Source organism: Armigeres subalbatus, chromosome 3, assembly GCF_024139115.2.
Source record: "Armigeres subalbatus isolate Guangzhou_Male chromosome 3, GZ_Asu_2, whole genome shotgun sequence".
NCBI lineage: Eukaryota > Metazoa > Arthropoda > Insecta > Diptera > Culicidae > Armigeres > Armigeres subalbatus.
The window spans coordinates 76,638,309-76,710,397 of NC_085141.1; the positions used below are offsets into that span (position 1 = coordinate 76,638,309).

Consider the following 72,089-nt stretch of genomic DNA (forward strand, 5'->3'; position numbering starts at 1 on the left):
ATTGGTCACCTGTCGTGGACATTATTTGCAATGTATGAATATTCGATGTTTCTACGCAAAGCATGTGTAGATTTTAATTCGTCAATAATGTATTGGATACAACCACTAGCTATCGGTGTGAATCGACCTCACGAGCACCCGCCAACTGTTACTCGTTTTGCCGAAATCTTATCAGTTTTCGCATATTTTCCTGAGGTGAGAACCGCCAAGATTCAGCAGTTTATAAATTCAAGTGGTCTCCATTTGATCGGTGCAACGCTATATATTACACGGTGAATTCTTTTTCCCTTGATTAAATCACCATGCTCGCTGCGCGCTTTGCCTTTCTATACCCGTCAGAACACTATCGAGAAAAATTTTCACCAAGTTACTGTCCGACACTTTGGCCCATCGCAATCGAATCAGCCTAACAGCATTTTTTTCCAAAGATTAGTTTTGAGCTTCATTCATCCACTTTGATTGGAAAAGCTGCGAGTGTGAGATGATTTTGTAGCAGAAACCATAACACAGTCCCCAGAGGTATGCACAATAGAAAAGTCATTTACGGTTTCGGCTAGTCTATACGATTCGCAGCTTATCAATTTCGCTCAACTTGTTTTCTTTTTATTCAGTTCAGCAAAGCGTATCGTTTGGCTACCGTTCCCCTGCCTGGCAAACTACTCCCGATAAGGGTGACAAAACCGCGACGACCGCGAGGTCAACAGCAGTCGAATATGGCACTAGTCAATGTTTTTCGCACGGACTGCTTGCAATGGCCTATCACTATCAGCTGGTCGCTTGATAACAACAACAAGAAAAAAAAAACCAAAACAGATATATGTACAGTACACATGTGTTACGACGGTAACGCACAGTGGCAGGGATTCAAATTAAAACTCGATGCTGCAACAAGTGTAGCAATGAACATCAGGCCACTACAAAGATCTGTCTGAAGGGGGCGGAGTTCCTGGATATCAGGAAGAAGAAATCTACCCGGACCCTGTCGAAGAAGAGTTTGCAATCAACGAGGTGAACTATCCGGCCATCACGGTCCCCCTGTTGAGCGATTCCAATATTCCCATAGTTACAACCGCACAAGCGATTGGCAGCAGCAGCTGCGTCGGTTCAAGCTCCGGCGTCACCGGCTCCATCTCTCAGCGGATGACCCCGCTTCCTCCTCCTGAGTTCCGTCAGCTCCACTCCGCTCTACACCCCGGAGCAACTGATGTTGATCTTCGCGCAGCTCGCCACCCTGCTGCGCAGTTGCAGAACCCCTTTCTACCAGGTCATCACTCTTGGCATGTTCATCATTGAAAATGGCTGCTAAGGTGCGCCTGATCAACTGGAACGCTTGCTCGCTCAAGAGAAAAACCATAAAGCGGAAGAATTTCCTTAAGAAGAAGGAAATGCACGTGGCGTTCATCACCGAAATGCACCTTAAATCTAAGGTGCGCGTCTGTATCCCGGACTTCCGCATCGTGGGACTCAATCCTTCCTCTCCGAAAAGATATCCCCCTTCTCTCAAGCTGTTTGAAAAGGCGATTCACAGTCGGTTACTTGAGTCTGTCGAACACCACAACATCTTGCTCGAGGAACAGTTTGGTTTTCGACTCGATCGATCCACCGTACACCAACTGATCCGAGCTTCCAACGTCCCCAGACGGACCAAGTTTGTCTCAAAAACATCTACCATGGCCTTGCTCGATGTTGAGAAGGCATTCGACAATGTTTGGCATGGTGACCTGGTGTACAAACTTAATTGCTATAATCTTCGTAGCTATCTGGTGAAAATCAGCACTATCTATCGGCGAGGACATTGCGAATCTTAATAGGCAGATCGAGTTCCGATGCGCTGATCCGTCCTCCAGAGCATATCCGCGGGCCTCTGCTATTTAACCTGCTCACCTCCGACATGCTAGAACCTCCAGAAGGCGGCATTATGTTCTCGTCCACCAAGCTAGAGTGATCATAGCGCTAGTGGCAAAACTCCAACGAGGCCTGGGTGCCCTAACAGAATACTTACCTCGCCAGTTGTATCAACGTGGCGAAGACCCAGTTCATCATATTCCACCACTCCTCCTGACACACGATCTCACACACAATGTGGGGCTTACTTTGGTTCTCACTTCTGACATGCCGAGCGAGACTGACTTGGATGCTCACTCTACTCTTCTCTGCCATGCCTCGAGGTGTTGATAGCGATAGGTAACAACAGTTCTACGCTACGACCATCCCTCCTCGGCATGTGCAGTCCATACTAACACATATGCGCTCAATCTTCTGCCATGCGTCGTGGTGGCGACTGCGGTTACCACCCGCTGCGACACTCTTACCTCAACATGTGCAAACCTCTCATTCACTTCCCCGCGCTCAGCCTGTTTTTGCTCTGACTAACCAATCATAAGTTAGCCATGCTTCTCGACTGCTGTTCAGCGCGCCAGATTCTCTGCAAGCTGCAGGCAATCTGAGTGGTTGCAGTCGAAACTGCGATATGGGTATCCGGGGTTGTGTCCCGACCGCAAACGTATAGCATAGCTCTTCTTTCGACGTCGAAACGGGGACATACGAACAGTATGTGCTCTGCAGTTTATCAACACCTGGGCAATCAGGGCAGACGGGGCTCCCCGCGTGCCCGAACCTGTGGAGGTACTGCCGGAAGCATCCATGACCTAACATGAATTGTGTAAGATGGAAGTGAACTTTCCAATGGGGTCCCCCACCCTGCTTGATATGTTAGGTATCAGCCGGTGGGCCCACCTACCTTTAGAAGAGTTATCCCACTCGCACTGCCATCTGGAAACCGAAGTCACCCTGATGCGTTCGCGGGCTCCTCTAGGGCCACGTAGCTCGAAACACTCCTCGTCTTCCCGGATGACCAGCCCGACTGGCATCATGCTGGCAATCACACAGGCTGCGTCGTCTGATATCGTGCAGTAGGCAGATATCACTCTGAGACACATCAAGCGGAACGTGCTCTTCAGCTTCCGCAGGTAACTGATTACCCCCAGAGCTCTCGCCCAGGACGAGTCGCCATACCTAAGAGGCAAGCCAGAGTAAACGCGACGAGTGATGCGACGCGACGAGCGAAGCGACGCGACGCGACTAATGTAAAAGAATAACAATCATTATCAACAGGCTGTCTAATTTCACTGTCGCGTCGCGTCGCATCGCACGTCGCGTTTACTCTGGCCTGCCCCTAAGAATAGATACGGCAACGCCTGACAGTAGCCTACGTCTACTGGCACACACCTTGGAACTGTTGGACATCATCCTCGATAATGCCGCAACAGCAGTTGAAGCTTTCTTGCACGCACAGTCGACATGAGCTTCAAACTCCGCTTTGATGTGATCGCGACTTCACCCACGTGAATCACTGCATGTTGAACCGACTTGCAGTTGTTGACGATAACCACCTCCGTCTTATGTTGAGCGAGCTCCAGGCCTTTAGCGTTCATCCAATCCTCCACCGTGGATCGCGTGTGCTGCGGTCAGCTCTAACTCGGGAATTGACTCCCCGTAGACCTCCAAGGTTACGTCATCGGCGAAGCCGACGATCTACCTCGTGGTGTTAACATTAGCTTCAGTCTCGTATAATAGTACATGGTTCTGGAAATAGCTTTCCAAAATCCGGTACAGGCCCACCGGCAGACTAAGCTGGTATAACCAGAGCGCGATGGCATCCCAGCTGTTGAATGCATTCTTCACATCAAGTGTCACTAACGCACAGTATCGAATACCTCACCTTTTCTGTTGGATCGCTATCTCGGCGGTCTTTACCACCGAGGTAATAGCGTCCAACGTGGACTTACCTTTGCGGAAACAAGCAACTTGGCTGTCGTGTCTATAAGATAGATTGGTCTATGCGCCGATGGGTCGCCCGGCGGCTTCCCAGCCTTCGGCAACAACACCATTTTCTGTCTTTTCCATCTTTCGGGGAATCTACACTCATCTAGGCACCTCTGCATAGCTACCTTGAATATTTTCGGGTTCACTATGATTGCTGCCTTGAAAGCGTTGTTCGGAACTTCATCATGCCCTGGAGCTTTGTTCGTTACCAGGGATTTGGCCACCGCGAGTAGTTTTGGCCGCACCTATACTGCCTTGCGGTGCAGGAGGCCTATCCGGGGACCGTTCGGAAGGTGAAAAGCTCCCTTTGGTTTTGGACATCACTATCCTGTAGGCGTCAGCCCACGGTTTCATGTTGGCTCCTTCGCATAGGTTGTCAAAACACGCTCTCTTCCTGCTCTTGATGGCCTTGTTAAAGGTCAATTTTGCAGCTCGAAACACTTCACGCTGGTCCGCTCTTTCATTCACGGTGCGGGCACGTTAAATCTTTCGTCTAGCCTTGAGGCAGGTTGTTCGAAGGGCCGCAATCTCGAGACTCCACCAGTATACCGGGCGTCTGCTTCTCGGCAGGGCTTTCCACGGAATGGTGGCGTAGCACGCGCGTCATAGGACAGCTACCAACGCATCCCCGCTTAGACCCTCAGTATTGACTTCCGGTCCCAGGGCCACGGTGAAAACTTCGCTGTCGATATGATTGGTTCTCCACCCACGGACCTGACAGGCATCCCGGACCTCAGATGTTGCACGCCATAGTTGATCTTAAAGCGAATTGCTAGATGATCACTATGGATAAAACCGTCGTCCACCCTCCAGTACAAGTCTGGTGCCATACCAGGACTGACAAACATTACGTCAATCCATGATTCGACCTCGTTCCTTCTGAACGTGCTAGCGGGACCATCATTGACTAGCACTGCGACGAGCTTCGCTAGCGCCTCTAGTAACGCTTGACCCCTTTGATTGGTGCAGCGGCTGCCCCACTCCACTGTCCAAGCGTTAAAATCTCCTGCTATGACGACCGGCTTACGACCCGACGGCAGCTACAATAGAACACACCATTGATCTTGGCTATCGCAACACCCTCAGCAGAGGAGTGTACTACCTCTTGGATCGGGTACCATCCCGTCATGCACATAGCAGCCATCCTAGACCCGTCCGCCATCCAATTGCCGTTATCGACAGGCACGTTGTACGGGAGGGCGACATTGGTCCTCGACTCCGAGACCGACTGCCACAGCAGCTACTGGGCAGTTGCACAGTGGTTAAGATTCAGCTGTGTTACATGCACGGCCTATTCTTATATTTTTCTCTCCTATGGGACACGAAGATCCACCCATAACGTGGTAACATTTGCTGGCGCAAATGAGGCATTTTGATGCCTTTTCACATTCCTGTGCCATGTGCCCTTCCTCACCACAACGACGACACAGCTTGATACGGTCTGGTCCCTAGAGTTATAAGACTTGTGTCCCAACTCTAAGCACCGATAGCACCTGTCCACTGAAGGTGGCTGGAGTTTGCTCACTGGACATACTGACCAGCTGATTTTCAACTTCCCTCGCTCCATTACCTTTTTGGCTTCCGCAACCGGTAACCTAAGGTAGGCTATCTGCGTGCCAAAGGGACCACCTCTTACGCGTACAGAGGTCTTCTCGACCTCTGTACCGCAATGGCCTAGTTACTTGCACTGGAGGGTCACATCCGCCCCGAACGCCCTCACATCGACGTCGTCACCCAAGACCTTTGGGGCCAGCTTCCTGTAGTCAGTCCCACTAGCCTGCGCTCCGCGTTTCAGAACCGAGATCATATCACCGGTCTTGGTGCGTCTGACGCTTCGCACGTCCTGTCCCAACGCCGAAAGTTTTCCGGCCGCCTGCATCGATTTAAGGACTTCAGCGTACTTTGCCTTATCAGTTTTCACCAACAAGGCCTCGCTCTTGTCCTTAGCTTTCTTTGCCGGTCGAGATGTGTTCGACTTCCGCTTTGCCCTACTGACCAGCTGCCAGGGATTTTCGGTCCCTTGTGCCGATGGCACAGGTTGTCTGGTACCCTCTTGAGGCCAGGTGACTTGCGCCTGAGTGGTGCCTTTCGCCTTTTGGGCCGAGATGTCACCTTCTCGGGTCAACGCCCTTCGGGCTCCTCTGCACCCTGATCTGCTCCGTCCAGACGACGTTTGGCCTTTATGGTCACACGTCGTTTGGCTTTTCTCTGAACGCCTTCGCCGGATTGCTGCCTGAGCTGTTTCGGGTTAGGCGCAGTCTTTTCTTCCTTGGCCGTTAAGGCGAAATCAATCGCCTCTTGGACTAGGTTGCTCCTCCAAGGAAGGAGAAGGCATCGATTTGAGCAACTTTGTCTGCCTTCTCTCTTCCCACCACCCGCCTGATAAACGCATCCTGTTCTTGTCTTGCGACTCGAACAGCCTGAACAGCATCCGAAGGTTCTGTTTCAGTCCCTTACTGATGTTCTGCCTTGCGTTCGCGAACTCGATGATATCATCGAGTTGCTCGGCGACCACCCGCATTCCGGGCAATGGCCCACCGAGCGTGCTGATAGGGCCGCTCTTCGCCTACCTGTGAGGAGACCTCACCAAACCCCCCTTGGCAAAGGGGTCTACCATGGCGGCAAAGATTTTAAAGTACAAGATAGTCCACTCTTAATTGTCCCATACAAGACGTTGGCGAATAACTTTTCTGTAGTGCAGCGCCAACTGTTGATTGAAAGTCTAACTATTTTAGTGTAAACGATCAAAGTATCTTTGACTTTTCGCTGTCCTATGAAAAATATATACATAACAAAATCAACAAGAAACATGTTGACAGATTCAGTCAGCACTCTAGCTACATATTTATTTTTGAATGATTTATTTGAATTGAAAGTGCATTTACTTCAGCTGAGGGTGGATTTATTGTGACGAATAGACGATGGAGTAGTGGGAGGTAGGAATTTTTAAAATCTGGGAGTTAAAATAAAGAATGATTTTGTTTCAGCTGCTGATTGAAAGCAAAAACCAGAATCGTAGTCCGTGTATCACCTCGGGCAGGTTTCGCTACAGATGCCAGGGCCTTAGGCGCAGTGGGACTTTTTTGGTTTCCTGACAAGGATCGGCTCTGAAGACCCCGGAGAGACTGATGGGGAGGCGTCTCCAGGTCCCTTGTACGTGTCGTACTTATTAAAAGTGTTCGACTTTTGCCACATTTCTCTCTCTTTGTGTATTTCGGATCCCGAAAGATCACATGCGTTTATAATTGTTGAAGTAAACGGATAAATAAATATATAATCTTATTCTGTGTTTATAATATATAATATTTATAATTGTGTTGTGTTGGTCCTATTATTTTTGGAGTTGTTTGTTCCGTTGTGTGTTCGCCAGAAGCAAGTGCGAGCAGGCCTTTGAGTAGTTGCTCAAAGAGCTAGTCAAATTTTCAATTGCTAATAAATCTTTTCAATGAAGACTGCTGTTTGATAATTGATCCATATTGTTTGTTGGAGTACACGCGGTGTCTCGAGGTTTTTGAAACGCACCATGCTAAAATTTAAAATAAAGAACAATAACATACTACGAAAGAAAATATGGAAAACTTAAAATTTTGAGGTTTCAGGAAACTAGACAATAGAGCAACTAGTTGTTCATACTTTTGAAGCTCATGAGCTCTGCTACTTGTATTCCCATCGGATTATTTAGTCACAAATAAATTAGCAAGAATGAAAATCTGCCAGAAAGGTAGCATTTTTAAGCATTCCAATAAATAAAAAGATATGACGTTCAGCATTTTATTTTGTTTTGATTGTTTTGGAAGCAATGGTGCGCCTCAACGCGTAGTTATAAAGGCAACGATGCGCTGCCACGCGTTGCTGTGATAAAATAGTTCGACCGCCATCCGTTGTAGCGCTTTAGTCGTGTTCGCCTGTGTTTCGCAAGAGTGGACTATATTGTTAATATATAATATGTGATGGCGGGTAGCGTAGTTCGCCTCCGCGCGGTGCTCGCTGGACGATAGCGTATCAACGGCAGTTGAAGGGCTAGGCGGCTAAATGAACTACAAACGAGCGAGCGCGGTAGCGCATTGAGGCTGACGCCAGTAAGGTCTCAATTATGTTTCTGGCAGGCACGTCATGGCTATGTGTACGGTATATTGTGTTATTGTGAAGCGAGGGCTGGCAGTCTGACATTCTACTCTCTTAGTAAGGCCGGGTGACACCGACTCGAATCAAAACTATGGGATCACTAAAGGCGACTACTCCAGTAGGATTCGGCGGCAGCCGCAAGGGGACCCATAAAGCAATGAGTATTGAAAGAAATCAATCATTGGAGTTGGAGGTGATGGACCCCTTTGCCAAAAGGGGTCTAGCGAGGTCCCCTATTAAAGAGGGGGCGAGTGGAGTGACGGTTGCTGCTATTGGCAGTGGCCGAGCAACTCGATGAGATCATCGAGTTCGTAAGCGGCAGGCAGAACACCAACAAGGAGCTTAAGCAGAGCCTGTTGGTGCTCCGGCAAGCTGTTCGTGTCGCAAGACAAGAACAGGACGCTTATATCAGGCGTGTAGCGGCAGCAGAAAAGGTAGCCAAAGGTACGCAGACCAAGGCCCTCTCCTCCCCTAGCGGTGTTACTGCGGTGAAAGAGGCGACCGCCCTTACGGCCAGTGAGGGTAAGAAAACGCCAAGTTCGAAGCGACCCAAACGCGCTACCATTAAGGCGAAGCGTCGCCTGGATGGTGCACCGGGCCTGAAGGGCGTGTGCCCAAGAAGGCAAAAGGCACTAGACAGGTACAAGTTGCTGAGCCACAAGCTGGCCCCAGCCAGCCATCGGTACCCGCCGAAGGGGATGCAAATCCTTGGCAACTGGTCAGTAGGGTGCGAAAGTCAAACACCCCTCGACCTACGAAGAAGGTGAGAGACAGAGGCGAGTCCTTGTTGGTGAAAACCGACAAGGAAAAATACACCGAAGTCCTGAAATCGCTGCGAGCGGCCGATAGCCTATCGGCCCTGGGCCAGGATGTGCGCAGCGTCAGAAGTACAAAGAACGGTGAAATGATCTTGGTACTGAAGCGTGGCGTGCAATCCAGCGGGGTGGCTTACCGCTAAGCTTGCCCAGGAGGTCTTGGGTGACGGCGCGTAGGTCAGGTCGTTGGGTGCGGAAGTGACCCTCCAGTGTAAGCAACTGGACGAAGTCACGACCCCGGAAGACGTCGTCTCTGCCGTCAAAGAGCAGTGCGGCACAGAGGTTGAGCGGTCCTCTGTACGTCTAAGAGGGGGATTCTTTGGTACGCAGGTAGCCTATCTCAGACTACCGGTGGCTGACGCCAAAAAGGTCACTGAGAAAGGGAAGCTGAAGATCAGCTGGTCAGTATGCCCAGTAAGCGTGCTCCAGCCACCTTCAGTGGACAGGTGCTACCGGTGCCTTGAGTCCGGGCACAAGTCTTATGACTTGTGCAAGATGTGTCGTCGCTGCGGCGAGGAGGGACACAAGGCGCAGGAATGCGACAAGGCACCTAGGTGCCTTATTTGCGCCAGTAAGAAGCAGGCCCGTAACCATACTATTGGCGCGCCTGCGTGTCCCTTCGGAGAAGCCAATCGGAAAAAGCCGTGCAAGTAACACAGCTGAATCTGAATCACTGTGCACCTGCCCAGCAACTGCTGTGGCAGGCGGTCTCGGAGTCGAGGACCGATGTCGCCCTCCTGTCCGACCCGTACAACGTCCCTGCCGACAATGGCAACTGGGTGGCGGACGGGTCTAGGTTGGCGGCAATCTGCACAACGGGAAGGTACCCCGTTCAAGAGGTTGTACACTCCTCTGTGGAGGGTGTCGCAATAGCCAAGATCAATGGGGTGTTCTATTAATTGTTGGTCGAGATGTGTTTGACTTCCGCTTTCCCTACTGACCAGCTGCCAGAGATTTGCGGTCCCTTGTGCCGATGGCACTGGCTGGCTGGTACCCTCTTGCGATCAGGCGACTTGCGCCTGGTTGGTGCCTTTCACCTTTTTGAGCCGAGAAGTCACCCTATCGAATCGACGCCCTTCGGGCTCCTCTGCACCCTGATCTGCTCCGTCCAGACATCGTTTGGTCTTTATGGTCGCACGTCGTTTGACTTTGCTCTGAGTGCCTTCGCCTGCCTGAGCTGTTTCGAGAAATCAATCGCCTCTTGGGCCAAGGTCGCTCCTCCAAGGAAGGAGAAGGCATCGGTTTGAGCAACTTTGTCGGCCTTCTCTCTTCCCACCACTCCTGTGATAAACGCATCCTGTTCTTGTCTTTCGACTAGAACAGCCTGTCGGAGCATCCGAAGGTTTTGTTTCGGTTCCTTACTGATGTTCTGCCTTGCATTCGCGAACTCGATGATATCATCGAGTTGCTCGGCGACCACCCGCATTCCGGGTAGTGGCCCGCCGAGCGTGCTGATAGGGCTATACCCCGTCACTACTGGGGAGACTCTGGTGCTGCTCTCTGGTCCGCTCTCCGCCTGCCTGGTAGGAGACCTCATCAAACCCCGCTTGGCAAAGAGGTCTACCATCTCCATGCATGAAGCATCGTCAAAAGAATTATTTTTTGCTTCACTCATTTAAATTGGGTCCTCCTTGTGGCTGCCGTCGAATCCTTCTGGAGTAGTCGCCTTTAATGATCCTATGGTTATCTTTGCATGCCATGCAGGGAGGCCATACAAGGGTTGACACTAACGTGTTCAGAGTCAGATCAGCGCAAGTCAGGAAAGGGCATCTGAGCCTACTCCCACCTAGCAGGCAATGCTTAATGGCAGGGTTGGACAGCGTGCTACAAGGCTCGCCACGGTTTCAGGGGACGGAAGATAGCCTAGTTATTAGCCCACTCGCCGTTTCGTGTCAGTGTCACCCGGCTCTACTAAGAGAGTAAAATGTCAGACTGCCAGCCCTCGCTTTCACAATATTACGATATCCAAGACAAGGTCCGTTAACACGCGGCCAGAATGCCATAATCAGGTTCTCGCTGGCGTTCCTAAGTAACCAAAAGTTCCTTTAAGATTACGTTTTTTGCTTAATCAGCTTCACTGAGCTGCTTAATTCCGTCAGGAGTGACCTTAAGCGCAAAACGTACTCTTAAAGGAACTTTTGGTTACTTTGGTTGATTCTGATGTGCAAATTGGCACTCCTTGGGCTCCCAACATCCCCCAAAATAGGCTAAATGCATTAGAACTAAAGCTGTAAATTTCTGCAATGTAAATTACTGAAAATGGAAGAGGACGAGACCGTTTCTCTGCTCATTGGTGGTGCCACATCCGGTATCCTATTGAAACGGAACTTAGCGACTTGCAATTCTATGGCAGTTGTGTCTGGTCTGTTTAGTATCCCATTGCTTGCAGGTACACACAGCTTTTTATAGAAGTTTAACAGAACCCACTCATCATCCATCAAATCCCACAAACAGATCTTTGTAGTGCTAGTAGTATGTACACTAAACAAATTTATAAAAAAAATATTACTTAAAACAACATGCTCACGCTACAATTAGGGATAAATATCAAAAAAGTAACCCATACCGGTTTTTGGCTATTTGCATCGTTAAAGCCCTTTGGTTGGAAAGTCTTTTGCTCCCTAAGTGGGTAGTTATTGCTGGTTGTTGAATAATTAATAGATTCATTAATAGATTTTTGCAAAGTTTGCCAAACGTACGATCTTAAAAAGCTGGCATCTCCCTGTCCAAAATCCTGGGTACGTCCATGTGGTGAATCACTAAACAGTTTTGCACCAAATTATCAAACTTCGTTGAGCTAACGAATTACTGTCTATTTTAGAATAAATCAATATGAAAGTAAATTAAGGGAGAAATGACTGAAGCTTTACTTTTGTTCGGTAGGGCCGCCACTGTGCAACGCACAGCGCGAATGCAACAACATTGCGATTAATTAATACCAGAGTACCATAGCCCCTCGGTGGTTAGCAAGTCTCGGAGAGAGAATTTCTCACGCCATTACGAAAGCGCGACTTGCTGAATTGAAAATAAAAATAAAAACATTCCTCCAACTAGAAGCGACCAGCACACTGTGAGAAGCTTCTGCACCGCAGGTACTGCGGGGACTTGGCACGCACATTCATGTAGAGTAGTCGCGACGGCAGTATTGCATTTTATTGAATATCCACTGACTGGTTTTTGAATTTGAGCTGATTGGGCAGGGGTGAGTGTAGATCGTCCCGCATATCCATGTGAGTGCCAATAAGACAAGCAACCGATACGCTCCCTCGGTATAAACGATTTTCGTATAGGTTTGTATATTTTTTTATGGACTGGTTCGAATCGACGGACGTACGACCAACCCGAAGGTGAAGGTTCCGTTCTGTTCGCTCTTGATCCGTAATCTCCCCTTCTTTAGGCCTAATGCAAAGATACTCCGAAACGGAGTATTTTTGAGTGTGGCAGGCAGGAATAAGGAAAGCAAAATATTGACGACTGTTTTCCCAGCTTAAATTTGTTGAAATAAAATGGATATGCTCTGTCGGATATGAGGATAGGAATGGAACAACTGGAAGACGACGATGATGAAGACGATGAATGATGAAAGAAAGCTGGGCTGGATTCGATTTGTGTCGAGACTCGAAGTAGCAACAAAGAATGAAGCTCACATTGATATAGAGATGTTTCGAGAGAGCTTGCACTGTAGCTAGTATGTACCTTGGGCTACGGCAATTTTTAATAAAACATTTTCAGTTGTTCTTGCTAAATATTAATTTTTACATCGGTTTTAATTGACTTTGAATAGATTTGAAATTTTTTTTTGTAGTATCAATCCAGAATCCCCAAATAAGTTAATTACTCTCTCAAATATAGGTCAAAATACAGTTTTGGCACACTGACAACGATAAGAATTGAACATTTCATTGCACATGTATAATTTGATACTTTAATTATGATTCGTAGCATCCAATCCTAATCAGTACTAGTAGCCCATAGTGCATTGTTATAAAAGCGATACTGCCGCCGCCAGCGACGATAGAGTGCGTGGTTCATTGAGCGGGAAGGAGGATGGAAGAGATTCCGGACGAAACGTGCATGCGAACGGCCGTCGTCGGTGGTTGATGCTTTGCTGTATACAGAAGGTGCCCCTGCCTGGTCGGATAGAGATGAAAGAGGAAGTAACCAACCAACAAGCATGAGTGCGCGGGGTTCACACAGTTGGAAGCGCGCCGAACGACCGAGACCGATCGACTGACTGGCGAACGATAACTATGACGACGGGGTCGGGGAAAACGAAGGTGGTGATGATGATGGTGCGGAAGCGCTAGCAGGTATCGTTTGGTTTTCGGTTATACGCTTTTGGTGCTCACCTGTCAATAAATGTAAACCTGGGCGTTTTGGGAGCGAAAAGGTAAACTACTGCTTGAAATTGTGGCTATTTTTCTTCGCTTTCCTTTGTAGCGATGCGATGTAGGTACCTAGTTGTTCGATGGTGCCAAATGTGGATTAGGGTATTGACCAGAAATGGATTATGGAGCATGTTAGAGTCGGGGTCCCTTGTTTTGAGTTCACAGGGGACCGATTTTTTTCCTTCTGCATTATTTCCACGGCTGGGTAATGAAATTCGAAGATCATTCAAATTGTATTTTTAAATTGGCTAAGCAGTTGATCGTTTTTATTCAATGCTTACATACATATCCTCGATAGTATAGTGGTCAGTATCCCCGCCTGTCACGCGGGAGACCGGGGTTCAATTCCCCGTCGGGGAGTTTTCTTTTACAAAGCGTGGTATTCTTGTGTCTGTTTTTTGCGACTTATTATATATAATGTTTTTATCCAATACACTGATTACTTAGGGTTTTTTTTGAGTTCTGGAAAATTGCGCACGTTCTGCAGGCCCTTTTTCAGTAGAAAACCTATTCCTCGGTTATTCGTAAAAAGGACCTTTTTGACTTCATTTCAATTGTTTTTATTGTTATCATGCGTGCTCGCTCATTGCTGATAAAGATCACAAAAATGAAAAACATAACAATTTGTGCTACAATCATTCGTTTTTGAGTGTTATTGATATGGGTACATGCTTTGACTCAAGGACCAGTTACTTTAGTGATCACCATTGGCATAATTACAGAGAAGCTAAGGGGATGGCTTTCGCACCACCTGGAACCAAATTAGCCCCCTAGAGTTATTATTACTTTGCCTAAGTATTACACATTTCTCGCCTATCTCGTCTAAATATATAAGTATTCTAATTCGGTGGTAAACAGATGTTATATCTAACGACAAGAATGTTAAACACTGAGGAAAATGTTTTTTCTGCAGGGATTGAAATAAGAAATAAGAAATCAAAGTAAATCTTTGTACCTTTAACATTTCCAAGTAAATTTGAAGCTTTGGGTGATATTTTTACTAAACCGAGCGTATGATTTCAAGCTTTCTAACTTAATGCTGAAGCATTTGTAGTAAATTATTAAATTATTCTCTTAAAATCCGGAAATGTGGAAGCCAAGAATCGACATAGACATTTATTTCCAATGGCGATTCTTTCTCTACAAATTTGCGATTTTTAAATTTTTCCATAACCACGCTTCTTGAGATTGAGAAAGGTTCGAAAACAAATCTGAGATTTCATGGAGAAGTAACTAAAATTTGAATGAGGGAAAACTTCCACGCACTAGATAGTGTTCTTTCTGATGAATTTGTAAAAATCCACAGACTGATTTAGCTTTGCCAAGCCCCTATAAATTCTTTTTTTTGCTGGGGTCAGCGTCGATTAAGGTCATTTGTAATTCGGGAAGGCAAAGTTTCCAAGCGACATCAGGAAAAAGTTTAGTGTATATGACGATACTGAAGGAATTTCGGAAGTGTATGAGTGACGATCCGGAGGAATTCCGGGAGGATTACCTGGAAGAATTTTCAGAAGAATTCCTGGAGGAACTTCCGGAGGAATTCCAAGAGGATCTTCTGGAGGAATTCCAGGAAGAACTTGCGGAGAAACTTCCGGGAGAATTCCGGGAGGAATTCCTGGAAGAACTTTCGGAGGAATTCCTGGAGGAACTACCGGAAGAGTTCCTGGTGGAACTTCCGGAGAAATTCCTGGAAGAACTTGCGGAGGAACTTCCGGGGGAATTCCGGGAGGAATTCCTGGAAGAACTGTCGGAGGAATTCCTGGAGGAACTACCGGAAGAGTTCCTGGTGGAACTTCCGGAGAAATTCCTGGAAGAACTTGCGGAGGAACTTCCGGGGGAATTCCGGGAGGAATTCCTGGAAGAACTTTCGGAGGAATTTCTGAAGGAACTTTCGGATTAATTTCTGGAGGAACTTTTGGAGGAATTCCTAGAGGAACTTCCGGAAGAATTCCAGGAGGAACTTCCGGAGGAATTCCAGGAGGAATTTCCGGAGGAATTCCAGGAGGAACTTCCGGGGGAATTCCTGGAGGAACTTCCGGAGGAATTCCTGGAGGAACTTGCGGGGGAATTCCAGGAGGAACTTCCGGAGGAATTCCAGGAGGAAGTTCCAGAGGAATTCCGAAAGGAATTTCCGGAGGAATTCCAAAAGGAACTTTCGCAGGAATTCAAAAAGGATCTTCCGGAGGAATTCCAGGTGGAACTTCCGGAGGAATTCCAGGAGAAACTTCCGGAGGAATGCCTGGGGGAACTTCCGGAGGAATTCCTGGGGGAACTTCCGGAGGAATTTCGGGGGGAACTTCCGGAGGAATTCCAAAAGGAACTTCCGGAGCAGTTCCTGGGGGAACTTCCGGAGGAATTCCGTGGGAAACTTCCAGATGAATTCCTTGGGGAACTTCCGGAGGAATTGCGGGGGGAACTTCCGGAGGAATTCCTATGGGAACTTCCGGAGGAATTCCGTGGGGAACTTCCGGAGGAATTCCTGGTGGAACTTCCGGAGGAATTCTTGGGAGAACTTCCGGAAGAATTCCTGGGGGGAACTTCCGGATGAAATCCTGGGGGAACTTCCGGAATAATTCCGTGAGGAACTTCTGGAGGCATTCCGGGTGGAACTTCCGGAGGAATTCCTGGGGGAACTTCCGGAGGAATTCCGGGGGGAACTTCCGAAGGAATTCCGTTCGGAACTTCCGGAGAAATTCCTGATGGAACTTCCGGAGGAATTCTTGGGGGAACTTCCGGAGGAATTCCGGGGGGAATTTCGGGGGGAACTTACGGAGGAATTCAGGGGAACTTCGGAGAAATTCAGAGGAACTTCGGAGGAATTCAGGGAACTTCTAGAGGAATTCAGGGAACTTCCGGAGGAACTTTCGGAGGAACTTTCGGAGGATTTCAGGGAGCTTCGGAGGAATTCCGAGGGAACTTCCGGAGGAATTCAGGGGAATTTCGGAGGAATTCCAGGAGGAACTTCGGAGGAATTCAGGGAATTTCGGAGGAATTCAGGGAACTTCGGAGGAATTCAGAGGAACTTCGGAGGAATTCCTGGGGCAAGTACCGGAGGAATTCCGGGGGAACTTCTGGAGGAATTGCTGGGGGAACTTCAGAGGAATTTCGGGGGCAACTACCGGAAGAATTCCGGGGGGAACTTCCGGAAGAATTCCGGGGGCACTTCCGTAAGAATCCTGGTGAAACTTGCGGAGGAATTCTTGGGGGAACTCCCGGAGGAATTCCTGGGGGAACTTCTGGGGGAATTCCTGGGGGAATTCCTGGGGGAACTTCCCGAGGAATTCCTGGGGAACTTCCGGAGGAATTCCTGGGGGAACTTCCGGAGGAATTCCTGGGGAAATTTCCGAAGAAATTCCTGGGGTAAGTTCACGAGGAATTTCTGGGGGAACTTCCGAAGGAATTCCACGAGGAACTTCTGGAGGAATTCTAGGAAGAACTCCCGGAGGAATTCCAAACGAAACTTCCGGAGGAATTCCAAAGGAATTTCCGGAGGAATTCAAAAAGGAACTTTCGGAGGAATTCAAAAAGGAACTTCCATAGGAATTCCAAAAGGAACTTCCGGAGGAATTTCAGGAAGAACTTCCGGAGGAATTGCAGGAGAAACTTCCAGAGGAATTTCTGGAGGATCTTCCAGAGGGGGGGATTTTCCGGAGGAATTCTTGGGGGAACTTCCGGAGGAATTTTTGGGGGAACTTCCGGAGGAATTCCTGGGGGAACTTCTGGAGGAATTCCTAGGAGGAATTCCAAACGGAACTTCCGGAGGAATTCCAAACGGAACTTCCGGAGGAATTCCAAAAGGAACTTCCAGACTAGTTCGTGGGGGAACTTCCGGAGGAATTCCTGAGGGAACTTCCGGAGGAATTACTGGGGTCCGGACGAATTCCTGGGGGAACTTTCGGAGGAATTCCGGGGAGAACTTTCGGAGGAATTCCGGGGGGAACTTCCGTAGGAATTCATGGGGGAACTTTCGGAGGAATTCCTGGGGGAACTTCCGGAAGAATACCTTGGGGAACTTCCGGAGGAATTCCTGGGGGAACTTCCAGAGGCATTCCTGGGGAATCTTCCGGAGAAATTCCTGAGGGAACTTCCGGAGGAATTCCTGGGGGAACTTCCGGAGAAATTCCGGGGGGAACTTCCGGAAGAAATCCGGGGGGAACTTCCGGAAGAAATCCGGGAGGAACTTCCGTAAAAATTCCGGGGGGAACTTCTGAAGGAATTCTGGGGGGAACTTCCGGAGGAATTCCGGGGGGATCGTCTGAAGGAATTCTGGGGGGAACTTCCGGATGAATTCCTTGGGGAACTTCCGGAGGAATTCCTGAGGGAACTTCCGGATGAATTCCTGAGGGAACTTCCGGATGAATTCGTTGAGGAACTTCTGGAGGAATTCCTGAGGGAACTTCCGAAGGAATTCCGAGGGGAACTTCCGGAGGAATTCCGGAGGGAACTTCCGAAGGATTTCCGGGGGGAACTTCCGGAGGAATTCTGGGGGGAACTTCCGGAGGAATTCCGGGAGGGAACTTTCGGAGGAATTCCGGGGGGAACTTCCGGAGGAATTCTTGGGGGAACTTCCGGAGGCATTCCGGGGAGAACTTCCGGAGGAATACCGGGGGGAACTTCCGGAGGAATTCCGGGGGTAACTACTGGAGGAATTCCTGGGGGAACTTCCTGAGGAATTCCTGGGGGAACATCCGGAGGAATTCCGGGGGCACCTAATGGAGGAATTCCGGGGAAACTTCCGGAGGAATCCCTGGGGAACTTTCGGAGGAATTCTTGGGGGAATTTCCGGAGGAATTCCTGGGGAAACTTCCGGATTCCTGGGGGAACTTCTCGAGGAATTCCTGGGGGAACTTGCGGAGGAATTCCTTTGGGGAACTCCCGGAAGAATTCCTGGGGGAACTTCCGGAGGAATTCCTGGGGGAACTCCCGGAGGAATTTCTGGGGGAACTTCCGGAGCAGGGTTGTTAATCGTTAATTTATCGTTATCGCCGATAAAGTTGATTGTGATCAACGTTATCGGTTGCTACGATAACGATAAATCAACTGAATTATTATCGGAGTTCGATAATTTAACGTAAGTTAACTCGATAATTTTGCGATAATGGGGTTACTAGATTACGCGAATAAGGTTGGTGTAAAATTTTGACAGAAGCCGAGAATGGAACAAATTGTTTGCAGCTGGTTGATGAGAGTTAATGAATCGCCTACTTTGAGCGTGCTTACAGCGGCACACTAAGAGTTAACTTTGGTAAATCAGTATGGCGAAAGGCATCTAATGTTTAATATTTCGAAAATAGGCAATTTCATCGAAAAAATATTTGGTAGGCGTAGTAGCGGACACCTTACTGCATAACTGGTACCAAATAGTTTTTTTTGAAAAGCTCCTACTGCTGAGAAAACCCGCGTTATATGTCTTTCGCCATACAAATTCCTGGTGGTTAACTCATGCTGGCTAATTTGCGCATATACTATAGCGCCTTGATGTGATAGCGGCGAGTAGCAAATCAGCCACTGCCAATAATTCATTTTGATTGAAGCGGGGCACTCTGAAATGATTGCTTAATGCCTGCTACTCTACGAAACAATGAGAAGTGAGGTGCTCTGTTGGTGGTTTAGTGTTTTTCCAATAAGAAGATCGCGGAAATTCGCACTACCCTGGCGGACTTAATTCTCTGATACAGTGACACTTAAATATAAGTACGCTTTTAATGAGAGAGCATGATGACTTTCCTTCGCTAATCCTTATCGTATAAGCAAGAATATTCACCTGGAATCAATCGGAACCCTTGGGAAATATATTGGGATCCAAGCACTAGAAATTTATTTGATGCAGCGATCTGTTGTGCTGTATTCCAGGCAGCACCAGAACCGAGAAAACATTTTCTCGACAGGTTGGTGGACTAGCCTCGTCATCTATTCAATATGATTTGGTTAGACTAAAGAGTTTAGTCTAAACTGTGAGTCATAAAATATTTATATATCTGGGTGCTCCGGATCTTCAAAACAGAAGTTTTATTAATCATGCTAGATTAAACATAAGTATAGGTAGACATTAAAAATCCTCTCAGATTCTCTACTGTGTACAACTGCGACTCTGTAAGAACTTTAATGATTGAACGAAATAATGTTTTGGTCAATTCGATGACCTCCTTGAATTTCAATTTAATTCAGGCGTTCCTGAATAGATATTGCAAATTCAACTTGTAAATATTTGCGCTTTGAACTATAGTACATGTTACAGTTAACTCGATAATTATCGATAAATCAACGAATACTCGATAACGATAACGTTAATTCAACGCTCACTTTATCGTCAACGAAGCATTATCGTAAAAGCGTTATCGTTATCGAAGTTGGCGTTAAATTAACGATGATAATTTATCGATTAACAACCCTGTTCCGGAGGAATTCCCTGGGTAACTCCCGAAGGAATTCCTGGGGGAACTCCTGGAGGAATTCCTGGGGCAACTCCCGGAGGAATTCTTGGGGGAACTCCCGGAGGAATTCCTGGGGGAACTTTCGAAGGAATTCCTGGAGGAACTTCCGGAGGAATTCCTGGGAGCACTTCCGAAAGAAATCCTGGGGGAACTTCAGGAGGAATTCCCGGGGAACCTCCGAAGGAATTCTTGGGGGAACTTCCGGAGGAATTCTTGGAGGAACTTCCGGAGGAATTCCAGGGGGAACTTCCGGAGGAATTCCAGGGGGAGCTTCCGGAGGAATTCCGGGGGGAACTTCCGGAGGAATTCCTGGGAGAAATTCCGGAGGAGTTTCCGGAGGAATTTCTGGGGGAACTCCCGGAGGAATTTCTGGGGGAACTTCCGGAGGAATTTCTGGGGGAACTTTCGGAGGAATTCTTGGGGGAACTTCCGGAGGAATTCCTGTTCGAAGTTCAGGAGGAATTCCTGTTGGAACTTCCGGAGGAATTCCTGTTGGAGCTTCCGGAGGAATTCCTGTTGGAACTTCCGGAGGAATTCCTGGGGGAACTTCCGGAGGAATTCCTGGGGGAACTCCCGGAAGAACTCCTGGAGGAATTCCTGGGAAACTCCCGGAGGAATTCCTGGGGGAGCTCCCGGAAGAATTCCTGGGGGAACTTCGAATTTCGAAGGAATTTCGAAGGAATTCCTGGAGGAACTTCCGAAGGAATTCCTGGGGGAACTTCCGATGGAATTTCTGGGGGAATTTCCAAAGGAATTCCTGGGGGAACTTCCGAAGGAATTCCTTGGGGAACTTTGTTACGTTTAAAACAGTAAGTTTGTTGTGACTTAGCAAAACAGCATAAAGATTGGAAATACGCAGCTAAATAAAACGCAGTTGTCGCCTCACGTACCCACATAACGCACCAACCGCCACTTTGAACGTGAATTAAAAGAATCCACCCCTGCTGAAAACAAAAAGCCCATTCACGAGGCGCCGCGGAGAATTGACAGATGAGTCGATTCACACGCACACGCGCACACCACAAACCACCAAATCGCATACGACGACAGCAAGAAAAGAAACGACACTTTTTCCGGTAGCTCCGTGCGGTTGCATCGTCGTCACCATCGCGAGGAGGAAATAATTGTGCTGATTGGCAGTTAAATTCACCCTTCATCAGCTTCGCGAGTGAGCTTCCAAACCAAATCGAGCAAAGACGTCTTTGTTTCTACGACGTGAACCAGATTTTTGGAGGAACAGCCGGGGAAACAATCGCGGCATAACGAGACTCCGAGCAGGGGGCGACTCCTCGAGCGAGCGCGGTTTTGGATTTGAGGTAAGAAGAAAACCGACAGTATGGGCAAACTAAACTTAATCAAAAGTTTGACAAATTAGGTGCAAACGCCGAGTGAAACTCGCACGGGAAGTCCGGAACCTGGCAGGACAGGGAAAAAGAGAAGCAGGCAGATCACCATAATTCGGCTTCGGCCGAGAGTGCCAGCACCTAGCGATCTCAAGATCAGACAAAAGCCAGAGGTGAATCGCGTGGAAGAGCACCACGATTTCGGTCGGCAGAAACCGTCTACGGCTTGAGCAGTCAGTCAGGATACAGACAGGACGAAAGCACCCCATCGTTTGGGTAAGTCCAACTGTAAACAGGAGCGAGTAGTCGTGTTATCATTGTCATTCTACAGGGTATTTCTGGAGTATCAAAACTGTTGAACGATTTCGGACGGAAATCTCGTCATCGACGACGAGCTCAGCAAGGGCCTCGGAGAGATCCCATCCAGCAAAGCGGTCGCACTGGACGGCCAGAGGGGTCTCCAGCGGAGGCAGCAACCTTGTGAGTGGCGCGGCGAGGGACAGCGCGGCGAGCTTTTGGCAGAATGCGTGGGTGGTGCGGCGATAGTCGTCCGTCCGTGACAGGAATCGGCACAATAGGGGGACGCCCCAAGTAGCCGGTACCGTGAATACGGAGAAGAAACCGTGAGTAAGAAAACTGAGGTGTTTTGTAAAGTAGGAAGATAGAGAAAGAGGAGTGAAAAGGAAAGAAGATAAGATGAGTAGGAGGTAGGAAGTACCAGAGGAAAATGGGTGCATTAGCCTAAATACATGTATTAAATTGAGATTTGTGGTTATTTGATTTGTGTTGGTGCTTTGGCCCTCCAGTCTAATTGCTTCTTTTGTCCGCTTTGGTAGTTCTGCTCTACCCGCTACCGGAAACTCGCAATAACTTCCGAAGGAATTCCTGGGGGAACTTCCGAAGGAATTTCTGGGGGGAATTCCTAGTGAAACTTCCAGGAGGAATGCCTGGTGGAACGTCTGGAGCATTTCTTGGAGGAACTTCCGGAGGAATTCCTGGAAGAACTTCCGTAGAAATTCCTGAAAGAATTACTGAACAAATTTCGGAAAATTTCTAATGAATGAAATCGATTCACGCCAACCTACGCTACCGTACTGCTTTCGCCGATGATACATCACGCCGACGCCGATAAAGCTTCAATTGGCGCATAGGTCTAGACGAAAGTTCAACAACCAACATGTAGGAAATAAATATGAAAATGTTTTAACAACCTTGTACCCAACGATAATGGGGGCCTTACTCGTGAATTATTAAAATAGTATTTTGGCCATAACTATTGAGCCCATAGTCCGATCCATCCAATTTCCAATAGGACCCAATAGGACAGGATTTCCCGTCGATTGTATTTTGTAGTTAGTTAAGTATGGTTAATGGTATGGTAAGTGCCTGAGGACGAGACTTTACTGTACACACACATACATACACAGCCACAAACATGGTGACTGGTAAGGCCACCTGGAAAGCCGACAATGCGCTGGCACGATACCATGGTGTTCTTCTAAAAAAGCGAGTCACGATGTTCGATGCTGCAAGGACACGCAGTTAACCTCGAGGGTGCGTTATGCACTGGCCCCCCTTTGAAGCATTACTTTCTGGTTGTACCGAAGGGAGGATGGGCTTGCGGCATGCCGCGGCAATGGAAACGATTTGCAGTCCTGCCTCCCTCGTTTGCTGTTGGAGGTGGCCCCTAACTCCGCACTTCCTGGACAACCCAGGATGTCTGTTGAGCAGATTCCCCCTCCATTGCTCAGGAAGAAAAAAAAAACAGTCACAAACATACACACAGACTTCACCTCAATTCGTCGAGCTAAGTCGATTTGTACACCTGTGTTCAGAATAATAGCAGCGGAAGCCGTTTTTCATACAAAATGGTCAACTTTGACAAGCTGTAACTTTGCACCCCGATGACCGATTGAGCTGAAATTTTGGCAGTGAACTACAAATTTGATGAATTTTACACATCGAATGACGCGTTCAAAAATTACGCACTATGTCAAATTGTTCAAAATAATAGCAGTTTTTGTTTTGGAAATATCAATAAAACAATTGATTGGAATGTTATCAATTTGAATTCAGGTGGTGCAAGACACTAAGTTTAAAATTTAAAAAATATAAATTGTTGAATTTGACATTTGAATTGGCCAATATAATAAAAATAAAAACTGCTATTTTTTTGAACAATTTGACCTAGTACGTAATTTTTGAACGCGTCATTCGAAAAAATTGGTACGTAGTATGTGTAAAATTCATCATATTTGTAGTTTACTGCCAAAATTTCAGCTTAATCGGTCATCGGGGTACAAAGTTGCAGCTTGTCAAAGTTGACCATTTTGTATGAAAAACGGCTTCCGCTGCTATTATTCTGAACACAGGTGTATATAACACTATGGGTCTGCGGGATTTCTATAAAAAGTTTATTCTTAGAGTGAACATTAGGGCAGTTCAAATTTCAAAAATATTCGAAAATTCTAACTCCTATATGTCTATTAGCATCATTTTGATAATATAGGAGTTCTGGCGAAATTTCAGGCAATTCGGTGGCCATTTATGGGTATTATATATATTTGTATGGGAAAAACTTAAAATTTATTCCAGTCTCGCTACAACTGTCAAATCGTGATGAATTCAAATAAACATCCCCAACCTCCCCTTTTTTAATCTATATAAATGAGACCTCGGGATAACACATTAGTTGTGAGTGGATTGAACGGTTCTATTGACAGTGTGAATATGAGAAAAATGTCAAAAATTGTGTAATTAGCCTCAACGTAGCAGTGGAAATGTAATTAATTAGTTACCCACTAATTGAGCTCAAATGGATTCCAAAAATGGAGGTTGTGGATGATTGTTTAAATTTATCACGATTTGACAGTTGTAGCGAGACGTGAATAAATTTTATGTTTTCCCATACAAATTTCCATATAAACAAACATAAATTGACTTCGCGCCACCCCTAAATAGCCAACGAAATGCCTGAAATTTTGCCAGGACTCCTATATTATCAAAATGATGCTAATAGACATATGGGAGTTGGAATTTTCGAACATTTTTGAAATGTGAACTGCCCTAGTGAACATACATCTTTTCGGGGCAGCACTTAGTGTACGAGAAAGGCAAAAAATTGGGAAACAGTTGTCGAGTTATTTATCACAATCTTTCTTCCCAAAGTTAATTAGTTTTTAATTAAATATTATTACAATTTTCTATTTTTTTTTAAATTGATTTCCTGATTCTTAAACCCTTTTAACAAACTCGTGCATGTTTGAACAATACCGCCTTACAACAACAACTTTTAACAAAATGTTCCAAATATGTTTCCAACATTTAGCAAGAAAACTTTTTGGCTAAAAGCAACTGCCAGTAATAGTACCAGCTATATAGTACATAATCCAAACATTATTGAACGAACCAAGAAAATAAATTCCATTGGCTGCTTTTCATTCATGTTCCAGGCAAAACTCCTCACGGCCTTTTTGTATTTTTGAAAAATTGATTTACGAACGTAGGCACTTTCATCAGGCGTTTAATTAATATTCATCTTCTAATTCATATTGCTCGAATCTGTTAGCATATCGCTCGAACCTATTACACGAAATTCTTTCATTCGAAAAGCGCAATATAACCCTTGATCAAGATCTAGATCCACCGAGGGAAAGATGATCTTGTTGATTGTTGATTCAATTTTGCTAACGACGTGGCATCCGTCGCGTACCACATCTATGACGCAATTCAACAAGACCTTCCCGTGGTCGACGTCGTAGTTGTCACCGTCCCGTGTCGCCCCGCTTCCGACACCATCACACCGAAAACCCAAGCCCAACACATCGCGCACACGGCGCTTTCCGAAAGCTAGGGCAATGCGGTCGATACGAATCACGCTGCTATGCCATATCCAAAGCGAGCAATATTAGCTACATCCATACTTCTTCATCGCGCTTCATTATTGTCCACCGCACAGTGACCGGAAGGGGGAAGTTCCCTCTAGTCTTGCTTACCCGAGTCAAATGGTGACACATCCGGGTAATCGTGCGATTTTCCCAATCATTCGTTTATTTGGTAAGCTCAAGTGTTGTTCGGCATTACAGAGCCAAAATCAACGTGTTCGTTTTTAATTATTAACAATTTTATGTCTGGATTGTTATACAAACTATGCTGAGTCGTTTTTCACGCGGATGGATCAGTTCGAATACCACCAGATTTTTACTCGATGTTTTTGGGAATTAACCAACTGTTGTATTAAATTTAAAAGGCGGAATAAACCAAACACAAATCGCATAAAAGCCGAACCTAGTGTATATAAATACTATTATTGAGATTTTGGAACTGGTAATGAAAATGATAGCATTTCTTTCAAACAGCATCAGTGCTGTATGTTCTATTGTTGCGGAAAGAATATTATATTTATTATAAATGCGTTCAAAAAGCAGATGAGCACATTTTTTGTTTTATTATTTCAATTTCATTGGAAAGTTAATCAAAGGTACCAACCTTATGTACCTAAACATTACCATCTCAACTTGTTTCCCGTTTTTATGAATGGTTTACAGAATGTTGGGTGAAAATTATTCTTATGTCATTTCGAAATTACCTTGGATTGTTGATTTCCACTAAGAAAGGTCCATACAAAAATAACTGTGATAGATGTGATTATATTTTTAAAGTTAATCGCTTAAACAGGGGCAGCATAAAAACATAATGAAACTTTTGCTTCATCGCTGAAAAAATCAGATGCATATCGCGGCTCGCGCACTGTGTGACGATCAAGTTCGCGCATTTCCTCCTGCTCCCACCGATCGTTCACTATGCGCGAGCGAGCCACCCAATAACAACAACCGCAGTTCGTACGGCCGAAGTCGATCACTGGCTACACTCGCGCAATTGTGAGCGTTTGTTTTATGACTGTTGTTATTTTGTGTTTCCCATTCACCATAATCGCCGCTGACGTTCGCTGGCGCAAGTCGCGACTCGCGACTCGGCCTATTATTAAAAAAAAAAGCACGCTGAACAAAAGCAAATCAAAGAGAGCCTATTTGCTGAGCAGTTTAACTCGATCGCGAGAGTCACTCAGTGCGGCAGAGCTCAAAGTCGAAGTCGAAGTGAGCGATTTGCCATCCAAGTACCTTCCTATACTGCAACCAGCGCGCCAGCGCTGCGTGCTTTGCTTAGCTGGCTGTTTTGCGCTTTACTGCATGACGGCTCACGGTTGAAAGAGTATTGACCTACATAAAACGGCTTCAGCAGATGAGGATTTCGTAATGTGCGCGCCTCGGCCGTGGTGCGGTTTCTATGCACCTCGAGGCTCTACCCATCAACAACGGCTGCTCTGGCTGGTGCTGCACCTATAGGGACCTTGAATCGAGCGCGCGCAAGAGGTTTCCTTCCGAGAACCATTCGGTGCACAAATGTTCCCTCCCCAGTGCAGTGTCCGGGCTCCGTCTCGGCCGGTAGTGATCCAGACGTCTGCGAACAAAGATCGACTAATGAAAGAAAAAACAACAACTTTGGCAGTCGCAAAAAATTAGCAGTTCATCAACCAAATAACCTCCCCTGAACCAGGTTCGCGTTCACTGCCATTCTGCTGACTTTGGTGCCTGTCGGCTGTAAAGTCTGTGCGGTTATCTACATTCTATGCGGACGGCGACGGGTGACTCTCTACCCGTGAAAAGAATTGAGGGAGTTATCGTATGATTTGCTAAATATTGTCCATTACGCTTATTACGGTAGACTTCCCCCTTGCTGGTGGTGTTGTTATTTAGGTGGGTAATGTGTGTAATACTGTTGAGTGCCTATGCTGGCTGACTGGCAGCCACGGTGTGGGGTGTTTTAAATTTTACTGTCATTCTCTTTTTTTTGCTCGTCCGTTTCATGCACCCTTCGTAAGATACAGTCGTCGACGTCCTCCTCACGATGGCGATGAACGAAGGGGTTGGTATTAATAATGTTGGGTTTTTATGTGTTGTACGGGTGATGCTTTTTGGTGACTACAAAGCCAAAGGGTCGTTGTCGGAGTATGGCTGAGTATCTGAACTTAATCTACCTGATGGTGTTTTACAAGATTTGATCAATGAGGTAAATGATACACAGCTGATGAATTGAGTGGAAAAAACAAACAGATGAGTACCAATGACTCCGTTGATTCTATCCTTCTTTAGAAGAAACAAGGTCCTGTGGCGCAATGGATAACGCGTCTGACTACGGATCAGAAGATTCCAGGTTCGACTCCTGGCAGGATCGCAATTAATATTTTGATTGTTTGATTTCTTTCTTTTATTGCCGGGTTTGATATGGTCTGTGTTCGTATCCGCATAACACAAAAACGGCTGGATGGATTTTTTTCATTTCTTCAGCAGAAACATTCGTTATAGTTTCCGACGGGTTTATAGGGTATTCTCCCATGTGGAAACCAAGACTAAAGCTAAGAAAATTGTGAAAAACTAAAACTTGAGTTTGTATGGGAATCTTTGCATGGGCAGTTGAAAACGCACATTTCCGCCTACTATGCAGGACAACGTCTGCCGGGTCGACTAGTATATTATAAACTAGCTTTATGTGCCCGGCTTTGACAGGATTGAAAAGAAAGCTATGCATTTCAAATATCTAATTGCGGCACCAAACGCAAACAGGCAGATAGACTGACAGAGAGATAGATCGATACATAGATGCAACTCGATGTGTAAACTGTGATCAGTTTTTCAATAGGCGGCTGTACCGGTTTGTCTTTGTGTCCTATTTGGTGTTGCGACATTTGGTCGCATGCTGTTTGGCCTAACATTACAATAGGTTGAAAACGCAACTTTCCGGTTGAATATAACATAGTCTCCCTCTGTTTTTCTTCTTTATGTCTATTTCTATTTTCACGGGAAATCCTTTGGAATTTCCACGGGAAATCCTTTGGAATTTCCACGGGAAATCCTTTGGAGTTTCCACAGGAAATACTTTGGAATTTCCACGGGAAATCCTTTGGAATTTCCACGGGAAATCCTTTGGAATTTCCACGGGAAATCGTTTGGAATTTCCACGGGAAATCCTTTGGAATTTCCACGGGAAATCCTTTGGAATTTCCACGGGAAATCCTTTGGAATTTCCACGGGAAATCCTTTGGAATTTCCACGGGAAATCCTTTGGAATTTCCACGGGAAATCCTTTGGAATTTCCACGGGAAATCCTTTGGAATTTCCACGGGAAATCCTTTGGAATTTCCACGGGAAATCCTTTGGAATTTCCACGGGAAATCCTTTGGAATTTCTACGGGAAACCCTTTGGAATTTCCACGAGAAATCCTTTGGAATTTCCACGGGAAATCCTTTGGAATTTCCACGGGAAATTCTTTTGGAATTTCCACGGGAAATCCTTTGGAATTTCCACGGAAATCCTTTGGAATTTCCACGGAAATCCTTTGGAATTTCCACTGGAAATCCTTTGGAATTTCCACGCGAAATCCTTTGGAATTTCCACGGGAAATCCTTTGGAATATCCACGGAAATCCTTTGGAATTTCCACTGGAAATCCTTTGGAATTTCCACGCGAAATCCTTTGGAATTTCCACGGGAAATCCTTCGGAATTTCCACGAATGTCCTTTGGAATTTCCACGGGAAATCCTTTGGAATTTCCTCGGGAAATCCTTCGAAATTTTCACGAGAAATCCTTTTGGAATTTCCACGGGAAATCCTTTGGAATTTCCACGGAAATCCTTTGGAATTTCCACGGAAATCCTTTGGAATTTCCACGGAAATCCTTTGAATTTCCACGGAAATCCTTTGGAATTTCCACGGAAATCCTTTGAATTTCCACGGAAATCCTTTGGAATTTCCACGGAAATCCTTTGGAATTTCCACGGAAATCCTTTGAATTTCACGGAAATCCTTTGGAATTTCCACGGAAATCCTTTGAATTTCCACGGAAATCCTTTGGAATTTCCACGGAAATCCTTTGGAATTTCCACGGAAATCCTTTGAATTTCCACGGAAATCCTTTGGAATTTCCACGGAAATCCTTTGGAATTTCCACGGAAATCCTTTGGAATTTCCACGGAAATCCTTTGGAATTTCCGAAATCCTTTGGAATTTCCACGAAATCCTTTGAATTTCCACGGAAATCCTTTGGAATTTCCACGGAAATCCTTTGGAATTTCCACGGAAATCCTTTGGAATTTCCACGGAAATCCTTTGGAATTTCCACGGAAATCCTTTGGAATTTCCACGGAAATCCTTTGGAATTTCCACGGAAATCCTTTGGAATTTCCACGGAAATCCTTTGAATTTCCACGGAAATCCTTTGGAATTTCCACGGAAATCCTTTGGAATTTCCACGGAAATCCTTTGGAATTTCCACGGAAATCCTTCGGAATTTCTACAAAAATCCTTTGGAATTTCCACGGGAAATCCTTTGGAATTTCCACGGAAATCCTTTGGAATTTCCACGGGAAATCCTTTGGAATTTCCACGGGAAATCCTTTGGAATTTCCACGGGAAATCCTTTGGAATTTCCACGGGAAATCCTTTGGAATTTCCACGGGAAATCCTTTGGAATTTCTACGGGAAACCCTTTGGAATTTCCACGAGAAATCCTTTGGAATTTCCACGGGAAATCCTTTGGAATTTCCACGGGAAATTCTTTTGGAATTTCCACGGGAAATCCTTTGGAATTTCCACGGAAATCCTTTGGAATTTCCACGGAAATCCTTTGGAATTTCCACTGGAAATCCTTTGGAATTTCCACGGGAAATCCTTTGGAATTTCCACGGGAAATCCTTTGGAATTTCCACGGGAAATCCTTTGGAATTTCCACGGGAAATCCTTTGGAATTTCCACGGGAAATCCTTTGGAATTTCCACGGAAAATCCTTTGGAATTTCCGCGGCAAATCTTTTGGAATTTCCACGGGAATCCTTTGAATTTCCACGGAAATCCTTTGGAATTTCCACGGAAATCCTTTGGAATTTCCACGGAAATCCTTTGGAATTTCCACGGAAATCCTTTGGAATTTCCACGAAATCCTTTGGAATTTCCACGGAAATCCTTTGAATTTCCACGGAAATCCTTTGAATTTCCACGGAAATCCTTTGGAATTTCCACGGAAATCCTTTGGAATTTCCACGGAAATCCTTTGGAATTTCCACGAAATCCTTTGGAATTTCCACGGAAATCCTTTGGAATTTCCACGGAAATCCTTTGGAATTTCCACGGAAATCCTTTGGAATTTCCACGGAAATCCTTTGGAATTTCCACGGAAATCCTTTGGAATTTCCACGAAATCCTTTGGAATTTCCACGGAAATCCTTTGGAATTTCCACGGAAATCCTTTGGAATTTCCACGGAAATCCTTTGGAATTTCCACGGAAATCCTTTGGAATTTCACAGGAAATCCTTTGGAATTTCCACGGAAATCCTTTGGAATTTCACGGAAATCCTTTGGAATTTCCACGGAAATCCTTTGGAATTTCCACGGAAATCCTTTGGAATTTCCACGAAATCCTTTGGAATTTCCACGGAAATCCTTTGGAATTTCCACGGAAATCCTTTGGAATTTCCACGGAAATCCTTTGGAATTTCCACGGAAATCCTTTGGAATTTCCACGGAAATCCTTTGGAATTTCCACGGAAAATCCTTTGGAATTTCCACGGAAATCCTTTGAATTTCCACAAATCCTTTGGAATTTCACGGAAATCCTTTGGAATTTCCACGGAAATCCTTTGGAATTTCCACGGAAATCCTTTGGAATTTCCACGGAAATCCTTTGGAATTTCCACGGAAATCCTTTGGAATTTCCACGGAAATCCTTTGGAATTTCCACGGAAATCCTTTGGAATTTCCACGGAAATCCTTTGGAATTTCCACGAAATCCTTTGGAATTTCCACGGAAATCCTTTGGAATTTCCACAGGAAATCCTTTGGAATTTCCACGGAAATCCTTTGGAATTTCCACGGAAATCCTTTGGAATTTCCACGGAAATCCTTTGGAATTTCCACGGAAATCCTTTGGAATGTCCACGATAAATCCTGTGGAATTTCCACGAGAAATCCTGTGGAATTTCCACGAGAAATCCTGTGGAATTTCCACGAGAAATCCTGTGGAATTTCCACGAGAAATCCTTTGGAATTTCCACGGGAAATCCTTTGGAATTTCTACGGGAAACCCTTTGGAATTTCCACGGGAAATCCTTTGGAATTTCCACGGGAAATTCTTTTGGAATTTCCACGGGAAATCCTTTGGAATTTCCACGGAAATCCTTTGGAATTTCCACGGAAATCCTTTGGAATTTCCACTGGAAATCCTTTGGAATTTCCACGCGAAATCCTTTGGAATTTCCACGGGAAATCCTTTGGAATATCCACGGGAAATCCTTTGGAATTTCCACGGGAAATCCTTTGGAATTTCCACGGGAAATCCTTTGGAATTTCCACGGGAAATCCTTTGGAATTTCCACGGGAAATCCTTTGGAATTTCCACGGGAAATCCTTTGGAATTTCCACGGGAAATCCTTTGGAATTTCCACGGGAAATCCTTTGGAATTTCCACGGGAAATCCTTTGGAATTTCCACGGGAAATCCTTTGGAATTTCCACGGGAAATCTTTTGGAATTTCCACGGGAAATCCTTTGGAATTTCCACGAGAAATCCTTTGGAATTTCCAAGGGAAATCCTTTGGAATTTCCAAGGGAAATCCTTTGGAATTTCCAAGGGAAATCCTTTGGAATTTCCAAGGGAAATCCTTTGGAATTTCCAAGGGAAATCCTTTGGAATTTCCAAGGGAAATCCTTTGGAATTTCCAAGGGAAATCCTTTGGAATTCTTCTTCCATGGAGAATCCTTCGGAATTTCCTTGGGAAATCCTTCGGAATTTCCTTGGGAAATCCTTCGGAATTTCCTTGGGAAATCCTTCGGAATTTCCTTGGGAAATCCTTCGGAATTTCCTTGGGAAATCCTTCGGAATTTCCTTGGGAAATCCTTCGGAATTTCCATGGGAAATCCTTCGGAATTTCCATGGGAAATCCATCGGAATTTCCATGGGAAATCCATAGGAATTTCCGTGGGAAATCCTTCGGAATTTCCTTGGGAAATCCTTCGGAATTTCCTTGGGAAATCCTTCGGAATTTCCTTGAGAAATCCTTCGGAATTTCCTTGGGAAATCCTTCGGAATTTCCTTGGGAAATCCTTCGGAATTTCCTTGGGAAATCCTTCGGAATTTCCTTGGGAAATCCTTCGGAATTTCCTTGGGAAATCCTTGGGAAATCCTTCGGAATTTCCTTGGGAAATCCTTCGGAATTTCCTTGGGAAATCCTTCGGAATTTCCTTGGGAAATCCTTCGGAATTTCCTTGGGAAATCCTTCGGAATTTCCTTGGGAAATCCTTCGGAATTTCCTTGGGAAATCCTTCGGAATTTCCTTGGGAAATCCTTCGGAATTTCCTTGGGAAATCCTTCGGAATTTCCTTGGGAAATCCTTCGAAATTTCCTTGGGAAATCCTTCGGAATTTCCTTGGGAAATCCTTCGGCATTTCCTTGGGAAATCCTTCGGAATTTCCTTGGGAAATCCTTCGGAATTTCCTTGGGAAATCCTTCGGAATTTCCTTGGGAAATCCTTCGGCATTTCCTTGGGAAATCCTTCGGAATTTCCTTGACAAATCCTTCGGAATTTCCTTGGGAAATCCTTCGGAATTTCCTTGGGAAATCCTTCGAAAATTCCTTGGGAAATCCTTCGAAAATTCCTTGGGAAATCTTTCGGAATTTCCTTGGGAAATCCTTCGGAATTTCCTTGGGAAATCCTTCGGAATTTCCTTGGGAAATCCTTCGGAATTTCCTTGGGAAATCCCTCGGAATTTCCTTGGGAAATCCTTCGGAATTTCCTTGGGAAATCCTTCGGAATTTCCTTGGGAAATCCTTCGAATTTCCTTGGAAATCCTTCGGAATTTCCTTGGGAAATCCTTCGGAATTTCCTTGAAATCCTTCGGAATTTCCTTGGGAAATCCTTCGAATTTCCTTTAAATCCTTCGAATTTCCTTGAAATCCTTCGAATTTCCTTGGGAAATTCCTTCGAATTTCCTTGGGAAATCCTTCGGAATTTCCTTGGGAAATCCTTCGGAATTTCCTTGGGAAATCCTTCGGAATTTCCTTGGGAAATCCTTCGGAATTTCCTTGGGAAATCCTTCGGAATTTCCTTGGGAAATCCTTCGGAATTTCCCTGGGAAATCCTTCGGAATTTCCTCGGGAAATCCTTCGGAATTTTCTTGGGAAATCCTTGGGAACTTCCTAATCCTTTCAGAATTAGTATAACATGATTATAAAACAAAACTAACTGAAAAATCACACCGTTCAAGGAAAAAATGTATGCTTATTCATTAAATGCTGTACAAAAAATACTAGCTGAAGAGCTGCAAATGTAGCGGAATAACTAGACTTGATTATTATTTATGTCAACGAGTTGAATGAAGCTAGGGTGCTTGTGGGGTGATTTGGTTTGAAAACCAAAAAAAATGGTATCAGTTACTTTTCTTAAACAGTACATCTTCTGTAGTCGTCACCCATTTTCAGCGCAGCATGCCTCCGTCAACGCCGGTGTCGTCAGTTACACCTCGCCGTCCAGTCGTACGCCGTTAGTAACGTTCTGTTCTGCTTCCTTCTGATGACTCTCTATGGCAGCGGAAAAGGTCTACCGCTACCGTGCTCCAACGATTGAGCGAACAACAGCAGCAGCAGCAGCAGCAGCAGTGCGCTGGCCATACCGCGCTGCGCTGCTGTTAGTTGCGCTGTACTGTAAGGCAAGTGACTTTTAATTACGGTTAATTATTGCCCGCATCTGAGATGGAAATCCATTAACGGGGTGGTGCGAGCGATCCGCATAGCTGGGACGGTGTGCCTCCAGAGATAGACGGCTCCTCGGTGCACTTCTGCAGCGGTAGGTTTCGTATCCAAGGTGTAGAGCAGATATGTAGCTGGGTATATATCTCTCTCTATTACCGTATGGTGCGATGACGAGGGATTGTGGTGTGCCTTTGTGTCTTTATCGTGTTTCAACGAACGGCTGTTGCTGTGTATTGGTGGTTGGTGATTGTTGCTACTGCTGGATACTATCCATATTAGTTGGCATATGTAATACTTGGTACATGCCTGTGAAGAATTGCAGCCGCAAACAACAAAGACGGTCCACGGTGGCTTGTTTTTATTGTTGCTGATTCGTATGCGGCAATTGGTGGCTTCGTAAGTAGTACGTAGTTAAATAAGATTTGATATGCTAGTTATCGGTTCAGGATCAACAACATTTTTTATAGGAAAAATGAAAACTCTACTTCTACCTTCTACGGTGATAGATTACTCTTGTTAATTAGAAAAGGTTTCTCTATACAGTCTTCCAAGTACCTAGTTGCATTACTCTGTCAAAAATTGTCTCCTCCGGGACTACATCCGTAATGAACAATTTTGAAGAGCCCTTTCGCGTTTATAAATGATACACGGAAGTTGTGGTAGGGAGTTGTTGTGAATTCAGGTTACATTTACTCAAGTCATTAAGACTAGGCTTTTCTGATTTGGGACTATACTGCCAATAAAAGCATAACCATCCCATATAGATAGGAAATTAAGCAAAGATTGGACAGTTGCAGCGGCAGTATATAAATTAGACAAAAGGATCTATAAGAAAATGCTTATTCAAAATTATGTGTGAACAGATTTGCTTAATAATATCTTGCATCTTAAAAATAATAATGCATCAAGGGATTTCGTAAACGGTTGCGATTCTGACCCAAACGAATTCACTAGTGTCTACAAACTACTCCATAATTAAATATTTCTTTATCCGAATAGGTCTGATAACGATTCCGGTCATCAATTCAGAGATGACTTTATTATCCGACTAGTAGTGCGTGAATTTACGACACGACGTTGGATTATTCAAAGTTCTAGAGTTAGAGACGAGCCAGCCATAGTAATAGTAAGTATCATAGTATCATGGCACGGCAAATGCTGGGTAAAGCGTACCATTGGTACTTCGCGTACCTGAAGGAATAAAATAGACCCCATCTCGCGGTCCTTAGCCTCTTACCCAGCAACTCCTATCCCTACCTCCCCGCGGTGCTGGCCGGGATACGAGCAACCTTAGGGAAGATCGGGTAACCAACCCCGGTGGGAACTATGGTCGTATGCTGACAGGGAAGGGGGGGTTGACTCCTCTCCGGAGGTGCAAATCTTTCTGAGCGTCTGTTCTCCATGTCAGAATCGGCTCACAACAGCGTCTGTTCTCCATGTTAGGGGCGGCTGATCATCGTCCAAGTGCCAGCGAGGGACTCTAAGTGAAACTGTGCACCATGGTCCACCGGAAATAAGGAGGAATGGTCCTCCGGAAATTTAGGGGGTTTGGTGTCAGGCCCTGCAAGCCAGCCTTTAAAAAATCTTAAGCAACGAACAATCAACAAGAGAGTACGGACCGGAACCATCGGCGAAGACCACTGCGACGAAAAGGGACTAGCGATTGGAAGCTCGGTTCGTGGAACTGTAAATCTCTCAACTTCATCGGGAGCACACGCATACTCGCCGATGTGCTCAAGGACCATGGATTCGGCATCGTAGCGCTGCAGGAGGTTTGTTGGAAGGGATCAATGGTGCGAAAGTTTAGAGGTAATCATACCATCTACCAGAGCTGCGGCAACACACACGAGCTGGGAACAGCTTTCATAGTGATGGGCGATATGCAAAGGCGCGTGATCGGGTGGTGGCCGATCAATGAAAGAATGTGCAGGTTGAGGATCAAAGGCCGGTTCTTCAACTTCAGCATAATCAACGTCCATAGCCCACACTCCGGAAGCACTGATGATGATAAGGACGCATTCTACGCACAGCTGGAACGTGAGTACGACAGCTGCCCAAGCCACGACGTCAAAATCATCATAGGAGATTTGAACGCTCAGGTTGGCCAAGAGGAGGAGTTTAGACCGACTATTGGAAAGTTCAGCGCTCACCGGCTGACGAACGAAAACGGCCTACGACTAATTGATTTCGCCGCCTCTAAGAATATGGCCATTCGCAGCACCTACTTCCAACACAGCCTCCCGTATCGGTACACCTGGAGATCACCACTGCAAACAGAATCACAAATCGACCACGTTCTGATTGATGGACGGCACTTCTCCGACATTATCGACGTCAGGACATATCGTGGCGCTAACATCAACTCTGACCACTATCTGGTGATGGTTAAACTGCGCCCAAAACTATCCGTCATCAACAATGTTCGGTACCGACGACCGCCGCGGTACGACCTAGAGCGACTGAAGCAACCTGATGTCGCCACTGCATACGCGCAGCATCTCGAGGCAGCGTTACCGGAAGAGGGTGAGCTCGATGGGGCCCCTCTTGAGGACTGCTGGAATTCAGTCAAAGCAGCCACTAACGACGCAGCGGAGAACAACGTCGGGTATATGGGTCGAAGTCGACGGAACGATTGGTTCGACGAAGAGTGCAGACAGATTCTGGAGGAGAAGGACGCAGCGCGGACGGTCGCGCTGCAGCAAGGTACCCGGCAGAACGTGGAACGTTATAGACGGAAGCGGAGACAGCAGACCCGCCTTTTTCAGGAGAAGAAACGCCGCCTGGAAGAAGCGGAGTGCGAGGAGATGGAACAGCTGTGCCGTTCTCAAGATACACTCAAATTCTATCAGAAGCTCAATGCATCGCGCAATGCCGCCTACAAAGTGATATCCCAGATCATCTTCCGTCGTCTGTCACCATTCGTGAACGAATTTGTGGGAAGTTATCAAGCCGGCTTCGTTGACGGCCGCTCGACAACGGACCAGATCTTTACTGTACGGCAAATCCTTCAAAAATGCCGTGAATACCAGGTCCCAACGCACCATCTGTTCGTTGATTTCAAGGCGGCATACGACAGTATAGACCGCGTAGAGCTATGGAAAATTATAGACGAGAACAGCTTCCCTGGGAAGCTTACCAGACTGATCAAAGCAACGGTGGATGGTGTGCAAAACTGTGTGAAGATTTCGGGCGAACACTTCAGTTCGTTCGAATCGCGCCGGGGACTAAGACAAGGTGATGGACTTTCGTGCCTGTTGTTCAACATTGCGCTAGAAGGTGTCATGCGGAGAGCCGGGTGTAACAGCCGGGGTACAATTTTCAACAGATCCAGTCAATTTATTTGCTTCGCGGATGACATGGACCTTGTCGGCCGAACATTTGCAAAGGTGGCAGAACTGTACACCCGCCTGAAACGTGAAGCAACAAAAGTTGGACTGGTGGTGAATGCGTCAAAGACAAAGTACATGCTTGTGGGCGGAACCGAGCGCGACAGGGCCCGCCTGGGAAGCAGTGTTACGATAGACGGGGATACCTTCGAGGTGGTCGAGGAATTCGTCTACCTCGGATCCTTGCTAACGGCTGACAACAACGTTAGTCGTGAAATACGAAGGCGCATCATCTGTGGAAGTTGGGCCTACTACGGGCTCCAGAAGAAACTGCGGTCGAAAAAGATTCGCCACCGCACCAAATGTGTCATGTACAAGACGAGGACTTGCAAGCACTCGGAGTATTCGAGAGACGGGTGCTTAGGACCATTTTTGGCGGTGTGCAAGAAGACGGTGTGTGGCGGCGAAGAATGAACCGAGTATCCAGAAGGTAGCTAAAGCCGGAAGGGTACGATGGGCAGGACATGTTGCAAGAATGCCGGACAGCAACCCTGCAAAGATGGTGTTCGCTTCCGATCCGGCAGGTACGAGACGGCGTGGAGCGCAGCGAGCGAGATGGGCAGACCAGGTGCAGAACGACTTGGCGAGCGTGGGGCGTATCCGAGGATGGAGAGATGCGGCCTCGAACCGTGCATTGTGGCGTCAAATTGTTGATTCAGTGTTATCTGTTTAGATGTTAACTAAATAAATGAAAATGAAATGAAGTATCATAGTAAGTATCCCCAAGGGCAGTGGAATGGAAGTCCATGCTAGGTACTGCTATAGAAGTAATAATAGAACTCATTTCGATTCGACGCAGTTTTTCTTTCCTTAATTAGCCTAACTGCGCATTATACAAATGAGTAGATTAGTGGAAATAATGAGATCCATCACCTAAAACAACTATAGCTTTCTCAAACACAGTAAAACGTAATGATCAAAGCGTATCAGAGAGGTCACTGGTCGGTTTGAGTACGTGGATTTACATGCATCGCACAGTGTTTTCTAACCCAGGAATTCGTGATCGAAAATGTTTTGGCCATGAAAAGTTGATTTTAGAGGCTCAGTGACTTCGGAGAAAAGTTTAAGTATGTTAAGCTCCATATTTTGGAAAAAAATATTTTTTGACTAATCCCCCTAAAAGTGAGATGGAAATTCTCTTTCCTCCAATTATGAAGATACATCATTGGTGTCTTCGAAAAAGTTGTAGAAAAAGTTTCTAGGAAAAATTTTGCTATATAAATTTTATTTCTATCTGCTATAGAAGTCGAGATATGGGTCGTTATTTATGAACGACCACCAAAAAAACAGGTTTTTCACGATACATTTGTCAATATATTTTTTAGATTTTTCAAATGTTCTACAAAGATCTCCGTCGCGATAAAAAACATGAACCTTTCGAAGACAGTTTCTTCTTATTTTCAATTTTGACGAAGTTATTGACGATTTTTTGTTCAAAAATGAGCATTTTGACATTAATTGCATACATGTAGGGGCAAAATGGTATAACTCATGCACTAACGGTTGCATTGCAACATATATGTGACTTAGCTTTCTGTAAGTACCGTATGGATATGTTTTCTTCTTCTTCTTCTTGTTAAATATAAAAAATGAATTGGTCTGTATTCCGCATAACTAAGAAACGGCCGGGTTCAAATTTCTTCATCACAGTTTCCGATGGGCTTACATAATATTTTCTTATGTAAAAGTCACGACTTGAACTGAAAAAATATGAAAAATTCAAATTAGAATTTGTATGGGTATTTTGTATAGGCATATCACAACAGGCATTCTCACCTACTGTGCAAGACAACGTCTGCCGGGTCATCCAGTTCATGATAATAACACTTACGCCAGACCTATGTCTTGTTTTAATGTCCAAATTTTGAAAATGATTATCGAATCGACGGATATTTTACAGAGAAATACCAATATATCGGGATATTGGTATTTCCAGAGAATCTAAATGAAAAGAAATAAACTAAAAATTTTGGAACACTTTTCTGTTAACCTGTTTTGCAATATTGTGATGTTTTAGACGTAGCAAACCGGCTTTTTATTATTCCGAGATATTTCGAAAAGTAAATAGGTAAAACAAGTACCTTCAAATTGCTTTCATAAAATTATATTTAAACTTATGATGTTTGAGGCGTCGCTAACCATAGTTTCCATTCAATAAATACCCGATACTGCATTTTCTCTCATCAGCATTCCTGGCTGTATGGTGATTTCTAAAATAATACAATTTGCCCAAATACACTGGGGTCGCTTTTTACGTGACTTTTTGATGATTTTTTTTTTAAAATACGCGTTGTTTCTTCCCGCGGAATTTGAAATTCATGTCAGTTCTGTAGAACATCCATCCATAATCATTTAGAAAATTTTGTATTTGGCTAAATCATAGGTCTGGCGAAGTGTAAAGACTAAAGATGACCCTGCAGACGTTGTCCTGCACAGTAGGCGAGAATGCGATCTACCTTTTTAAAATTTCCATACAAATTTTATTTTCAATTTTTCATATTTTTTCCAATTTTGGTCGAGATTCTTACATGAGAAAATATTGTGTAAATCCGTCGGACAAATTTGCTGAAGAAATAAAGAAAATCTATTCAGCCGTTTCTTAGTAATGCACAATACAGACCAATTCATTTTTATATATAACAAGAAGAAGAAAAAGATGTTCATACGGCACTTATGTCAAGCTATGTCACATATATGTTGCAATGCAACCATTAGAGCATGAGTTATACTTTCAATTACCTAAATAAAATTCTGCCCCATTTTGCCCCTACATGTATGCAGTTAATGTCAAAATGCTCATTTTTGAACCGAAAATCGTCAATAACTTCGTCAATATTGGAAATAAGAAGAAACTGTCTTCGAAAGGTTCATGTTTTTTATCGCGACGGACATCTTTGTAAAACATTTGAAAAATCTAAAAAATATATTGACGAAAGTATCGTCGAAAACCTGTTTTTTGGTGGTCGTTCATAAATAACGACCCATATCTCGATTTCTATAGCAGATAGAAATAAAATTTATATAACAAAATTTTTCGTAGAAACTTTTTCTACAACTTTCTTGAAGACACCAATGATGTATCTTCATAATTGGAGGAAAGAGAATTTCCATCTCACTTTTAGGGGGATTAGTCAAAAAAAATTTTTTCCAGAATATGGAGCTTAACATACTGAAACTTTTCTCCGAAGTCACTGAGACTCTAAAATCAACTTTTCATGGCCAAAACATTTTCGATCACGAATTCCTGGGTTAGAAAACACTGTGCATCGGTTCTATAGGCGGCATATTGGGCCTGCGCAAACCTCCTGTCTCACCATGAGTTTTCGTATCAGACTCCCACCCAACACCAGGACTTGGGGTAGTGCGCTTTGAGAGGCACATGCACGCTTTTTATAGAAGTTTCACACGAAACCTGGAAAATGCTCGTGGAGAAGTTTTCGGAAGAAAAATATTACATACCATCTGTGGAGGGCTGCGGGATATGGAGGAGGTGAATGAACAACAAGCTGCAACTGTTAGGAGAACCATCGATCGTTCTCACCGGACCGGATCGGAAAATCGGACGACTGCGGTGGGCCGTGTACGTAGCCGGAATGTCAAACAATAACAATAGTGAAAATGGTTTTATATGTCGATTTGGCAAGCCCAAAAATACAAGGCAAGGTAGGGTCCTTTATAGACTGCGTTGTTTGAAACGTGCAGGATCGAACCGAATGGAGGTGAATTTTTGGTACTGTAGAGGACACTCTGGGTGAAGTCTGAATAAATAACAATAAGCATTATTATCGCATCGGCTTCTAATCTGCTAAAAACATCGAATTTAGAATTTGAGTAGGTAGTTAAAGAAGCAAGAATAAAAAAGAAGAAAAAAATAAGTGAAAAATAAAGAATAAAAATAAAATTCTAGAAAAGATATAGGGGAACTGTTCCGTTTTCCATCCCACTAAACATATATTCATCTTATCGCAAAACAAAGAAATACAACACTAATCTCGTCATTTATTTTTGCCAACATGCGTGCTTCACTACGGAAAAACATCACAAAAATAAGAAACAAAACAAATTTCTTTTTCATTGCTTTGTTTTCGATGAGTTGAACATGGGAGCTATGAGATGAAGTACAGAACCGTTCCCCTAATTCTTCTTCTTCTTCTTATTGGCATTACATCCCCCACTAAGACATTGCCTCCTCTCAGTTCAGTGTTCATTTAGCACTTCCACAGCTACTACCTGCCAGGCCTTACCTGATATACGAGTGCAAAAAGGTAACTTGGCTTAGAAAGTTACCATTTTGCATTCGTATATCATGAGGCTACCGCGATGATACGATGATCCAATCCGAAAATTTCCTTGGCCGAACCGGGAATCGAACCAAGCCTCCTTCAGCCTTTACCGCACGGCTAACGAAGGCCCATGAAAAAGGTAGAATAAAGAGAAATAAAAAAGCAGAATAAATACGAAAGAAGAAAAAATAATGAAGAAAAATGAAAAAAAAAGAAACAAACAAAATGAAGAAGAAAAAAAAGGCAAGAAAAACGACTAAAGAAAGAAAAAAGTAGGATGAACATAGGAGCGAGAAGAAAGAAGAAATAAGAAAGAAAAAGGAAAAAAGGATTGATGTGAAATAAAAAAAAAACAAAAAAAAGAGTAATGTAAAATGAGGAAGAAAAAAAATAAAGAAGAAAAAATAAAAAAAGTAAACAAATATAAAGAAGAAGGAGAAACAAGAGAGAAGAAAGGAGAAACAAGAAAGAGAAAGAAGGAAGAAGGAAGAAAAAAGAAGAAAGAAGAAAAAACAAAATTCTACCAGATAGCCCATAACTAACCCGAAGAATCATTCAAACAGTTGAAAATGCGCGAGTTTGTACACATAAATTTAAAAAAATCGTCCACATCTGTTTTGCGCGTAAGAGACTCAAACTTTTGTAGACTACACAAAAAAATAAGAAAGAAGAAAGAAGAAATAAGGAAGAAGAAACAGGAAAGAAGAAAGAAGAAAGAAAAAAGAAGAAAGAAGAAAGAAGTAAGAAGAAAGAAGAAAGAAGAAAGAAGAAAGAAGAAAGAAGAAAAAAGAAAGAAGAAGGATGAAAGAAGAAAGGTATTGGAATGAAGAAAAAAGAATAAAGATTTAATAATAAAGAAGGAAAAAGAAAAAAAAAGTAGAAAGAAGGAAGGAGAAAGATGAAAGGAAAAAGAAGTAAGAAAAAAGAAGAAATGAAGGAAGAAGAAAAAATAAGAAATGAAGGAAGAAGAAAAAGAAGAAAAAAGAAAGAAATAAAGGAAGAAGAAATATGGAATTTTTCTGCGAGCAAATCGGTTGAGAATAAGTGCCCGAAGAATGAGTGACACTTTTTTACACGATTATTCCGTAAAAAAAGTATTTTGACCATAACTTCCGAGCCCATGGTCCGATGCGGCCAATTTTCAATAGGAATCAATAGGATAGAAGTCTGCGTCGAATGCTTGTTGCGAGCAAATCGGTTAAGGATAAGTGCCCGAAAAATGAGTGACACTTTTGCTACATTTTGGTACGTGGGTGCGCACAGACAGACACACATACACACAGACATCACCTCAATTCATCGAACTGAGTCGATCGGTATATAACGTTATGGGTCTCCGGGTCTTTTATAAAAAGATTGTTTTGGAGCGATCATATAGCCTTTACGTATATTTACGCAACAATAAATAAACAAAGTGAAAACAGTCGGAAAAATTTAAGCGTCGGAAACAATTCACCATAGTAGCACACTTGTCACGTATCAGTCACTGTGACTGATATACGTCCAAATCCAGTCACATTGGAGTTGCAGCAACCAAATCGATCTGAACTGTGTTACTAGGGCAGCGTCGGAAGCAGTTACTGTCAGATTTATTTATAGCAGCCGCCATTATGGCGAACGTGGAAAGCTGGATACGAGAAAGGCAAAAAGGAAAGGAAAAAAAGAAAGAAGAAAGAAAAAAAGAAAGAAGAAAGTAGAGAGAAGAAGGTAGAAAGAAGAAAGTATAAAAAAGAAAGTAGTAAGAAGAATAAAAAAGGAAGAAGAAACTTTCCGTCATCAACAATGTGCGGTACCGACGACCGCTGCGGTACGACCTAGAGCGACTGAAGCAACCTAATGTCACCACTGCATACGCGCTGCATCTCGAGGCAGCGTTGTCGGAAGAGGGTGAACTCGATGGGGCCTCTCATGAGGACTGCTGGAATACAGTCAAAGCAGCCATTAACGACGCAGCGGAGAACAATGTAGCGTATGTGAGACGAAGTCGACGAAACGATTGGTTCGACGAAGAGTGCAGGCAGATTCTGGAGAGACGGAAGCGGAGACAGCAGACCCGCCTTTTTCAAGAGAAGAAACGCCGCCTGGAAGAAGCGGAGTGCGAGGAGATGGAACAGCTGTGCCGTTCTCAAGAAACACGCAAGCTCTATCAGAAGCTCAATGCATCCCGCAAAGGCTTCGTGCCGCGAGCCAAAATGTGCCGGGATAAGGATGGGAGCATCTTGACGAAGCAGCACTACGAGGAACATTTTAATGGCGCTGAGAGTATAGGCAGTGAAAGTTAAGGCAGCGGAGGAGATGACTACGTTAGTTCAGCGGACGATGGAAGCCAACCAGCCCCCACCTTGAGGGAAGTTAAGGATGCCATCCAACAGCTAAAGATCAATAAAGCAGCTGGTAAGGATGGTATCGGAGCTGAGCTCATCAAGATGGGCCCGGAAAAGCTAACCACTTGCCTGCACAAACTGATTGTCAGAATCTGGGAAACTGAACATCTACCGGAGTGGAAGAAAGCGGTTGAATGCCCCATTTACAAGAAAGGCAACAAGCTAGAGTGTGAGAACTTTCGAGCAATCACCATCACCAAAGTGATATCCCAGATCATCTTCCGACGTCTGTCACCATTAGTGAAAGAGTTTGTGGGAAGTTATCAAGCCGGCTTCGTTGAGGGCCGCTCAAGAACGGCCCTCAAGATCTTTACGGTACGGCTAATACTTCAAAAATGCCGTGAATACCAGGTCCCAACGCATCATCTGTTCATTGATTTCAAGACGGCATACGACAGTATAGACCGCGTAGAGCTATGGAAAATTATGGACGAGAACATCTTCCCTGGGAAGCCTACCAGACTGATCAAAGCAACGGTGGATGGTGTGCAAAACTGTGTGAAGATTTCGGTCGAACACTTCAGTTCGTTCGAATCGCGCCGGGGACTAAGACAAAGTGATGGACTTTCGTGCCTGTTGTTCAACATTGCGTTAGAAGGTGTCATGCGGAGAGCCGGGTGAAACAGCCGCGCTACGATTTTCAACAGATCCAATCAATTTATTTGTTTCGCGAGTGATATGGACATTGTCGGCAAAGGTGGCAGAACTGTACACTCGCCTGAAATGTGAAGCAACAAAAGTTGGATCGGTGGTGAATGCGTCACAGACAAAGTACGTGGGCGGAACCGAGTGCGACAGGGCCCGCTTGGATAGCTGTGTTACGATGGACGGGGATGCCTTCGAGGTGGCCGAGGAACTCGTCTACCTTGGATCCTTGCTAACGGCTGATAACAATGTTAGTCGTGAAATACGAAGGCGTATCATATGTGGAAGTCGGGCCTACTACGGGCTCCAGAAGAAACTGCGGTCAAAAAAGATTCACACCCGCACCAAATGTGTCATGTACAAGACGCTGATAAGACCGGTAGTCCTCTACGGACGTGAAACACAGACAATGCTCGAGGAGGACTTGCAAGAACTCGGAGTATTCGAGAGACTGGTGCTTAGGACCATCTTTGGCGGTGTGCAAGAAGACGGTGTGTGGCGGCGAAGAATGAACCACGAGCTCGCCCAACTCTACGGCGAACCCAGTATCCACACGCAAAAAATGCGTTCCCGAATTCGTGAACCAGCAAAAATACACCGTGATTTAATTCATGAATTCGAGAACACCAGTCACGTTTTCCAGAACGTTCCAGAAAACGTGACTGTATTCCCGAATCCGTGGCTGTTGTTCACGAAAAAATACACCGTGAACTCGTTAGTTCACAAATTCATAAACGCTTTTTTTATGTGCAGAAGGTAGCTGAAGCCGGAAGTATAAGATAGGCAGTGCATGTTGCAAGAATGCCGGACAGCAACCCTGCAAAGATGGTGTTCGCTTCCGATCCGGGAGGTACGAGACGGCGTGGAACGCAACGAGGGAGATGGGCAGACCAGGTGCAAAACGACTTGGCGAGCGTGGGGCGTATTTGAGGATGAAGAGATGCGGCCTCGAACCGTGTATTGTGGCGTCAAATTGTTGATTCAGTGTTATCTGTTCAGATGTATACTAAATAAATGAATGAAGAAAGAAGAAATAAGAAAGAAAGAAAATAGTAAAAAGATAAAGATAAAAAAGAAGAAAGAAAGACGGAAGAACGAAGAGATAAACCAGCCTACACAAGTAGCATTGCGAGCTGGTTACCGCTTATTTAGTATAAGTTTTAGTATAAAACTATCTCACTCAGCCTAAATTGTTTGACGGATAGGAAGAAGAAAGAAGAGAAATAAAATTCGAAAAAAGGAAGAAGAGAGCACAAGTTAGAACAAATAAAATGGAAAGAGTAAAGAGAGAGAAGAAAGGGGAAAATGGATAAGAGATTAGGAGAATGGAAAAAAATGTATATAAAAGAAGAAAAAATTAGGGAAAAATAAATTGTTCAAGTTAAGAAAGAAAAAAAAGTAGGAGTAAGCAAGAAAGAAGAAGAAATAAAAGAAGAACGAGGAAGAATGGACAAGGAAGCAAAGAGGGAAAGGAAAAAAAAGAAAGGAAAGAAAAAAATAGAAAGAAGGAAGAAAAAGGAAGAAGAAGCGAAGAAAGAAAATAAGAAAGGAGAACCGAGAACAAAGTACGTCCTTCGTACTTTGTTCTCGGTTCTCCTTTCTTATTTCCTTTCTTCTCTTCTTCTTTCTTTTTTTCCTTCCTTTAATGTGAAAAAAGTAAATCGAAAAAGAAAATAAAAAGAAGGAAAAGAGGTCTAAGAAAAAAAGTGGTATGTGTAAAGATTAAGACAAGATAAGGAAGAAAGAAAAGAGAAGTGAGAGAATAAAGAAAGGAATAAAAAGGAAATGCTATTAACTTTGCATGATATACTCCAATCTTCCGCAGTTTTTATCATACGTAACAATCCATTTTTTTTCTATAAAAACTGAATGTTTATCATAGTTTTTCATCGATGTCATCTAGCTCCAAATTACTGTTTTTGGATGCTTCTCTATACATTTTTCCATATACCTAAGCTTCCAATAAGTTTTGCACTGCCCAATCGATTTGGCCGAAATTTCAACCAGAATTGAACGGAATAAGAGGGTGAACAATTAAATATTTTGAAAACGTGTTTTTTGATCATCTTAGAGTACAGATTTCTTAAACCTTCAGAAAATACCTTACACGATGCAAAGTTCATCCTCGGAGGTACAAACACGCAAGTTGGAAGAAAAGAGTTATTATTTTTCCGTCCAGTCATCAAATCTGGCATAACAATTGAAATCAAAAGCTGAATCTTGTAAAACATTCAATCAAGCGGAAAATTCAGAAAGTTCTCTTTAAATTACTACATATAATAGAATGGATTTAAATCTTATATCAGTGGTTTTTATTTTTCTTATGTGCTCTTTTCTACCTAATTATAAATTTTGTTGCAGTTACTTTTTCGTTACAAGTCGATTAAATTATGAATAAACTTCAAACAATAATATATTTTCTGGAATTTGACTCTGCCAGCGCTTCTACTGTAATGATGAAATCACTAACGGAATTGAAACAATTTTCCAACAATTGAGTCTTTGGCTATTTCTCCTTCCACATTAGGAGCTCTCTTCCGAGCAACAGCTTCGCGAAAGAGCCATGTACTCGCCGATCTCTTTGCTCTGGCTGCTACTACCCCGCATCTCCACGTTTGAGCATAAATCCAATGCCGTTTGGCAAGCGCTTTCTAACCGAACAACAACGGGAAGAGGCGTAGGTTCGTCATAATATGTCCGTGTGGCGCTCAACAGCTTCCCCGTTCCCCTACAGGCTTTTTGCTCCCACACCATTCGGCCGGCGCTGACTGCGTAGATAGAAAAAAAACAGCATCATCATTGCGTGTATGTCGGGAACAATGGTCCAATATGTAGCATTGCGCTGTTTTTCATAATTGCACGCAAAGTGCTGGAAAATCATTGGAACTTGTCAAGATCACTTCTCAATCAGATTTGTGAAATTTATAATTTTGAGCTCTATAGGGGAAGAGCCCCAAAACAGAAAAACCAAGGTTACAAATAAGACAATAAAGCAGTATTTGCTCAGCAAGGGTATATTGCCCCCCCCCCCCTCTTCCCCTATTAGTAATTTGCAGATAATTTTTTTATGTGTTTTTTTATTGTGAATATGATTTTCTATTCAGTTTGAAGATGTGTGACAGTAGCTCAGGATGGAAGTAATTATCTTCCTGGTAAACCACCGAATTTGTAAGTTATTATGAAATTAATTTAAGGTTTTTTTTTATAAACGCTTTTTATAGATTATTAGCTGATCGAAGACAAAATCCATGTCTTGTCTGCTGTTAGAGTCGGCGCTTGCTACATTACCACATCCGAAACGCAACAATCGTATTTGATTCCACTACTTGATCTTGATAGCAACTTCATAGAGACGTGTTTCGTTTCGACCTCAACAGTAAGACCGTATTCAGTGTCTCTAACTTGACTGAACTTGACTAAACTTTTTCAAAATAATATTCATAATTATTAATAGCTAATAACAATTTCAAATATTGCTTTTTCATTTTAGGAAACACATTAGGAACAAATTTCAGCGTCAGTAAGATAAAATATTGCGATTTCCAGGAGAATTGGAACAAAATAAGCGCTTTAGCGCTGGACAGCACGAAACCCTGTGCAATCAATTCATCGCGCTTTTTCCCTTTGGAAAACATATAGTTTTAGAATGTTTTCCGCAGCTGGAGTAATTGAGTTTCGAGCCATTTGTTTTCGAAAATCCTCAGATTGCACTGCTTGCACATTGCTCACAGCTTCTGAAGTGATCATTCGTAAACAATTCACATCCCTTCAACTTGTACAAGTTCTCACTGCACATGATACCAATTTGCATTCAACGAACAATGATACTTCAATTTGTTTATTTGTGAATAGAACTAAAATGCGCACAAACTTCGAAAACAAGACGATGTAGATCGCATCTTTGCGCCACCGCTGCCAACTTGTTTACCTCCGAAACGAAGCAAACAAGCGTCATCGGTTTTGACCATCCTGTTGCTCACTTACCACCTACCAACCAACCAGATGGATGATTCACTTTGAAATTCCAGCGAGCAGCCTATCTGCTTACTAATGCTACACAGCCGGGTCTCTGCGGGTTCGTTCTTGCTTCTCAGTACCGACCGTGTTGTTCTTGATTTGTTGCGTCACCACGTCATCTACCCACTCTTCAAAGGTCTACCCGGACCAGCTTCACAGGCAGCGATCGCCATCACCCACAGTCAACGATGATGGTCAGCTCTTGATGGTGTGCAGGCAGCAGACGGGAATTTCGTAACCCAGCATGTGAGTGCTCTATGCACCTAGCTTACTAGCTCACACATTCACCGACTGCTGTAGACAGCTCAGCTTCACACATATAAGAGGGTTATAGTCTAATATGGATGGGTTTGGTTGTTCAACTTCTAAATTTTTCCGTACTAGTTTTGTGAGAATACCATTTTTCCAGTCTTCGACGTCATATCAACGAAAGGATTACATAATGAATTAAAAAAATTAAAACTATTCGAACAAAAGTAATAATGTTGCTGAATAATTAAAAGATAACAAACAAAATGCATTTGCCATCGATAAGTTTACCGCCACTGCATCTGAGATCGTTATTTCCTCCGGTGAATCGTCAAGAGAGAAGCTCGGAACCCGCCGCCGCACTCAGTCAGAAACTCAGCTGGGAAGTTCGTCTGAAACGTGAAAGCAAATTAGGTAAACCGACATAAGCAAAGATGAGGAGATAGGCGGAACTGATGAAATAGACCCTACACGTACTGGATGGCGGGCGGTCGACGCGCGCGTTGATCGTTCCGGCTTATCTGCCCCCGCTTATCGCTGTTAAACATCGCCCATACATGGGAACAGCGATAGAGATAATCGCTTCCAGCTTTGACCGATATGTCGATTAAATGTCTCAATTTGTGGAAATAAAATATACGGGCGAGTTTTTTTAGAATTAAGGAATTAAGTATAAAATAGATTGAATGTTGAAGCCTTTCAGATTACATGCCTTATCACTTGATGAATAGCTCGTGATTTATTTAAATCAAGAGAAATTGTAGGTAGGTTCATTATTATGAATATGCTTTTATAGTAGTCGAGAAGAAACGATACGAGCTCAATTATTTCCGTTACGTTATGTTATCACGAAAATCACAAAAATGAGATCCATACTTTACAATTTATTATTCAATTGTTCATTTCAGCGGCCAATTAGTTTTGCCATGGGTTTAAAGCTAAAAGTGGTAACTTTTTTTTTGGAATCTATCAATTAGCAATTGCATGTGCATCCGATAGAATAGCAAAGCGACTTGATTTTCACTTATCGTTTTTTTTAATACTGACTTACTTATGGAGTGGTGCAAAGGGCCGTCTTGAAAGGCCCCCATCATGGGCAATGTCCAGCTATCGTCTTAACCTGTTGCCAAGTTAGATTTTGGTAGACATCTTTTATTCCTTTATTGAGACTTTGCCGTCATAAGCCTCTAGACCTGCTGAGATGTCCCGCTGGGCTCCAGTCTATTGCTCATATGCTCCTACGTAAGGTATGGCCGACCCAGTATCACTTCCGTTCCCGAATTTCTGCTGCTATCACCCTCTGGGGACAACGACGACAAGAGATCCAGATGTGAGGCCACCAGGCATGAATTATGTACCGCAGGCATCTGTTGTTGAGCACATGCAGCCGTTGAGTGTTCTTCTCTGATACACACCTTGTTTCGCTAGCGTATGGCAGCACAAATTTCACGTCTGCTTGTTTTTTTTTATGTGGGCAGCAGGGACTATGTCCAAGGGCTCGACGATCCCTCCCCAGGCCATCTGCGAGTTGTGGGGCTTGCCTAGGATGTGGTGGGGTTTGACAGTGGGCCCTGTTAAACCTCTATAAAAAGCTGCATGTATCCGCAAGTAGGCCCCACCAAAGCGACCGTGTGCTGCTCAAAGCGCACAAGCCCAAGTCCTGGTGTTAGGTGGGACGCTAAACAGCCCTGACACGACGGCCCTCCGACGAGACAGGAGGTTTGCGCAGGCCCAATAACCCGAGTAGACGAAAATAGCTCAATAATATCAAAAGTTGATAAGATAGCAAAATAATATATGGACATGATTGACATAAGAGATAAAAGATCAGACGAAAATATCAATATTTTGCACTAAAATATCATGAGAAGATCAAGTTATGCTATTTGTAATAAGTGATCAATATCATGTGCCCTTAGTTTGTTCTTATCCATAGTATATCTTAATATTTAAATGATATTTCGGTGCAAATTTTTTATATTGTTGCCTGTTCTTTTATCTCTTATATCAATCAAGTCCATATCATGTTTTGATATTCTGTTCATGGCTTCTGCCCGGGAAGCCGCCTAGAAAACCAATCATTACGAACAATATAAAAGATAATGCGACTCGATATAATCGACAAAGACCTAGGCGACGAATACAGGATCACGATTGGAAGCTTGGAACATGGAATTGCAAGTCGCTAGGTTTCGCAGGTTGCGACAGGATGATCTACGATGAATTACATCCCCGCAACTTCGACGTCGTAGCGCTGCAGGAGATTTGCTGGACAGGACAGAAAGTGTGGAAAAGTGGGCATCGAGCGGCTACCTTTTACCAAAGCTGTGGCATCACCAACGAGCTGGGAACCGGCTTCATAGTGCTGGGTAAGATGCGCCAACGCGTGATTGAGTGGCAGCCAATCAACGCAAGGATGTGCAAGCTGAGGATTAAAGGCCGTTTCTTCAACTATAGCATCATCAACGTGCACTGCCCACACGAAGGGAGACCCGACGACGAGAAAGAAGCGTTTTACGCACAGTTGGAGCAGACATACGATGGATGCCCACTGCGGGACGTCAAAATCGTCATCGGTGACATGAACGCACAGGTAGGAAGGGAGGAAATGTATAGACCGGTCATCGGACCGGATAGTCTGCACATCGTATCGAATGACAACGGCCAACGATGCATAAACTTCGCAGCCTCACGCGGAATGGTAGTCCGAAGCACCTTCTTCCCCCACAAAAATATCCACAAGGCCACATGGAGATCACCTAACCAAGACACCGAAAACCAAATCGACCACGTTCTAATTGACGGTAAATTCTTCTCCGACATCACGAACGTCCGCACTTACCGCAGTGTGAATATTGAATCCGCCCACTACCTCGTTGCAGTATGCCTGCGCTCAAAACTCTCGACGGTGTACAACACGCGTCGAAGTCAGACGCCGCGGCTTAACATTGGGCGGCTACAAGACGGTAGACTAGCCCAAGAATACGCGCAGCAGCTGGAAGTGGCATTCCCAACGGAAGAGCAGCTAGGCGCAGCGTCTCTTGAAGATGGCTGGAGAGATATTCGATCCGCCATTGGTAGCACCGCAACCGCTGCACTTGGCACGGTGCCCCCGGATCAGAGAAACAACTGGTATGACGGCGAATGTGAGCAGTTAGAAGAATGCAGCATGGGCGAGATTGCTGCAACACCGCACGAGGGCGAACGAGGCACGATATAAACAGGCGCGGAACAGACAAAACTCGATTTTCTGGAGGAAAAAGCGCCAGCAGGAAGATCGAGACCGTGAAGAAACGGAGCAACTGTACCGCGCTAATAACACACGAAAGTTCTATGAGAAGTTAAACCGTTTACGTAAGGGCCACGTGCCACAGCCTGATATGTGTAAGGACATAAACTGGAACCTTCTTACGAACGAGTGTGAGGTGATCCAAAGGTGGCAAAGGCAGCACTACGAAGAACACCTGAATGGCGATGTGGCAGACGAAGATGGCGGTATGGTGATGGACCTGGGAGAACGCGCGCAGGACCTAATCTTACCGGCTCCGAATCTTCAGGAAATCAAGAAGGAGATTGGCCGGCTGAAGAACAACAAAGCCCCTGGGGTTGACCAACTACCAGGAGAGCTATTTAAACACGGTGGTGAGGCACTGGCTAGAGCGCTGCACTGGGTCATTACCAAGATTTGGGAGGAGGAAGTTTTGCCGCAGGAGTGGATCTACAAAAAGGACGATAAGCTGGATTGTAGCAACTACCGCGCAATAACATTGCTGAACGCCGCCTACAAGGTACTCTCCTAAATTTTATGCCGTCGACTAGCACCAACTGCAAGGGAGTTCGTGGGGCAGTACCAGGCGGGTTTTTATGGGCGAACGCCCCACCACGGACCAGGTGTTCGCCATTCGCCAAGTACTGCATAAATGCCGCGAATACAACGTGCCCACACATCATCTATTCATCGACTTCAAAGCCGCATATGATACAATCGATCGGGACCAGCTATGGCAGCTAATGCACGAACACGGTTTTCCGGATAAACTGACACGGTTAATCAAAGCGACGATGGATCGGGTGATGTGCGTAGTTCAAGTTTCAGGGGCATTCTCGAGTCCCTTCGAAACCCGCAGAGGGTTACGGCAAGGTGATGGTCTTTCGTGTCTGCTATTCAACATCGCTTTGGAAGGGTAATTCGAAGAGCAGGGATTGACACGAGTGGTTCAATTTTCAATAAATCCGTCCAGTTATTTGGCCTCGCCGACGACATAGATATTATGGCACGGAACTTTGAGAAGATGGAGGAAGCCTACATCAGACTGGAGAGGGAAGCTAAGCGGATCGGACTAGTCATCAACACGTCGAAGACGAAGTACATGATAGGAAGAGGTTCAAGAGAAGATAATGTGAGCCACCCACCGCGAGTTTGCATCGGTGGTGACGAAATCGAGGTGGTAGAAGAATTTGTGTACTTGGGCTCACTGGTGACTGCCGAAAATGACACCAGCAGAGAAATTCGGAGACGCATAGTGGCTGGAAATCGTATGTACTTTGGACTCCGCAAGACGCTCCGATCGAATAGAGTTCACGGCCGTACCAAACTGACAATCTACAAAACGCTCATTAGCCCGGTAGTCCTCTACGGACACGAGACCTGGACGATGCTCGTGGAGGACCAACGCGCACTGGGAGTTTCGAAAGGAAAGTGCTGCGTACCATCTATGGTGGGGTGCAGATGGCGGACGGTACGTGGAGGAGGCGAATGAACCACGAGTTGCATCAGCTGTTGGGAGAATCATCCATCGTTCACATCGCGAAAATCGGACGACTGCGGTGGGCCGGGCACGTAGTCAGAATGTCGGACAGTAACCCGGTGAAAATGGTTCTCGACAACGATCCGACGGGCACAAGAAGGCGAGGTGCGCAGCGGGCAAGGTGGATCGATCAGGTGGAAGATGACTTGCGGACCCTCCGTAGACTGCGTGGTTGGCGACGTGTAGCCATGGACCGAGCCGAATGGAGAAAACTCTTATATACCGCACAGACCACTTCGGCCTTAGTCTGAATAAATAATAATAATATACTGATGTAATGATGTCCTGTGGGGTTTATCCAACTAACACACAAGCTCGGGAACCTTTTGGTTTACTCTGTTGATCTTGTACACCTTCAAGGTCTGAACTCAAGAATGGTTTGGAGTACCTTAGATATTCTGAAAATATTGATTTTTTTATATACTGATGTAATAATGTCCCATAGGGCTTGACCAACTAACACACAAGCTCGGAAACCTATGAATCACTATGTTGGTCTTGAAGATCTCCAATATCTGAAATCAAGAGAGATTTAGAGTACCGCAGGAACTCTGGGAATGTTGTGATTTGTATATACTGGTGTAATGATGTCCCAAGGGGTTGCTCCAATTAACACACAAGCTGAGGACCGTATGAATCACTCTATCCGTGTTGTAGACCTTCAATATCTCCCGGTGGTCAAATTCCGAGAGCACGGTCCTCGTACGTCGCCAATTATCGTACGTTGGACCGAACCCGAACCGAAAGATAGTAGCTTTCTCACAGTCCTCGCCCTGTTAATCGGAAAGGTACGTGAAGCCGGTTCGGGTCGGGAAATTGGGCTACTAGCCCGAGGAAACGATTATTCCGGACGCTCTCGAGGAATACAACTCCCTCTGCACTTTTAATTTGGCCATTTTGTGCTCATGCCGCTATCTTGTGGAGCAGTGAATGCTCAGTGGCAAGCCGCCAGTAATTCGACACTCCGTAGACAACGACGTCACTATCACGGACAAGCGAATCATCGTCGCCCTGTTGCGAAGAGGATGCAGAACCATTTCGATGCCAACAACCTGATGACCGAGGAACAAACGTGTGTCGACGCAACACATGTTATTCTTAGCCAATCGAAGAACTACATCTCTACCGATCAGCATGGTTTTATGCCGGGTAGATCAGTCACTACAAACCTGCTCAACTTCACTCACACTTGTATTAGTGCTTGAGAGAATAAGGCTCAAGTAGATGTTATCTACACCGATTTGAAGGCTGCTTTCGACAAGATCGACCACAACATCATGTTGTCCAAACTATCGCGCCTCGGAGCAACGACCAAACTCACTTCGTGGCTTGGTTCTTACCTAACTGGCAGAACACTCCGTGTGAAAATTGACTCGTGCGTTTCGTCCCCTTTCTGCAACTTATCTGGCGTGCCACAAGGAAGAAACTTGGGACCTCTGCTGTTTACACTCTACTTCAACGACGTTGCATCGATATTGGGTTTGGATTGCAGAATGATCTATGCAGACGACCTGAAAATATATCTTCATAATTGAAACAGATTTTACGACCGTAATTGTGGTGAATGATTTGTTTATCGGCTTTATCGGTCATTTCTACTCAAAGTATGAGGGAGTAGATAATCGAAAGATAATTGAAAATCATCAGATTGAAAGCCGTTCGCTAGGGCGCGAACAAGTATGAAGCGATAGAGGGTGAAAGGGAGAAAGGAAGACCATCTATTGAACAGCACACAATCGAAGCGTGAATCTTCTTGCCTAACGCCCTGGTTGTGGACGGCTTGGTTAGTGGTATGGAAACCACCGTGCCAAGACAGGCTATGAAAATATATCTAATAGTACGATCAGTTGATGACTGTCATAGTCTGCAAAGTTTGTTGAACGTGTTCATTACCTGGTGCTATCAGAACAAATTGACTGTCAGTGTTCTAAAGTGCTCTGTTATGACTTTCCATCGTTCAAAACACCCATTATTGTTTGATTACTGTATGTACTGTATGTACTGGACCACACTTCAAAGAGTTACGGAGGTTACTGATCTTGGAGTTGTGTTGGATCCAAAACTGACGTTCAACGCCCATTATACGTCGATAATTGCCAAGGCAAACCGCCAGCTAGGTTTCATATCGAAAATTGCGAAGGACTTCACTGATCCACACTGCTTGAAGTCCTTGTACTGTGCGCTGGTGCGACCTATCGTGGAAACCGCTTCTATTGTCTGGACTCCAAATGACGTTGTATTGAACTTGAGACTTGAACGTGTCCAACAACGGAGGTTTATTCGAATGACTCTGCGTCATTTACCATGGCGGGATTCACTTAATCTTCCTCCATATCCTGCTCGGTGCAAATTGCTCAATATGGACACCCTCGAAAGAAGGCGAAAGCTGCAGCAAGCGACATTCGTGGCTAGACTACTGTGCGGAGAAATCGACTCTCCTCGGTTGCTCGGGCTACTGGATATTCGTGCCATTCAACGACCTCTTCGACAACGATCACTACTGCAGGATCGATTTCATCGTACGTTCTTTGGGCACAACGAACCAGTCTCTGCAATGATCCGAATATTGACAATGGTTGAGGAGCTTTTTGACTTTTGCGAAGCACCCGAACGTTTTTAAAATAGGGTGAAGTTGTCACTATTATTGTTAGTTAGTTAGTTTTAGTTTCATTCATTAAGACTAAGCTTTCAGAGATCGTAGTGTGCTGAGCTACGAAATAGACGTGTTTATTTTCTAGTTGTCAATTTCCCTCGCTTTTGGGGTTGAGAAATATTAAAATTTTGAAATAACTCAAGAAAGAAGAGCTGCCGATTTGGAATAATTATTTTCAAAATTGATCGCATCACAACCACTGCATTTTGGCACCCTTATGCCTAGAAATCAGATGCCAGAAGATAAGATCCGTATTTCCATTTTGGCTTATGGGTTCAAGACATACTCTTGGTCGTCAGAAGTATGACAAGCATCAGAAGTATTTACTAAACGGGAAGGATATGTAGGATGATAAGATTCAGTGATGGTCACGGACGTATGCACATTTTTTCCTGTTCGTTGGTTCTTGAAGGATGCATAACATCAACGATAATCATTACATCATGGAGTTAATTCGAGAACGTTATTAAATATGAAACTGAAATTTTCATTGAGATAAACCAATTAAACTGGAAGAGCAGAAGCCTTGGCAAAAACAGCTACCGCAGCTAGGAATCCCACGAGAGACTTCACAGTACCCAAACGACAACAGTTAGGCATTGCAGCCATAGTTCCGATGGAAGTAAAAAAGGATGTGGTTCATGAATACGTCGATATCTTATTGGACTTGCTACGCCGAGTGCTACACCCTGTTTAAGCCTGGAGTTATTGACGAACTTAACTGGTAAGCACGTTCCAATTATTTACTTTGTTTTCTTAAATCGCTATATAAAATTCCTGAAATTTATCACTAAATACGTACAGGGCATCGTTCGCTTCTATTGCCGCGGATATTGTGGGAGTCCCAGGTATCCGGTTCAAGCTTTAGTAAGCAACTGTGGCTCTTCTCTACCTTCTATTCCCTGAGTAGTTAGTACGAATAAAGGCGTCCTTGTGAAGTTTTGCTGTACCTGTTATGAAAAACTAGTACATCCCATTCCCTACACTCGCTGAAGAAACTTGTCTTGTTTCAGAAGTGAATCCCTTTTGTAGTACTAGTCTTCGTAACAAAAAGGGCACCATTACGGAGCATGAGATCTGATAAAATTATTCGTAGTACTACTTGACCAACACCCCCAGCTGGGTGAGGGGTAGAGGATGATTCACACACACACACATTCATTAAGCCTAAGCTTTCAGATGAAATAAATAAATAAACACACGAGACTGCAAGGATCAAGTTGTCATTGATGCAGTCGTTGTTGGGCAGGCCACCCACAAGCAGAGAAAGCTGAGCATGGCGTACGACTCTGGACCTCACATGAACCTTCTTAAAGTACTGCAGTTGTACAAGATAGATGGTAACATCCTCAGGCTAATGCAGCACGCTATGGGGATGTGGAACACATCCCTACACATTACCAATGGACAAAAGGTGTCATGGTCCGGGACATCAGGAGGGGCATATTCCATACATTTAGTCCTCTATAGTTTTGTCTAGTCATGAGCCCTTTTAGTCAACCACTACATAAACATAGGGAACATAGGGCACTGCACGGAAACATCTCTTTCTCTTTCAGACCGCATCGTGCTTTCGTGCTGTGCGGTTCTTTCTCTCTTTGCGGAAGGAAGTTTTTAATACTACCCGAAGCTATTTTAATTTCAACGGTGCTTCTTAGCGCTATTTGTACCCACTGATCCCGTTACGATCTTTGCAAGGACCCGTGCCTTCGTTTTACGTTGGACCCGTTTGCGGAAGTAAAATTCCGACAAGCGGTGGTAATCCTGCAGGGACATCGTTCTGGGAAAAAACCTCTTAGAAGGTCACGTTTCCACGCTCAGCCATGAGCATTAATAAAAACAAGAGGAAGGGGGAGTCTCTGAATTCTCCACTTCCTTCAAAGAAACAAGGTTTCAAGACCGTCCTGCCTAAGCGCGGAAAAAATAGAAGGAAGCTGGTGAATTCAGATATTCCTTCTAACTCTAATATCGGAAATAATTCTTCTCCAATCGAACTGAGCAATCAGTTCGATTTGATTAATGATGAAATTGAGCAAATCGAATATACCTCTAGCCCAGGTGATTCGATTCATGCGAAAAAGCAAAGGATTCCGCCAATTGTGGTATCTGTTGCCGAGTTTTCTGGTTTTCGGAATGAAATCTTGAGTAACCTTCAGGGGATCAAGGTTTCATTTCAGATTGCTAGGAAGGGTGACTGCCGCGTTTTGCCGGGATCCTTTGACGATCGCAAACGTCTTCTTCACTATTTAACTGAGAAGCGCCATAAATTCTTCACATACGACGACAAAACTGAGCGATTGTTCAAAGTCGTCTTGAAAGGTCTCCCCAGTGATGACAAATCACTGGATGAGATTAAAATTGAAATTTCTCAATTACTTGGATTTTCACCAGTCCAAGTAATTAAGATGAAAAAGAAATCCCACTCTGGTACTTCCCAGAGGGGCATTTCTCAAGAATTTTATTTAGTTCATTTTAACAACTGAACTAAATAATATGAAAAGTTTGGAAAAGGCCTGTATTATGTCTCATGTCCATGTTACATGGGAACATTTCCGCAGGCCTGGGGGAAATTTCCAAAACCCCACCCAGTGCCGTAAGTGCCAAAAGTGGGGTCATGGAACCAAACATTGTCACATGGATGCTAAATGCATGATTTGTGGTGGAACCTCTCACGCCAAGGACGCATGTCCTGTGAAAGAAGATTCCAATAAATTTAAATGTGCAAATTGTGGGGGCAATCATAAATCCAATTTCTGGGAATGCCCTTCACGCAAACAAGTTTTGAATTCCCGTGCAAAATTGATGACGGGAAATTCCAATCGGATCCCAGATTCGACGGGTAGAAATTTTTCAAACGCTCAAATTTCGAAACCAGTTACCGGTCGAGCAATTCATACCCACCATAATTCACAAACAAATTTTGCCGCTCGTCAACGGGTAGCAAGCACTTCAGTAAATTCCAATTTTTCGAATGTACCTACGTATGCAAACATCGCTGCTGGTAGACAAAATTTATCTTCTCAAAATGAGGTTTATACCCATGTCCCAACGGAAAATAAAGGTCATGTTGCCGATTCAGGTAGCATGACTGCTTCCGATTTTGTTTTTTTAACTGAACAATTGCATCACATGATTGATGCAATGTTCAAAGCAAATACCATACCAGAAGCTGTTCAGGTTGGACTCCGTTTTAATGGATCTAAATAATTGTGTGAAAGTTCTAAATTGGAATGCCCGCTCTCTAAAGGGTAAGGAAGAAGAATTATTCAACTTCCTTTCGGTTCATAATGTGCATATTACCATTATAACTGAAACGTATTTAAAACCAGGACTCTCCATTAAAAGAGATCCAAATTATTTTATCTACAGAAATGATCGTCTTGACAGCGCCTGTGGTGGGGTCGCCATCGTCATTAATAGACGTATCAAACATAAATTATTTTCTTCGTTTGAAACCAAAGTTGTTGAAACCTTGGGAGTTTCTGTTGGAACAAATTTTGGTCAATTTTCCTTCATTGCAGCCTATTTGCCTTTTCAATGCAATGGGCAGCAAAAGAATTTGTTGAAAGCTGATCTTCAAATTCTGACTCGCAACAAATCAAAATTCTTCGTAATTGGTGACTTCAATGCCAAACACCGTTCATGGAATAATGCTCAAAGCAATTCCAACGGCAAAATTTTATTTGAAGATTGTTCTGCGGGATATTATACTATTCAATATCCCAATGGCCCTACTTGTTTTCTTCCAGTCGAAATCCTTCTACAATTGATTTAGTTTTAACGGATTCAAGTCAGCTGTGTGGCCAATTGGTAACTCATGCTGACTTTGACTCTGATCACCTTCCTGTGACATTTGAAATCTCACAAGAAACCATTTACAATCCAATCAGCTCTACTTTAAATTATCATAGAGCTGATTGGGATTCTCTCAAAACATATATCGATAGGAATTTTGATGTTAATATTCCTTTGGATACCAAAAGTGATATTGACAATGCGCTCGTATCTTTGACAAATTTAATTGTCGAAGCCAGAGGCATTGCAATTCCTAAATGTGAAATTAAATTCAACTCCATTATTATTGACGACGATCTTCAGCTACTGATCCATCTTAAAAATGTGAGGCGAAGGCAATACCACGCGATCTCAAAAGCCAATTCCAGCGCTTAAAGAGGGAAATAAAATTTTATTAACAAATGGCGAAAAGGCTCAAAAACTTACTCAGCAGTTCGAGAGTGCCCATAATTTTAGTCTAGGTCTCACTAGTCCAATTGAGGATCAGGTTACACGAAGCTTCGAAGACATTCTCAACCAAGATAATGTTTTTGACCCTTCGTTGGGAACTAATTTGGATGAAGTGAGATCTATTACTAGAAAATTTAAAAATATGAAAGCCCCGGGTGATGATGGTATTTTCTACATACTTATCAAAAAACTTCCTGAGAGCTCTTTATCCTTTTTGGTTAATTTATTTAACAAATGTTTTCAATTGGCATACTTCCCAGATAAATGGAAAAACGCCAAAGTTGTTCCAATTTTGAAGCCGGACAAAAATTCAGCTGAGGCTTCTAGTTATCGCCCAATCAGTTTGCTTTCTTCAATAAGCAAACTGTTTGAAAAGATTATTTTAAATAGAATGATGGTTCATATTAATGACAATTCCATTTTTGCTGATGAGCAATTTGGTTTTCGCCATGGGCATTCAACCACTCATCAGTTATTAAGAGTAACGAATTTAATTCGGCTCAACAAATTTGAAGGGTATTCGACTGGAGTTGCTCTTATTGATATAGAGAAAGCATTTGACATTGATGAATTTTAATTTTCCTCTGTACATCATTAAACTCATCCAAAATTATTTATCAGATCGCTCACTGCAGGTAAACTATCAGAATTCTAAATCTAATAGATTACCTGTAAGGGCTGGTGTCCCCCAAGGCAGCATACTGGGGCCCATTTTGTATAACATTTTTACTTCTGACTTACCTGATTTACCACCAGGGTGTCAAAAATCTTTGTTTGCAGATGACACAGGTCTCTCAGCCAAAGGGCGTAGCCTTCGTGTCATTTGTAGTAGATTGCAAAAAAGTTTGGATATTTTCTCCACTTACTTGCAAAAATGGAAAATTTCCCCGAATGCTTCCAAAACTCAGCTTATAATTTTCCCACATAAGCCGAGAGCTTCTTATTTGTAACCTTCTAGCAGACATATTGTCACTATGAATGGGGTTCCAATTAATTGGTCTAGTGAAGCTAAATATTTAGGACTTATGCTAGATCAAAAATTAACTTTTAAAAATCACATTGAAGGTCTTCAAGCCAAATGTAACAAATATATTAAGTGTCTATATCCACTTATAAACAGAAAATCAAAACTTTTGATTTACAAACAAGTTTTTAGACCTGCCATGTTGTATGCTGTGCCAATATGGACTAGTTGCTGCAATACCAGAAAGAAGGCACTCCAGAGGATTCAAAATAAAATTTTGAAAATGATTCTGAAGTTGCCTCCGTGGTATAGTACCAATGAACTTCATAGAATTTCTAATATTGAGACATTGCAACAAATGTCCAACAAAATAATTTCCAATTTTAGACAAAAATCGTTGCAATCTTCTATTGCAGCGGTTCTCAACCTTTTTCTTGAGAGGTACCCCTTCGAACTTTTGTATTAATTGAGGTACCCCCTATGTTTTTCACTGTAATTGAAAATAATCGTCCCCCCTCCCTCGTTTGTCGGGTGAAGATCACTGCGTCCAGATTTTAGGACTATTGTGATATACCCTTTTACTGTGAAATACGCAAGTTATCTCAGTAACATGTTTGTCACTGAGATACCTTGGTATCGACTGAACTCAAGACCATCTATTATTGATGAATAGAGATCCTGAATTACAGTATGTGACTCCCCCATTCTGGCGAGACTAGCTTTATGAAGCCAACCACGTCCTTGGGGGATAAGTTCCATATGTCAGCAGGCCCTAAAAAGGGCTTGCTGAGAACTTTGAACCTACGTTGGGTGAGTGCACTGCAATAGCAGAGGATGTGTTCTGATGTTTCTCTCTCCTCGTCACAGAAGCGGCAATTTGAGGTTTGGATTGCTCCGATCTTTTGTAGATGGTATCTGCAGGGGCAGTGTCCAGTTATTAGACCGGTGTAGATGTTGAGATCCCTTTTGTTGAGACCTAATAGTTGTTGGGTTTTCTTGGGGTTAATCGTTACGAGCCTTTTGGATTGGCTCGTATGGGGAAGTGCATTCCAGTTTGATGTGATTTGACTGACCATATATTTGTTCAGTTCAATTTTTACAGAGCAGTCTGAGATCCCGCAGAAGGGCTCAGGGCCAATGAACCTTTCATTAGATCCATTCCTGGCTAGCTCATCAGCAATCTCGTTTCCCTCTAGACCCGTATGTCCTGGGATCCAATATAGGTAGACTCGATTGCGTATGGATAAGTTTTTCAAAGCCAGAATGCATTCCCACACTAGCTTTGAGTTACAAGTGTAGTTATAAAAAAATAATCGTAGCTCTTAAGATATATGAAAAATGGGCCTGAAAACTAACGAAACATAGGGCTCTGCATAAATAATTTCTGAAATTTTCATTTACTTTGAAACTTCTCAATTCAAATTAAGTTCATACATCGAGCTTCCTACAGATTTTTTTACTATTGAAGGCTTCCGAGCGTATTGAAAGGAGGCTTCCGAGCCTCTTGAAAGTAGGATTCCGCGTCTCTTCCGAGAGAACCTTCCGAGCCTCTTGAAGAAAGGCTTCCGAGTCTCTTGAAAAGCGATTTTCGAGCCACTTAAAAGGAGGCTTCCGAATATCTAGAAAGGACACATCTGAGCTGAAAGTATGCTCCCAAGCCTCCTGGAGAAAGAATTCCGAGCCCCTTGAAAGAATGCTTTTAAACACCTTCAAGGGAGGCTTCCGAGCGTCTTGAAAGTAGGCTTCTGAGCCTCTTGAAAGACCTTACGAGCCATTTTATGGAAGGCTTCCGAGCTACTTGAAAGAAGGTTTCTGAAAATACGCATCTAAGCCTCTAAAAAGAGAACTCCAAGCATCTTGATGGGAGGTTTCAAGCTCTTGAAAGGAGGCTTCCAAGCCACATGAAAAAAGTCTCCCGAGCCTATTCGGAGTATTTTGAATAAGCATTTCTGAGCCTTCCAAGTCTCTTGAATGGCGGCTTTTTAGCCGCTTAAAAGAAGGCATTAGAGAATCTTGAAGGACGCTACCAAGCCTGTAGAAGGAAAAAATCCGAGCCTCCTAAAGGGAGGCTTCAAGCCTTTTGAAAGGAGGCTTCCGAACCACTCGAAAGGAGGCTTCCGAGCCTCTTGGAAGAAAGCTTTTGAGCTTTTCAAAAGAGCCCGAGTAGTACACTTGTCATATACGAGGTTCTGTAGCTGATATACGACCAAATCAAGTAGTAGGCAGTAAGATTTGCGCTGTTAGGGAGTCTTTCGAGCCTTTAAAAGAAGGCTTTCAAGCCATTTAAAAGGAGGCTTCGGAGTATCTTAAATGGACACTTTCAAGTCTCTTGAAAAAAGAATTCCTAGCCTCTTAAAGGTAGGCTTTGAGTCTTTTGAAAGAATGCTTCCGAATCACTAGAAAGAAGACTTCCGAGCCTCTTGGAAGAAACCTTCCGAGCTTTTTTAAGAGAGCCTTCCGAGTCTTTCAGATGAAACGATGCTTCCAAACCACATTAAAAAAGGTTTCTGAGCCTCTTGAAAGAAGGCTTTCGAGCCACTAAAATGAGGCTTCTGAGAATCTTGAAAGGACGCTTCTGAGGCTTTCGAGAGTACAGTTCCCAGCCTCTTGAAAGAAGAATTCCGAGCCTATTTAAGAAAGGGCTTTCGAGCCTCTTGAAAGGAGTCTTTTCGAGCTTTTTAAAAGGAGGAGAAAAGAAAAAAAAAGTTTAAGGAAGATAGCTTATAAGAAGACTGTGCGGCCTCTAAAAAGGGAGCTTCCAAGCCACTTGAAAGTATGCTTCCGAGCTTTTTAAAAGGAGGCTTTCAAGCCTGGTGAAAAATACCTTCCGAGCCCCTTGAAAAGATCATTCCGAGGCTTTTAAAAGAAGCAGAAAAAAACAAGAAATTTCATAGGAAAAAAAGCTTAAAAGAAGGTGTCCGGGCCTCTTGAAAGAAAATTTCCAAACCTCTCAAAATGAGGCTTCCGGGTCACTTGAAATGAGGCTTCTGGGCCTTCTGAGCCTTTAAAAGGAGTCCTCCGAGCTGCTTCGAAGGAGGTTTCCGAGAAGCGTAGAAGGATGCTTCCAATTTTCTTGCAACGAAGCAGCAGAGATTTTCGGGAAAAAGCCTCCATGTCTCTCAAATGGAGGCTTCTGAATCTGTAGACTCTAGATTTTAGTTAAGAATCATATTCTTAACATATTACTCAACATGCAGTTTTGATCAGGTAGATCCCACAGAATGATTTTTTTAAAAATTTGTTCATTTGAGGTTTTGCCTTTTTGATCTTTTGTCCCAAAGCCCTCTATCCATTGTACTGGATGTAGAAAGCAAGATTTAATAGGCCATGATTGACTGATCGCCATGCATATTATGTACAAGACAAAGTTTCGAAATAAAAAAATACAAAATTACCAAAACTTTATCAATAAGTTTTGATTAAAATTGTAATTCATCCGCCATTACGCATTTTTGTCCGAGGTACCCCCTGGGCTCGGCGAAGGTACCCCCAGGGGTACATGTACCCCAGGTTGAGAACCGCTGTTCTATTGCAACGATTAGCTCCTTGTACCCTTAGTATAAATTAGGTTAAGTTTAGTTTAAGTAGAAAACATTGTAATTCCTACATGGTTCAATTCAATCAGAGGAAATATTCTAACTGCCAGAGGCAATTGAAATGTATTAATAATAACTAAAAATGTAACATAGCAAATAACACCTAGTCTAAGAGATGAATGCATGTATTAGATAATTAGCAAATAAAATTAGTTAAAAAAAAATCTCTTTCTCTTTTGTTCCTCATAAATTTTGACGTTTACTGGCCTTGTTGTTTTCTAATTTCTTTGCAGCGAATAAGAGACAAAGCAGTCCGTGCAGTGCCCTATACACATTACCCACATCTTTTTTATGGACGATTTGAAGCTGTTTGCGAAATCTGTGAAGAACTGAACCAATTTCTGCAGTTCGCAATGGTATTCAGCAATGACACATGGTGGATGCCAATAGTTTCTGTATCAACGAACAGGAGGAGATTCGAAATATGGTTGTAGGCTAGTTCCTAGGTTTCCTGCAACTGAAGGGAATTCACTACACGATAATCAAAAAGGAGCTGCAGGTAAAGTTCATGCATTGTGACAACGGTATTTCGAACAGCTTCTTGTCAGCCGTTAAAAAATGAAGGCGATTAACATGTTTGCCGTGCTCTTGTTGACATATAGTTTTGGGGTAGTGAAGTGGACCAAGCATCACATGCAAAGGCTATTCTGGGATTTTAAGTCAACCAGCGAATGAGATCCACATAGCTTAATCCCCTTTGAAATTTAAATTGCCCGAGGTAGGTGAAAATTCCCATTTTTTACTCTATAATAAAATAATCATAATCTTCAATGATTCGACAGTCCCATTCAAGTGCATTCATGAGCAGGACATGTTCCACTTGTCTTACCCACTGTTCATTATCGATTATTGTTTATTATACAATGTGGGCTCGCTTGACTGTGAATCTACAATAGATAAGCACATTTGACAATTGGGCAAATCAAGCATCCGAAGGATATTCAATTTTTAAAAAGAGCTAAAAAAGGTGGAGGTTGGTACTCGGTTTCTGATGGCTATTCCGCAAATGTGATCTTAAAGTGGTCTTGTTGTGTAGGGGTTATCATGCCTATCTAATAGGAGGTTGCGGGTTCAAGTCCCTCCAAGACATTTCACACAGACAATTTCATATCAATTTGTCCATTTCGAAGCATATGCTGTGCATATGCACAACCAAGATATTTAACAAGAATACGAATAGAATGTTTTCGATGGAGTAGAATACCTTTGTGCTTGCACTGCAGTAATTTATCGATGGCCTGACCTGAAATCTGAAAAAGTCCTGAAAAAGTCATTAGAAAATAGGCATCGATTGTAAATAAAACGTTTGTCATTGACACAGGAGCATGAAGGTTTCTACTTTTGAAGTGTTTCACATTTACTCATTAAAAACTATGAAAAACATGATAAAATAATGCATAAAACAACTACTCCTGAATCGGAATCCGTCCACCGTGGACGGATTTCGAATCAAAGGATCAAAATCCGTACAGCTATTTTTTAACTAAATATTTAAATTGAAGCAGTTTAATTGACTAAACTACCATTGTAAATAGTTCAATGCGCACCTTGAGAAGCGATCCCTTCGATTTGTGTTCCTCTTATCTTATGAAATGATTCGCAATTATCAATTAAATCACAATTACTTTTGGTGGAATTATGCTCTACCTGAAAACAAAATGGCGGCAGAAAGTCCGCGTTTGGTGGGTGGCGATTTGTTTTTGATTTTTGTTGTTTTAATTTCAAAGCCTTCTTTCCATTTCTACGCCTTAAAAGCTTACTGACAAGTACCTGGACAGGATAAGATCATTTATTATTATTTATTCAGACTAAGGCCGAAGTGGCCTGTGCGGTATATAAGAGTCTTCTCCATTCGGCTCGGTCCATGGCTACACGTCGCCAACCACGCAGTCTACGGAGGGTCCGCAAGTCATCTTCCACCTGATCGATCCACCTTGCCCGCTGCGCACCTCGCTTTCTTGTGCCCGTCGTATCGTTGTCGAGAACCATTTTCACCTGGTTACTGCCCGACATTCTGGCTACGTGCCCGGCCCATCGCAGTCGTCCGATTTTTGCGGTGTGAACGATGGATGGTTCTCCCAACAGCTGATGCAATTCGTGGTTCATTCGCCTCCTCCACGTACCGTCCGCCATTTGCACCCCACCATAGATGGTACGCAGCACTTTCCTTTCGAAAACTCCAAGTGCGCGTTGGTCCTCCACGAGCATCGTCCAGGTCTCGTGTCCGTAGAGGACTACCGGTCTAATTAGCATTTTGTAGATTGTCAGTTTGGTACGGCGGCGAACTCTATTCGATCGGAGCGTCTTGCGGAGTCCAAAGTACGTACGATTTCCAGCCACTATGCGTCTCCGAATTTCTCTGCTGGTGTCATTTTCGGCAGTCACCAGTGAGCCCAAGTACACAAATTCTTCTACCACCTCGATTTCGTCACCACCGATGCAAACTCGCGGTGGGTGGCTCACATTGTCTTCTCTTGGACCTCTTCCTATCATGTACTTCGTCTTCGACGTGTTGATGACTAGTCCGATCCGCTTAGCTTCCCTCTTCAGTCTGATGTAGGCTTCCTCCATCTTCTCAAAGTTACGTGCCATAATATCTATGTCGTCGGCGAAACCAAATAGCTGGACGGACTTATTGAAAATTGTACCACTCGTGTTAATCCCTGCTCTTCGTATTACACCTTCCAAAGCGATGTTGAACAGCAAACACGAAAGACCATCACCTTGCCGTAACCCTCTGCGGGTTTCGAAGGGACTGGAGAATGCCCCTGAAACTCGAACTACGCACATCACCCGATCCATCGTCGCTTTGATCAACCGTGTCAGTTTATCCGGAAAACTGTGTTCGTGCATTAGCTGCCATAGCTGGTCCCGATCGATTGTATCATATGCGGCTTTGAAGTCGATGAATAGATGATGTGTGGGCACGTTGTATTCGCGGCATTTCTGCAGTACTTGGCGAATGGCAAACACCTGGTCCGTGGCGGAGCGTTCGCCCATAAAACCCGCCTGGTACTGCCCCACGAACTCCCTTGCAGTTGGTGCTAGTCGACGGCATAAAATTTGGGAGAGTACCTTGTAGGCGGCGTTCAGCAATGTGATTGCGCGGTAGTTGCTACAATCCAGCTTATCGCCCTTTTTGTAGATGGGACACACGACACCTTCCATCCACTCCTGCGGCAAAACTTCCTCCTCCCAAATCTTGGTAATGACCCAGTGCAGCGCTCTAGCCAGTGCCTCACCACCGTGTTTAAATAGCTCTCCTGGTAGTTGGTCAACCCCAGGGGCTTTGTTGTTCTTGAGCCGGCCAATCTCCTCCTGGATTTCCTGGAGATCCGGAGCCGGTAGAATTATGTCAGGATAAGATCAATTATTACTAAATTAATTATTTTCAACCCCCCTTAATTGATTGATATCTCATGAGGTGGACGGATTTCGGTGCTGTACGGATTTCGGTTCCCCACGGTAGTACCTGCTTGGTGTACCATCCCTGGTGCTCAAATGTTCGTACCGCTTTCTTTTGACACTACATGACCTACTAGATCAAAGGGGGTTTTATATATTTTTTGTGACTCAACAGCAAATTTGACCGCGACAAGTATTTGTTCATCCTGTGCACAAACTCCAATTGGAAGCTTATCAACTTCAGCGGATGAGCAAGATTGGGCGAAAGATTTCGCACCGGACATGAAGTCGTGAGAAACGAAGGGTCCAACTCAGCCAAAAAAGCGTAAATGGAAAACATGGCGCTTGACCAAATTGAATTGTTTGCTATAACTCTTCTAATACGGTATGTAGCTACAAAAGTTGCCACCCCATGGGTCAATTATACCACTGCCGCTCCCTTTGCTCTTCCAGATTCTTCTTTCGCGTCAATGCAGTCCGTTTGTGCCCGTGACCACATGGTGCACCGCTACCGACTGGCCATAAGCATGACCCAGTTCGCTGCGAGGATGGGGTGTCATCGCCAGAATTCGAATACTTTGACGGAAAATAGCGTTTCTCGCATTATTTGCTTATGTTAGAAATTAATCAATAGTGTTGTTCCAATTGCCATTACATTTTAAAAGGATTAATGAAAATCACTTATCTCAATTCTAATAGAGCGTTCTGGAATGCTTCGCGAGGGGTTTGTTGCAAGCGTAGAGCTTTTCAACATACCAAACTTCCAAATCCGTTACTCTCGTTCAACAGTCTGCACAGACAGACTGCTCGAGCCTCCACCTTTGGGAAAGTAAAATTTTCATCTTATTCTTCGGCAACCCGGTGGTGTATAGAGTAGCAGAAAGAAATAAAAAAAAACATTCCGTAAGCAACGCGTTTAACGTTTTCCCTTTAACATGGCTCTTCAACTCAGCTGGGTAATTCCTCCACTCTCGGACCGACCAGCCTTCGTCATTCCAGTGCTGGTTGGTTGGGTGGTGGCGTGTCCGTATCGCTGCTGTGTTTTCGCTCGCCTTTTCCCTCCCGTCTATGCTCACCTTATGCCTCTCCATCTCCACTGATTGCTGCCCCAGTAAGCGTCAGGTTCGAACTAGCGTAACGATGCCGCGGCGGTAGCATGTGGGTACAATGCAATAAAACACACAATATGAACCTGTGTGTTTCATAACATGTGTCGAGTATAAGAAGTTGGTGATTTGTGCTTGGATTGGTTTGATACAAACTCATCTATCATAGTTCAAACAGTAGTTAGTTGTTATAAGAGTTATTTGTTTAGGTGTTGTGCTGCCTTAAAATTTTGCTTTCAGAAAGCATTCTGCTCAAATCCATAATAGAGAACCAAATAAGGTCAGCTCAAGAATTTGAGTTTGAGAGAGCGATATTCACACCAACATCGAATAACACAGCGATGAGTGATTCAGTTGCATTTCCAAATTTATTGATTAAATCGTCTAGAGTTCGGCTTAAAGTTATATTTTCGACATATATAACAAGATGATCAAAAGAGCAAAAAAGGTCATAAAAAATCCCCCAGCCAATAAATTGAAATAAACCCACCCAAAGCCATCATTTCTTTATCCTTGTTTCCCTTCCTAACGCAAAAATGAATCGGAAATGGATCAACCTTTCATCTGCGTTGTTTCACGTTTGATTCAATTTGTGAAAGATGGACAATGGAGTGAGGACCCGTCTTATTGATAATCACTCGACACCGTGTCGCTTTGCTTTGCGGTGCCCTTGTTGCACCGAACGTACTCTTCACGAAACATTCCCTCTCTCGCTTGCTGTTTCTCCCCGATTCTCTGAGAGAGTCACTCGGTCGCTCACTTATAATGGTTTGTCGAGACGATCGCCAATTTTCATTGTTGATTATCATGATTTTTCCCATGTCTGGTCCGTCCCTCGTGTCGCTCATTTGGTTGAGCATGCACTCACTTTCGGGTTCCTATTCCTAAATATTAAATTTTGTGTGATTTGATCGGAGGGATATTTTGCATGGGGCGGGCAATAAAGGCAAGCCAGTTTAATCAAATGATAGGTACCGAGATTTGGTGTTTGGTCGTTGCTTTCGTTCAGAAGAAAATTGGACCAAATGAACAAAAACTGAACATAGATATTTTATTAGTATAAAAAAACTGAGCGTTTTAATAATTTTCATTTGTATGGCGGTCACTTCATATGGGCCGAACTGCTGCTGCTAACCATTTTGCGACTCATATATGTATGCTTATGTTGGTATGTATGCCAAACACGACTGGAACAGTGTCGGGGAGGAAGAACACGAGAACGACCACGAAGTTAGAGCACCAGGCACACGCAAGCAGCAGCCGAACGGAAGAAAACCGAAGCGAACAAAAAAACCGCAAAACTGCGAAAGAACCGAAGTGGGTGAAGGGTGATAAAGTGATTGCGATTTATTTTATGATTTCAATAAACTTAAGATTTATCGACCAGCTTTCGGCAGTGGGTCCGTAGAATTTGGTTCCAGAACAAAGTTCATCGTATTATAAAGGGTTTTAAACTATGTGGTTATTCGTAAATCCAGGATTGTGCACAGAATCACAAAATAAGGAGGAATGTAGTGCAAAGCTATAGACGGAGACCCAAAATGGTGGAGGGTTAGTGTATAAAATCACCCTCTTGTTATTGACCTTGCATAAATCAATTAAGCTACGTTTGCGAAGCTTTGGAATGACTAATGGAAATGTGATAGGCCAATACATTCGACATCTTTTGCATGTTTGTTTAAACAGGAAGGCCAGCAGCTATCTTCTTAGTTCGAACGTTCTGTGAAAAATCATATTTGCACAACGGTATGAGACATTATTGATATACTTTTTTGGTTAATTTCGTACGATGCGATGCGATGACGAACGTTATTTGCTCGAATCCATTCCTTGTCACCATAAGTCTCTCAATTTTGCTGACTATATCATTTCTGGCAATCAGCAGTGGGTCTAAGTACAGGAACTTATCAACCACTTTGACCTCATCACTACCAATACAAACTCGTGAAAGGTGGCTAAAATTTTATTCTGTTCAGCCTCTTCCTATCATGTGCTTAGTCTTCGACGTGTTGAAAACTAGTCTGATCCACTTAGCTTCCCTTTCTATTCTGATGTTGATTTTCTGCATCTTCGCGAAGGGTCATTTGGCCGAAACCCATTTGACCGAATGCCACTAGGTCGAAAGTCATTTGGCCGAATATACCATTTGGCCGAATATACCATTTGGCCGAACAGACCATTAGGCCGAATGGGTCATTTGGTCGAAAGGGTCGTTTGGCCGAAAGTCATTTGACCAAAAGGGTTGTTTGGCTGAAAGGGTCATTAGGCCGAAAGAGTCATTGGGCCAAAAGGGTCATTTGGTCGAATAGGACATTTGACCGAAAGGGTAATTTGGCCGAATAGGACATTTGGCCGAATAAGTCATTTGGTCGAATAGTTCATTTGAAAAGTGAGAAATTAGGAAAGAAAAGAGAGACGTCTAACTTCTCACTCTTCATTTTTCTCTTCTCACTGTAAAAAGTGAGAAGCGCAAAATGAGTAGCGAAACGTTTCACTACCCACATCGCACTACTCACTTTTCACAGCGAGAAGTGAGAAATAAGGAGTGAGAAGTGGGATGTCTCACTTCTCACTGCTCATTTATCACTTCTCACCTTAAAAAGTGAGAAGTGAGATGTCC

General features: G+C 43.9%; 1 long non-coding RNA gene and 2 other non-coding genes across 3 annotated transcripts; all 3 read left to right on the forward strand.

Annotated features, from left to right (window-relative positions):
- The first annotated feature begins 13,441 nt into the window (after positions 1–13,441).
- Trnad-guc (transfer RNA aspartic acid (anticodon GUC)) lies at positions 13,442–13,513 on the forward strand. The gene has a single exon. It is a non-coding gene; the product is annotated as a tRNA-Asp (tRNA).
- A 7,128-nt stretch (positions 13,514–20,641) lies between these two features.
- LOC134220351 (uncharacterized) lies at positions 20,642–21,687 on the forward strand. Its single transcript, XR_009981870.1, has 3 exons — positions 20,642–20,903; positions 20,963–21,206; positions 21,262–21,687. It is a non-coding gene; the product is annotated as an uncharacterized LOC134220351 (long non-coding RNA).
- A 5,404-nt stretch (positions 21,688–27,091) lies between these two features.
- Positions 27,092–27,164, forward strand: Trnar-acg (transfer RNA arginine (anticodon ACG)). Its single transcript has one exon. It is a non-coding gene; the product is annotated as a tRNA-Arg (tRNA).
- The last annotated feature ends 44,925 nt before the right edge of the window (positions 27,165–72,089 follow it).